At 32.6% G+C, this 60,948-nt stretch overlaps 4 protein-coding genes and 1 pseudogene across 4 annotated transcripts; 2 read left to right on the forward strand and 3 right to left on the reverse strand.

Moving 5' to 3' along the window:
• LOC133196953 (uncharacterized) overlaps window positions 1–2,901 on the reverse strand; it is a 23,763-nt pseudogene extending 20,862 nt beyond the window's left edge.
• A 6,553-nt stretch (window positions 2,902–9,454) lies between these two features.
• LOC133196954 (toll-like receptor 2 type-2) lies at window positions 9,455–14,644 on the forward strand. Its single transcript, XM_061332797.1, has 3 exons — window positions 9,455–9,554; window positions 12,639–12,856; window positions 13,451–14,644. The coding sequence occupies exons 1-3, from the start codon at window positions 9,455–9,457 to the stop codon at window positions 14,642–14,644; spliced, it is 1,512 nt and encodes a 503-aa protein (XP_061188781.1).
• Window positions 14,645–32,041: 17,397 nt separating this feature from the next.
• On the forward strand, window positions 32,042–34,117 carry LOC133196955 (toll-like receptor 13). The gene has a single exon (XM_061332798.1). The coding sequence runs from the start codon at window positions 32,042–32,044 to the stop codon at window positions 34,103–34,105; it is 2,064 nt and encodes a 687-aa protein (XP_061188782.1). The 3' UTR covers window positions 34,106–34,117.
• A 3,904-nt stretch (window positions 34,118–38,021) lies between these two features.
• On the reverse strand, window positions 38,022–40,382 carry LOC133196956 (toll-like receptor 1). The gene is made up of 4 exons (XM_061332799.1): window positions 40,369–40,382; window positions 39,852–40,026; window positions 38,249–39,616; window positions 38,022–38,063 (listed from the first exon to the last, which is right to left on the reverse strand). Exons 1-4 carry the CDS (start codon window positions 40,380–40,382, stop codon window positions 38,022–38,024), a joined length of 1,599 nt encoding a protein of 532 aa, XP_061188783.1.
• Window positions 40,383–54,218: 13,836 nt separating this feature from the next.
• LOC133196958 (toll-like receptor 2) lies at window positions 54,219–55,324 on the reverse strand. The gene has a single exon (XM_061332800.1). It carries the CDS (start codon window positions 55,281–55,283, stop codon window positions 54,219–54,221), a length of 1,065 nt encoding a protein of 354 aa, XP_061188784.1. The 5' UTR covers window positions 55,284–55,324.
• Window positions 55,325–60,948: the final 5,624 nt, after the last annotated feature.

Below are 60,948 nucleotides of genomic sequence, written 5' to 3' on the forward strand. Positions count from 1 at the left end.
CTGTAATGTTTGAAGGGAACTATTGGTATAAATGCTTTCAAATGCATTACCTGGAAGTACTGCTGGGGCCTCTTCAACATCTGATATGTTGAGAGTCTGAAATTAAGAAGAATTGAGACATGTTAGAACTGCCTGTATAGCCCTGTAATTCAAATTATTTTTTGACAAATTTAACACTTTGATTTTTGCGACATTTTTGAATGCTTTTGTGGATATTGCAAGTATGGTACTTTTGTTGAGATACAATTTTTCTATTTCTAATAAACCAACGGGTTCAAAAAAAATTGTCGCTCAGAAAGTGAAAATCGTTTCCTGATAAGTCTAGACTTGTAATTGATTTTGGTATTTTATTACTGAGAGGTTGCAATGTTTGCAAATTTTTACAAGAGCAGTCAGCCGTTGTGTTTGTGCAGAGACAAGGTGTATTTGGCCAAGTATTGTATGAATAACATTCCTTATTGAAGTCAATGAAAAACAGAATAAAAAAATATCCACTCCGTTCTTTCTTTTGCCATGACCTGAAATAGAAATATGAGATATGATATGATACAAATTGCTTGGCGCGGGTTACATGTGCAGTGCAGTACACATACACACACCCTCACACACACACACAACCCTCACACACACACACACACACACACACACACTACTATGATAATATTTATTGTTCCATGGCAATAAAACTGATTTCTGATTAAATTTCTACACGTTTAATATATTTCAACTTTTCAAGGCCACATTTCTATGAACTTATAAGCAATTAATAAAGGCAATTGTATAGTCCAAATTTCTACAATTCAAAATGTTCAAATCTTATTCCAGAAATATAGTAGAGGGTCAGTACTACATTATTATTTATTTGCTGTCAGGGCAATAAAACTTCAAATGTGATTTCTGATTAAATTTCTGTTTTAATATATTTATACTCTTTTAGGCCAAATTTCTATGAACTTGAAAGCAATTATCAAAGGCAACGGTGTAGTCTAAATATTCACATGGCCGTAGGAACCGGGGGCATGGGGTGGGGGGTGGGCGTCGTAACCCCCCCCCCCCCCCAATAATTTTGCCGATATATTGATTACTATAGTAAACATAGGTAATATATGCTTGTACCCCCTCAATAAAAACGTCTGATGACTTTTTTTTCTTTTGCTTGTCAGGAAAATTTTGGTAGTGCCCCCTCAGCTGTCAACTGAAAAATGTATGGCTGTGCCCCCCCCCCCCCCCCAACTGAAATTGCTTCCTACGGGCCTGTTTCACGATTCAAAATGTTCAAATCTTATTCCAGAAATATGGCGTTTATATGGAAATTTCTATATAGGTAAAATGTATTTATCTAAAAAAAAGATATTTGGTTTCTTGGATGCTTACCCTTGTATATAATTACCAAAACATTTTGAATTTACATCTTTAACAACAATATTCTTTTCTTTAAGCTTCATCAGTATTTTATATTCGGTTTAGTTCTCTCGGATTAATACAATTCAATGTGACTTAGATAATACATTTTTTGATAAGTAAATAACTTTAGTCATAAACTAGCAAGAAATTATTACTTCAAATCATTGCTATTTTGTTCATGGTAACTGTAAGTATCATTAACTTCCGAATTTTCTTTATGTTATACAAGATCGTAAAGAGATTTATTACATGTATATAATCTATTTAAAGTCCCAATTTGAAATCCATACAAACGCAAACGGTTCATACATTTAACACTACTTATTTAATTTCCAAACGTGAAATACTTTGATTTTGTTATTAAATAAAAGTGATATTCTGTTACAGTGTGAAAGGATATCAAAGTGATATTCTGTTACAGTGTGAGAGAATATCAAAAAAGCAACAAAACTTTTCTTCAATATGAGTGTTGTAAAAATACTATCTGGCTTGCAAAAGATAAAGATAGTAACTAAACCATCCTAATAGAGACTAAAACTGCAAATTCCTTCCCAAATATGTTTTACAATTTTTAAGCTATGACGTCTCAACCGCTCTACTATGAAGTCACAGCATATGACACTGTGTTAAGCAAAGACATAGGCAAAAGGAAAATCAAAGAAAATGTAACAAACAGAAAATTCAATATTTTGCAGTTGGATATGGAATTTATTTCACTTATGAGACAGGATTTTTTTTTATATTTTCACTCATGCTTCGCACTCATGAAAATATCTAAAAATCCTAACCCACTCGTGATATAAATTCCATATCAAACTACAAAACATTAAATATCCTCTATATATTCACGGGATTTGACGTATTCAGTGCGCGTGCAACGGCAATTGTGACGTCAAAAAAGGACACCTCAAGTAACGTTGTAAACAATGGTTGCTAGGGCCGTAGATAGCTATGTATTTGAGCAGGAAAAACGTTTGGCAAGCCTATCGCCAGATTATTCCCAAACATTTCTAGGAGACACTATTATTACACACTACGAAAGGAAAACACGGAAGTTATAATTTTTTATATGGGCATTTTTATTCCTTCTATTTATTTTATTTATTTATTTATTTATTTATTTATTTATTTATTTATTTATTTATTTATTTATTTATTTATTTATATTTATTCATGAAATTGTCTTCATGCATCCTCAATGTCTTATTTAGTCTAATTCGTACTATTTAATAAAACTATTGTGGATCTCTTGGTGGTGAATATGGTTTGATATTCACCAGAAAAATATCAATATTTGGCAGAACCAGTATAATTCCCCATGTCATTCCATCACATGGCAGTATTAATCAAATCAAAGCCACAAACTGTGTGTAGCTACATATATGCTGTATTACCATTGCAACCATGACATTTTCAAAATACTATTGCTATAACCCTTTTACGGAAAGTCAAACATTTCTATCTATTTTTCTACCTTTGGCGATTGAGTTTGGTCATTTCCCACGTTTCCCACATATGAAAGATATGCCAAATGTAGCAACAGTCAACATCTATTTAGAGATATATTCAAAAAAATATTTACAGCATAAGTGGCAACAAGATATAATGTTTTTAAAGTTTATGCTCAATTTGATTTTTTTAGTATTTGTTAAAGCCTCATAATTATAAAAATTCAAAGTAGCTGAAAATGTTTAATTTTCAAATTTTTTCCATTGATAACAATGACAACCAAGATACATAGCAATCATAGATTGTTTGATATATGTTTCTGGTTTCAAGTCGTAATTTTGTTTGTTTGTATGTTGTTTAACGTCCCTCTCGAGAATTTTTCACTCATATGGAGACGCCACCACTTGCCGGTGGAGAGTTGCAAATTTTGTCCTATACTCGGCACTTACGGCCATTGAGCAGTGAGGGATCTTTTTCATGCCAGCACCTACTGCGACACGGGACCTCGGTTTATACGGTCTCATCCGAAGGACCGGTCTCCACGTCCCACAGTGGGATTCGAACCCGAGACGTAAGGATCAACTCCCTACTACGCGACTCTAGAGCAGACGCTCTAACCACTGCGCCACGCGGGCGACCAAGTCATAATTATAATAAACTTTTCATCAAAATGAGTGACCATGCGTGCCAAAACAGTTTAAATATGATTTTCATAATGGTTTTCCAGGATCATTTCAATTTCAGATCCCTGTGTCACATTATTTTTACAATAGAAAAAAAACCCATGGAGTCCTTCCGAATAAAGTATATTTTGTTACAATATAGAACAACAAAAACGTCTTTCGGGAATAAATGAACCAGATTCACCAAGTAATTTTTATTAATCAATGAAAATCATATTTAACGAGAAAGAAAAGGAGACAAACTTTGAGAAAGCACAAAATATTTAAGGCAGAATTTGTATTGTAAATAGTTTTCAAATTTAAATCTGATCCCATCAGGTAATAACACATTTACAATGAAATGTCGTATAAATACATTTCTGAATTGTTAAAATATAAATGATCTAACAGATTAATAGAAACTGTGATCGCTAATTCTTACTAATTTTTTTTTCTATACAAAGCCTCAACGCTATTTGTGTCTTATCATCAAAATGAATATCAAGAAAAGCGTTGGTTAAACAACAAAAGGTTGATATTGGAACAATACTTTACCTATTTTTGGTTTTCTATAGGTTTGAAGTTCTTGTCAATCTTTGGACGAAAATCAAAATTAAACATCTAATTAAATTCATTTCATTTTATTCTCACGCTGAAGGATTTCATTCAATTTCCTATTATGACTTCATGACAAAGCACAAAGCAATTATACACATGTTGTTTGTTTTTATTTGAAGTACCAGCATTTATACATTGAAGAACTTTCAGAATTACATCGCAAAACCATTCTGATTTTAATTGGCATTCTCTTAATATACAATAATGAAATTCAAAGGGAATTACGAGTCAAAGAAGAAAAAATGTATCCTAAGGAAATACAGTGCTAAAGCTAACTTTTATCAAAGTCATTTTAAGTCATAGATGAATCCATTGCGAGTCCTCTATGAAGATCTCTCTCTCTCTCTCTCTCTCTCTCTCTCTCTCTCTCTCTCTCTATATATATATATATATATATATATATATATATATTCTCGACCTACGGAATCGGTTGCTTTTGGTGCCGATGGAAATCTCGCGGCGCTGTCATACACTACACGGTCATTGAGAATAGAAGTGAGATACAGTTATTTGGACATAAGTTTTATTAGAGGATCGTTACTGTTTTGTATACATTGCGCATAGGTAACGATCCTCTAAAAAACTAATGTCCAAATAACTGTATCTCACTTTCATTCTCAATGACCGTGTAGTGCAGGACAGCGCCGCGAGAATTTCTTCGGCATAGAAAGAATATCTTCTGACTTGCCTAGATGGCCGAGCGGTCCAGCACGCTGTTCCTGTACTACTAGGAGACAGATTCCGTAGGTCGAGAGTTCAACCCAGGGCTGGGGCGAAAGTGGGTATTCTTGTAAAAGTGAATTTCATTGTGCTTTCTATATATATATATATATATATATATATATATATATATATATATATATATATATATATATATATATATATATATGTGTGTGTGTGTGTGTGTGTGTGTGTGTGTGTGTGTGTGTGTGTGGGTGTGTGTGTGGGTGTGGGTGTGGGTGTGTGTGGGTGGGTGTGTGTGTGTGTATGTGTGTGTGTGTGTGTGAGTGGGTGGGTGGGTGGGTGGGTGTGAGGGTGTGTGTGTGTGAGGGTGTGTGTGTGTGTGTGAAACTATGAGCATATCCCCTTTTCGGTAAAAAACAATCGGAGTATACACCCTTGATATATTCTTTATTCCCCATAGCAATGCAATGACAAGTTCGGGTAGAATCTATGATTTGGTTTTATGTTAGACTGTAGATCTACAACCCATGATGTGATTATATGTAATACTCTAGATCTACAATCCATGATATGGTTTTATGTTTGAATGTAGATCTACAATCCATGATATAATTATATGTGAGACTCTAGATCTACAATCCATGATATGGTTTTATATTAGATTCTAGATCTACAATCCATGATATGGTTATATGTTATACTCTAGATCTACAATCCATGATATGGATATATGTTAGACTTTAGGTCTACAATCCATGATATGATTATATGTGAGACTCTAGATCTACAATCCATGATATGGTTTTATATTAGATTCTAGATCTACAATCCATGATAAAGGTTACTCTAGATGTACAATCCATGATATGGTTTTGTGTTAGACTCTAGATGTACAATCCATGATGGCGTTTTGTATACAATCCATGATGGGTTTTTATGTTAGACTCTGGATCTACAATCCATGATAGGGTTTTGTATACAATCCATGATGGGGTTTTATGTTAAACTCTAGATCTGATACAGATGTATAAATTACTGAGATATTGAAATAATGATAAAATTGCTATAACATTAACTTGTTACATAAATATGTTGTTAGGCGAATTACATTAGTAATCACTAGTTACATGTACCAATGACGTTTTCGGCCAGATGGGTTAACAACACACAAGAATAAAATGTTCCTTTCCTGATTTAGATGTATAGGGAAATAGCACAAATAGTCTTAAGGTCTGATAACACGTCCTTCTAAATATATATATTGTATCTCCTCATAATGTACCAAAAATATTTATGATTATTATCATCTTCTGATTTCTAAACTGGTAGTCAACAATACAATTAATTTCCAATAGCATTAATAGGAAACACCCTTTTCTGGAATTTTGCACTAATGTCTCAGAATGTACCTTAATTTTTTAAGAGGACACTTGTTGAAGTAATAGTTCTTCAGTCACGAATTCTTGGGGGAAATTAAACATGATTTAGGAACGCGTCGTTAGATCTGGACTTACTTTTCAATGCCATTCAAAATTATCGTAAAAATATTGGAAAAAACTATAATTAAATTGAAATTTAGGAATGTCTGGCAATGTCCATTTAAAAATACGGAAGGGAAAAATATATGGACAAAAAACAGGTGTTTATCTATAGTAAGGAATTTATTTATGATTGATTTTTTTTTTCAGAATGTCCATTTCCTTATTCCATTTCCTTATGGTATTATTATTGGTATAACCATTCAATTATGTTTGCTAAGAACTAAGGTTGAATCACGAAATGCCAACATTCAGCTATAATATATACTGAAGGTTTTTGTCGATAAAATTGAGCCTGAAAAAAGAGTTGTGGATACAGTAAAAGGTAACCTTCTACATAAATATAAAATATTTCCATGATCATTTATATTTAAAATACTGTTCCTTTTAAACTTTTCATTTTACATATCGATAATTTTGAAAAATAAACTTTTTGTTTAATATGGAAAGATTTTTTCTCATTGAAATTTCATATAAAAGTTTGTAATAAGAAATTTGTAGATATTCAATACAATTGTCTCATCAATGCTGGACTTTTTAGCTTTGTTGTTCATTGAACAAACAATGACATTTTTGACATAAGGAAGTGTTCTTTCCTATAATGACTTTTTTCCTTTTCTATAATGCTGTAATCAAAGTATTCCTCAAAAATAACTGACCACTCCTTAAATGAAGAGGTGGAGATAACGAAGAGTGTTCAATCTCATAATTCCAATAAATAAAAGGAATAGTGAATAGGTCAAAAATACGTATCCTGGAAACATCCCTGTCGACGGTCACACCAGCCGTGAGTCCTATGTATTGATCAGGTAGACAGAGTACCCCATAGTCAAATGAAGTAGAAAAGCAATGACGTTACAAATTACATGGAACATGTCAGACAGTGTATGACCCAACTATAGGTTGTATTTACAAACAAGGTCATTATAACGACCATAGAATTTGCGAAAAGCAGACTTTAAATGGAGTTGTTGAAATCATTTTAACATCAACTTATTTGTCAGTAGATTGCCTCGGTTTACAAATTAATCATATTCAGGGCATCCTCTTGCGTATCGAATAAAGTAGGATACATTAAAAACACATGCAGGTGAGATGATAATATTGCTACATATAATGTAAATGAGGGATGTTAATTGTTTGTCATACAGTTTAGTTATTAGTGGCCCTTTTCGTCTAGAGTCAGTAACACATCCAAATATGAAATGTTGCAGATTCTGAAGTGTCTTATTTCGAGTTCACTGGGAAATATTAAGTCGGCATATGAATGAAAGTAATTATCGTTAATTGATAAATAGTTACAAGTCGATATATCTAGATATTGAGTTGAAGGTCACAGGAAAAGTTTTCTTCTTCTCATAAAAAAGTTTTCGAATAAATTCTAATTTATAGGAATATAAATATATATAAGTCGGCTAACAATAGAGTACAATCGGAATTTCAATATATTGATTTAAGGCCTGGTCTCCAAAGATTAAATAGATATTGTCAATGAGAAACTCCAGCACCTTTATTATATTAATTTTCAGAGTCCTTATATGTAGAATCAGAATGATTGAAAAAAAAAAAAACAGAAGTCCGACAATATTCACCTGTATGTTAACATGACTTTCTTCTTATCTGACGTCTAAATTTATTTTTATCCGGCTGATTTTATAGTAAAGCATCTATACCGTTTATTGTCTAGTTTTTTTCCGCCTTTTTAAAAAAGTAATAATTCAGAATGCTTTATCTTTGACGATGAACTTTATATTCTGTTTTCAAATCGTTCAACTGCATGAGAATGATAACCACATAATAAACATGTAAAAATCATTTTAAAATTCTTGTAATTTTACATATTTGGGACATACGATGCTTAAGAGAAGTGAAACAAGAAATAGATAGATTACACGGTCAGTATGTACTGGTCCCAGCTGACAAAGCAGGTACAACAATGTTTTATACGGATAGAATGTACACTTTGTGGGCTTATTTATGTTGGTGAAACCAAAGCTATTCACTTGATAAAAGAATATCAGGGCATAGATTTCAATTTAACAACGGGGACTAGCTGCTTCTATACAAGCATTTTGATTTACCTGATCATTCTGTTTTGTCAATGAAAGTTAGAATTCTAGAAAAAGATTTATCATCATACTAATAGCCCATCACTGAGTACACCTTTCCGTAGACAATGAGAAAAATACTTGATTAGAAAATTAGACACTGCCTTTCCATATGGTAGCATTGACAATGTCGATAGTGTTGGGAATCTTTCAAGCCCACAGTGTAGCAATGTGAATATGATGGAACTTTTTAACAGTAAGCGTAGTCATGGACATTGGTCTTACAATAAACCTATTATACACGATGTCTCCTTTGATTCACTACTAACTTATGTAAATAAACAGTTTAGGCCTTGATCAATTCACACCAAACTTTACTCTGTCCCTTTGAAAGTTTTGGATAGTCTATTTGTAAAAATCTTTGGATTCTTCGACACCAGAATACAGGCTTGGATCTGTGATTATGGATATTGCAAATCATAGGCTCTTTCAACTGCAACGTTTCGCGAAAGAAAATACCGCTCAAACAACCCGTTTGGTCCTTAAACTTCTATATACCAACAAAGAAATTGACGCAGTTAATATAAGTAATATTCTTGATCTCAAGAAGGTCCAATCTTGTATTCCACCATATTTCAAGTTGAAGTCCACACCTTATATTTCTTACAAAAAATACATCGACAATTGCTTCCAAACTTTTTATTTATTAAAAAAAACTACAGTACTGATATATCGAGCATCTGAAACATAATCTTCCGACGTGTACATGTTCTTCTTCACCCTGCAACTTTACTCCAGCTGCACACGTCATTACAGGTGACGTAAATATGGTTAATAATTAAGACCTTAAATCACTTATTTTAAATGGGCCGAAATTTAGGGAACTCTAATCTTTCAACTGGCGTCAGAATTTCATAATATTATGAATTCAGTAGAAGATTACGACAGACGATGGGCTAAATATGAAAATGAAGACATTGATACTTTCTCAGAATGGATTAAATGTATCAGATGGATGTTCAAATCGCTCATTAAGCGATTAATGGGCAATATGAAAACCAACTATCCTTATGTCTTTGACAATGCAGAAGTAAAACAAGAATTAGATAGGTTACACGACCAGTATGTACTGGTGCCCGCTGATAAAGCAAGTAACAACATTGTCTTTGTTTGTTAAGCTCATTATTTGAATTGTATTCTAGAGGAACCAGGATTTATTTCTGCAAGTGGCAATCCAACTTATACCCATAGCTGCCTTTCTAAGGAGGAAATTCTTCAAAAGCATATGTCAGTTTTAATTTTTTTTTTTAAATATTTCCAACAATCAAAATGGATTTGAACTAGTTCTAATTGTAACGGAGACCGTTCCAAATGCTCCCCAATCGCTTTCCAACTTCCTTTTGGTACCTCATTTCCTGTAAGAGTCATTAAATTTGGCAAAAATATTATAGACTTGAACAACTTTTTTCCCCAACGTATTTCCGGTAGAGGGGGGATAACAATGCAAACATAGCAAAATGAGCATAAGCTTATCAGATTTGAGTTCATGTGCAGGCACATTATCTCGAAAATTTCCATTAACCTCCTCTCATGATTTCATATAATATAGAGATACTTCTTAGATTTCAAAGAATTTCACTGAAAATGTAGAAAGTAACAGCAAACTGAATATCAACCAATCAGAATCCAGCACACGTGCATGCATGTCTTCGTATTTCTGATGATACCGTATATGATGTAAGGACTTATCTTATTCACACAAACTGAATTCAATTTTTTTGTTAAAAACCATAAGTTATAACAACTTACAATTTTGGCCAATCAGATTTCAGCACACGTGTTTGTGCACATTTTCTAGATTTCTCACATTTATATTCTTAATATGTCTTAATTTTCAACTATGTCACTCATTGCACACGCGCGCACGTACATTCATGTGCATGAAGATGGGATTCGAACCCACGACGTAAGGATCAACTCCCTACTCCGCGACTCTACAGCAAACGCTCTATTCACTGCGCCACGCGGTTGACTCATGGTAAAATAAAGATCTGCATGAATTAACTCTTTTTTATCACGTTAGAAATTAATTTGAATCTAAATACAGCGAAACAAAAAGGCTAAGATAAAATCCAGTTTTTTCGGATTTGGGGTTTTCTGTTACCTTAAATAAAGGCCTCTTGCATGTTTCATGCAATAAAAAATCTAACAGCTTAATAGAAACCGTGATCGCCGATTCTTACGGGTTTTCTATACAAATCCGAACACTAAAATGTATTTGTGTCTAAACATCAAAATGAATTTTTAAGAAAAGCGTTGTTAAGATAAAAAAAAAAAAGTTGATACAGGAGCAATTCTTTACCTAATTTTAGGTTTTTTATAGGTTTGGTGTTCTTGTCAATCATTTGACAAATTATGCTTATAAAAGAGACACCAGCATGTACAAAAAATCAAAATTAAACATCTAATTAAATTTCGTTTTTTTTTTCCCCACGCTCAAGGATTTCATTGTTTCCTTTTATTACTTCATGACAATGGGTTTTTTTTTTATTTAAACCGGCATTAATACATTGAGGCATTTTCAGCTTTTCATCGAAAAACCATTCTAATTTTAATTGTCATGCTTGCAATGAAGAAAAGTAAGCATACATTTACTCTTCTTTTATCATGTAGGAAATTAATTTGAATCATAATACAGAGAAATAAAGAAAGCTATGATAAAAATCCACTTTCTTCAGATATGGGGTTTTCTGTGACCTTTAATGAGGCCCTCTTGCATGACTTTGCTTGTATTTGGTGAAATTTAATTATGGCATTTCATAAATAAGGACATTTTTAAACAATTAGAAACGATTTGATGATGCAATTTTATGGTTTTGTGTAACTTACAAATATCATTAAAGTGAATTTAGAAATATGTTTTACAAATACTTGGCTCGCTTTTGAAACGTTTACAATATTTAGTTTTATCCAGCTCGTTCTGATCCTCACTATTCTCCTTCAGTACTTCCACAAAAATGTTTAAACATATACAGCTAGGTCTATAACTATGTTCATGTTTAGAATCTATTGGTAATTTCGATGACTTCCAAGGGGATATCTTAATGTATGAAATATTTTAGCCAACAAACTTTCTCATTTCATAGACACTGTTCTTACTTTTCAGTGATGCCCTCTAGAATTTTAAGACTAAAATATACAAAATACATTTTAAAAAACTGTAAAAATTTCAATTTCAAAATGATTTACATTGATCATTATCAGCTGTTATAATCTTTTGTGTAATCATTGCAATCAATTACAATAACAATACAATTTTACATCATTGTATGTACGTTTATTTCAGCTGAATCTTATGCCATTTTGGATGACTAAATAAACATAACTAAACTCCCTAGACTTTACATATGATATAAGTAAAGAGAGCATCGTCTAATATTAATAATACGGTAATTTTTTTGTATTTAAAAAAAAATGATGAAATCTGTAAACGACAAATTTTGATTGAATTATGTGATCTGACGTATTGGACAGTGTACCTCTGTCGTCTTATTTCCAAACACTATAATTATTTTTCTGTCGCTTCATTTTATGATAAAATATTAACATATAACATATTGCGATTAATAAAATATAAGGTGGACGTAAAAGTATGTCATGGAATCATAATATTGCTTTTATTGTTTATCACATATACACTCTGCACTTTTTAGCTTATATGCGTTGACATGATCTAATACAGTGGAGGAACCATATTCAAATTTCTTACTGTTTACTTCTCCAAGGCACCTGATCCCACCTCTGATGTTTTTAGGGGTCGGTGTTTGCTCTGTTCCAAATCTGTATTGTTTCAATGGACTTTTGAATTTGATAACTGTTCGTTATCTCAATGTAACACTAAACTTGTTCGCCCTTAAATCCTTAAATGGGTGTGTATGTCATATTCCTTGTAACTTGATCAATTTCTTTCAATACTGCTTACATTGTAATGGCTTATGTGAATAAAAGTCAGCCATTGCAATCCTTGTATTACACAAAAATAAGAATATAACATTTTCCCAAGGTTTAATAACTTTTTGATTAAGATGTTAAATACTCATCAATAAATCAAATTGTTGCAAAGAGAAATTGTATTCAGACATTAACGCGACTTATTTCATATTGCAGTATGCGAGGAATATATTCTAGAGACACCAGCAGCAGTGCAGTTTGGGTCATATTTTGTCTTTATACAGTGACAGCAAATGATTGTCCATCTGTATGTCTGTGCTATAATATAACTGCGGATTGTTCTAATCAAAATCTGTCTTATATACCAAGGCTTCCAAAAGGAATTCAGAGGATTAATCTTTCGGGGAATTTTTACCAGCATATCACAAGACAGACATTTGAGAATGTGTCTAAGGAACATGAAGTGGACTATTTAGATTTGTCTATTTGCAACATTCTTGAGGTTGGTGCCGGCGCCTTCAAAGGATTGCAGCATCTTAGAATGTTGAACTTCAGTTTCAATGTTTTTAAAAATGCAAATTTGTCGGATATATTAACTTCAAACATCGAAGAACTCGACCTCACCGGAACAAAAATAGATATCCATAAATTTTCTGATACAAAAAGCAAGTCATTGCAGAAACTCTTTCTTGATAAGAACAAAATCAAAAACATAGTAAACAGTTCCATTTTTAAGAATTTGCCGAATATTAAGAACCTCACGCTCGATGACAATGGGATATACAATATCTCGCTTGAAGGGCTGGGCAATATTTCGAGTTTATCTCTGAAATTAAACGAAATTATATTTTTTCCAACATTTTGTGATTCAAATAAAAAATCTTTGACTCCATCGTTGATGTATTTGGATGTTCAACAAAATCACATTTCAAATCTAAAATTCTTAGAAAAATCATCTGTTTGTTTGACGTCTCTGACTCACTTGACACTCTCCTACAATCCAATAAGAATCTTGAAAAATAATACATTTGCTCATCTACCCAATCTAACAAATCTGTATCTTAAAAATCTATTTAGTGTTGAAAACATCTTTGAGGAAATGTCATTATCGTCCAACACTCTTCAAGAACTCCACATTGGGAACATTGGAGCTAAATATCCTCCAACTTTTGACTCAAACCGTGTTTTTAATCATACACCAGAATTAGTGAAATTAAAGATGGCGCGCTTTGATTTGATGAATACAAATATGTCTTTATTATTGGGATTTTTGCTCAAACTCGAGGAACTTGTTATATACGATTGCCGTCTTCTACAAATTCCGGATATTATTTCCAAGTTGAATCGTCTCAAAGTACTGGATTTGGGAACCAATTTTATTGGAGCCTTTCATTTTCATTTATTCAAAGATTTAAAGGATCTCAAAAATTTAACTTTAAGGGCAAATAGGATTAGTGTTATTGACAATAACTCTATTTCTATTGCATCCCTTGATCGTCTTTCTCTTCTGGATATCCGCTTCAATCCATATGCTTGCAACTGTGATTTGTACTGGTTCATTAACTCTGTACTTAAAGAAAGGAAAAGTATTTTGTTCCAGAATGATCTATCTTCTTACCAGTGTTCTTCTCCGATAAATCTATACAACCGAACCTTGATGGATTATAACCCATCATATTATGAATGTCATTCTTTGACGACGCAAGAGGCGATTGCAATCGCTGCAGTCTGTATTTTTATTTTGCTGATCATTCTTGTTGTTCTCTACAAAAAATACAAATGGCATATAAAATACTATGCTTATTTGCTCCGATCACGAAAAGGATATGAAAAAATTGAAGGAACGGATGAGTCAGATATTTTATTTGATGCCTTTGTTGCGTATAATGAAGATGACCGCTCCTGGGTTATCTCCAATTTGATGTCAGAACTTGAGGGTAAGGAGCAATATCGCTTGTGTCTTCACGAAAGAGACTTTCTTCCTGGGAGGACCATTTTTTCACAAATCTCTCACACCATACAGAGAAGTAGAAAAGTCATTCTAGTAATATCAGACAGTTTTGCAAAGAGTCAATGGTGTCAGTACGAGACTCTGGTGGCGCAGGATCGACTGATTGATGACGGTGCTAATGTGCTTATCGTTGTGCTGTTGGGAGAAATTCAGAGCAAATATATGACAGACTCTTTGCATATGTTACTTCGCTCTATGACCTATATAAGATGGCCACCAGCAAATTCGCTTGGAAGAGAACTTTTCTGGAATAGAATTAGACTTGCAATGAAGCAATAATGTAACAATTGCAATTTTCAGTCAGTTTTGCAAGTTTGTTTTTGAAATATTTTTCCACAAACTATAACCCTGTTCTAGCTTATCCTGCACAATTTAGTCAATTGATTGACTTTCATGCAATTTCAAAAGAAAAGCATTTTTGCATGAATCTTGAACCTTAAAATTTTATATAAGTTTAACTCACGATAAATAAAAACCTATGTAGCGATGCTTGCTTAGTGAAAACAATTTTCATTCACTGATCACATTAGCGGGGCTGGGTGGTGGGTGGAGAGGGAGTTAAGTTAGGTTTTCATGGTCAGCTTATTATGTTATTTCTCGCTTTTTTGAGAGGTGTGTGTGTGCTATTTTTATCATGTTATATTTCTCGCTTCTAGTTTGATGATATTATTGTTGGCAAGGTAAAACTTGTGAAATCTTCTATAGATCCCTGATGTCAGAGACTGTAGATGTGAAGTTTCTTTTTGAATAAATAGTACACAAAATAAAATCTATTCATAACTGCATATTTTGTGTTTCTGTGCTTCTTTGATTTACTCCGCCCACCAACCAATCAGCCTAGAAAAGGTTGTACAGTAAGTGAGAGCTTAACACCGACCGGAATGGACAGCAAAAACAATCAAGTTATTGAAATAAATCTTATACTTTAGGAGTGTCTTTATTTCGCACATTAGGGAAAACTTTAAAATTACCTTTTTGCTCAAATTATAATATATGATGAGTAATACTACAATGTACATTATATTTAAGAAACATAATTTCTATCGTCTAGTTTTGAACGGGTCAATTCAAAATGTCAAAATTTACGAAATAATCCTATTTAATGGAGTACAACAAAAGATATTAACTACTAAGGGTTCAAACAGAAATTAACAAAAATGAACTATTAGATTTAGAAATTCCTACGTTTAAGATGTTAAAAAAACATATACAGTTGTATTTTATCCTTAGTCTATTTACATTAATTTTCATAACCTCCTCCTTATGATCATATTATGAGAAACACACAATGATGATGCCCACAAGCTATCAATTAAAAATATTTTCTTTAAAGAATTCATATTTTCAGCTGTTTCTCCTTCTGTTAAATGTGATAAATGATATCAAAATGATTTCTACGCTGTATATCACTACAATGCGTAAAATATTGTGCAATGAAAACCCAAGAACTAAACAGATCGAATAGACGAAGTTAAATAAATAAACTCCATTTAACAATACAAGAAACTACACTGGTAATATATGTTTATGAATCTCCATCAGAGAGAGATATCTAAAACAAAATTGTCGACGAGTAAAGTAAAAACGATGCCAATGATGACTGGATGGAACGATTTGTTATACTTAATCTTTGTAATTTTTTAAAGATATGAGTACTTTAAGTTCTCTTAATTTGGCATTTTACTAATTGATAAATTCCTTATATTTATCCTTTTTCAGTTCCAATAGTGAATTCATATATCATAGAAATTTTACTTCTTTTCTAGCTCCACCGATCATAGATTGATCGATTGTATGTTGTTTAACGTCCCATTCGAGAGTTTTTCACTCATATATAGACGTCACCATATACCGGTGAAGGGCTTCAAATTTTGACCTTTACTCGGCACTCAGGGCCATTGAGCAGTGAGGGATCTTTATCGTGCCAACGCCTGCCGTGACACGGGGCCTCGGTTTTTAAGGTCTCATCCAAAGGACCCGCAACTTTCACTTCAAAGTGCCAAGCGCATGGCAAAGGAACAGTTGCTACCCATTTTTTATCGACTTAGGTCAGTCGCGGCCGAGATTCGAACTCACGACCTCCCGATCACGGAGCGAGCGCTTTACCGACTGAGCTACCGTGAACGGTCCACCGATCATAGAACAGAAGAGTTTATGCGATAGTAAGGTGTCAATCGTCAGTTCGTCTAGCTGTCTGTCTGCCTGTCCGTCTGTATACAATTTTGTAGAATGCTGCTACTCTTACATTTTTTGTCTGATTTCAGTATAACTTGGTAAACAAGTAATATACACTAAGATACATATTTCTCTTTATCCGTTTTTGATTTCAATGAATGGTGTTGCAATGGTTACTAAAAATAGAAATTTCTGTGAAATAGTTCCAAAACGCTACTCATATAGAGTTTTGGTCTGATTTCAATATAACTTGGCACATGAGTAGACTACACTGAGAAACATGATTCTATTTACCGGTTTTTAATTTCAAAGAACAGTGTTGTCATGGTTACTAAAAATGAAAGTTTTGTGAAAAACTTTTAAAACGCTACTCCTCCAACAGTCTTGGTCTGATTTCAGTGTAACTTCGCACACACTTAGACTACACTAAGATACATAATTCTTTATATTGGTTTTATATTTTTTGATGAACAGTGATGTCATGGTTACTAAAGATAGAAATTTCGAATTCTATGAAATACTTTCAAAATGCTTCTCCTCCTACAGTTTTGGTCTGATTTCAAAATAACTTGACACACAAGTAGACTGCACTAAGATAAATAATGCTATGTATTGCTTTTTTGATTTCAATGAAACAGTGTTGCCATGGTTACTAAAAATAAAAATTTCTGTGAAATTCCTCCAAAACGCTAGTCCTCCTACAGTTTTGGTCTGATTTCAATATAACTTGGCACACACATAGAATACTTTAAAATACATAATTCTCTTTATCGGTTTTTATTTCGATGAATGGTGTTGCCAAGGTTACTAAAAATATAAATTTCTTAAAACTGCTATTTGGAATCAGTGGTTAAATCCTTTAAAAAGAATATTGACCACTACACTCACTTATTTCGAAAACATGCAGCAAAATTAAATTCTTATGAATCAATTTCGGTTTCTTTTTCAAAATTTTCTAAGACCTCTGGCTTTTCAATTAATCGATAACACTTGGAACTTTATGGCTACCCGTTAGGTGTCGTCTTCTTCACATGCGCCTTAAGTGTGGATACCCCTCCCCCCAACCCTAATTGGAAAAAAAATAGTAAGAACCTATAATTTTTCAAAAATATGAGATTTTCCCGTCAATCACACCCATATTTCGTTTTATGCAAGGAGATTGTACTTTTTCTCACGTTTAGAGATTGGTCATATACAGTACAAATGTATAATAGAAATACACAAGAAAATGAATTCGTAAACAAACGAGGTTTCCTGCTTCGAGACATAATTCTAAGGCAATAATAGAATTACCTATCATATTTATGCTAGCACTCTGTCAGAATGATGTTCTCTTATTAGTCTTTTTAACCTAAACCTCAACCTTAGTGTTTTATATGCCGTAATCGGACGATCTATTAATCGGATACATATGATTTTCTCCATTGGCAGCGATAAAGGAGGTTTCGATGTATACATCGATCTGTTTCTCTGTATCTGATTAGTCAATTGTACAAACTGTACAACTGTCAACCAGTCACATGAAGGGAAACGTAGGGATAACACGAAAACCTTTATCCCTGTCAATGGAAAAAAAATTTAATGTATTCGATAAATAAATCGTCTGTCACTAATGATGGGGTTTAGGTCAACAAGACTAATAGGAGAACATCCCTCCGTCATAGTGCTTGCAAATATATTACTGGTAACACTGGATACATAGTTAGCATAGGTATATAACATAGATAGAGGGAGGGCTCTTCTTTTTTTTTTCTTGGCTTGTCAAGAAAATTTTCTGGGTTTGATACGTTTGAGAAAGTAGTTTTAATTTTTTATTTGCTCATCAAGAAATTTCTGAGTTGGGAATTTTTTTGATTGCGGTTGACCCCCCCCCTTTTGAAAAACATCCTGGATTCGCGCCTGTTATCATACATTGAATTTTCTAAAATACATAAAATATACATAACCAAATCAAGCATGGCTTCAATCTCCATTTTGGTTTACATTCCATGTGAAGCAGACGCTCTAAATTACTTATACAGATATAATTTATGAAGTTTATTTTAAAACAAAACGTGGGTGGATATGAAAATTCCGGATTTTTTTTTTAATCGGGACAAATTCTGGTCGGCGGATCCGTAAAACGAAAAATTAAATTTCTTTCGCCTTATCTATAGATGTGAAATTCTGGTAACAATCATCTGGACAAAAATAAAATTTTTAAGGGAAACAATTTCCACAAAAATCAAATTTTTAACCTCTAATTAAATTCATTTTTTAACCTCTAATTAAATCTCACGATGGAACATTACTCAATGATTTTAATCAATTTCCTTCTATGACTTCATGACAAAGAACAATGTAATCATTTTTTTCATTTGAAGTACCAGCATGAATAAATTGAAGGACTATCAGATTTACATAGTTAAACCATTCTGATCTCAATTAATTTAACTCATACGAGATTTCAAGTCATACAAGGAAAAAAATCTCAGTTATTCAAAGCATTAAAGTTATCTTTCATTATAATAATACGTATATCCAATCACCAATTATTTACCTTGCATACAGGGAATATTTTTATTTTTGTTTTATTTTCGACCCACTCACAGGTGGACGAATTTAAAACGGGGCTAATTCAAAGAACAGGGTATAATTTCTTTAACAGAACTGTGACTGGGCGAATTTAAACGAAGTAAAATTGTTTGCAAGTGTGAGAGGGCAAAAATAACACAAGACAAAGCCGCGAAAATAACCCTGTATACAGTATAAAGATTACGATTCAGTATACATGTATATACTTACCAAGGAGAGATTTGAAAGACTACATGTTGTAGGTACACATAGATTGTCAGACATAAACTGTGGAAAAGGACTATATTCTGTAGTGGCCAGTATCTGCCCCCAAAATAAAACTTTGACGGAGAAATCTTTAATTATGTTCTAAACCAGGTGGATATTTGCAGACTTCAAAGCATTAAATATTTTTATCAACTATGACATCATTAGTTAGATATGACGTCAATAAAATGACGTAAATTCCAAATTGCAATGATTTTGAGAGAAAATAGTGTATTTTACGTCGGTATTTTGATTGGAAATTATAGAGCGCAGGTCTGCTCAGACTAGATCTTTTGATATAATGTGTAGAATGATAATATCAATGAAATATGTAAATATGGTACCTGAGCAAGCTTGCGCTCTATAAATACTATAGCCAAAATTGAACAAACTCTGTGCATTTTGGCCTCTATTTCAAAAATAACGGAAATCCAAATAGTTTGTGACGTCACAGAGACAAGAAAAGCCAACTAATTTTTCCAATTTCATTATATATTGTCTTAATTTGGATTATTTTATACAATATATGCACTTTTTCCCATTTCAAGAGATTTTCAAAATTTGACTATTATGGGGGCAGGAATACGCCCTTACCGTATATAGTTCTTTGTGAGTTACATTAACCTTCACGATCCTTGAAATTTCAGAGGTGAATTTATTTTTTCAAACACATTCCATTTACATTATAGCGATTGATAATGAGTTGTTTTCCAAAACATTGAACATCTTTAAAAAATTGCTTGGTTGCCCTCTCCCGACCGACTGGCAGAAAATGGCCCGACTCAAAACTTTTTTTTAACCTCCAGAAAACAATTATTCTTTTATGCATTCAGGACAACAGATTTTGAAAACTCAGCATTAATGATGAAATTTTCCAAGAAAAAAAACCTACCTACCGACCCAATTTTTTCATCCTGAGTCGGGAGAGGGAGGGGAAACGAACAATTATTTAAAATTGGCATTATTGATTTCTTTTACATGCTTTTCACAAAATTTCATCATTATTATCCAATGACGACTTTAAACGAGACTGCTGATATTCTTGTTTCATCAACTTGTTTGCCAATAACTTACCTCGGTTTAGAAATTGTTCATTCGTAGAGCATGCTCTTGCGTATCGAATCAACTGAGAGATATTAACCCCGTATGCAGGTGATGAAGGTATATTGCTGCATAAGTAAGGGAAGTTGACGATTGAAAAGTTGTCACGTTTATCAACGTCATCGTATCAATTGATAATGAAATATATGGAGATAACGAACAGTATTCAAGCTCAAAAGTCCATTAAACAATACAAAATAGGAGCAGAGCAAACACGGACCTCCAAACATCTGAGGTGGGATCAGGTGGGATCAGGTGCCATGGAGGAGTACTCGAATACTGTTGGTTATCTCCATATATTTCATAGCAGTATCAAACGATATGGAATAAATTGTTAGCGATATTAAATTTTAGACATCTCAGGACCCTCGCTAATAATGCAAAAACTGAATCCTCGCTAAAAATTGTGATCATACGGTATATTTACTTCACCTGTAATAACGTGTCCAGCAGGACTATTGTTGAAGGGTGAAGAACATGAACAGGAAGGAGGATTATGTATCACATGCTCAGTATATCCAGGCTCTGTAAAGTCTTCTTGTAATTAAAAAGTTTGGAAGCAATAGTCGATGTATATTTGTTGTAAATACAAAGTGTAGTCTTCAACTTGAAATATGGTGCAATACAAAACTTGACCCTTTTGTGATTAAGAATATTACTTAAGATAGCTTTAAATAATATTTGTATGAATAACATACTAAATGTCACATTTAATATGAAATCAATACAAAATAGGTAGCAAACACTGATCAATTCCATAAATCCAGTAAATAGAACAGATTGTAAGCAGGTCGAAAACAGGTACCCGTGGACACACCGGAAGTAGGATCAGGTGCCTAGGAGGAGTAAATAAAATTATAACAGTGATGATGAACCAATTTCTATTCATCGGAAGGCAGTCTTGGAACTGTGGATATCAGGTTCGGCTTTCTTTTACTTCTTTTTATTTAATTTATAATACTCCTTTGAATGGAACCAAAAGCTTTGAATGAGTACCATCAATTTATGAGATAAGGTTGAACTCGAGGTAGAGTGACTCATGAGTAACTATAGGATATTGAAATAAAATTAAAAGCTGCAAAAAAAATTAAGTTATATAAATCCTTCAATTGTAAAAGCTATCGATATTTTTATTTTATTTTATCGATTCATTTCATAGTAAACAATGGCTTTTTCTATTCTTAAGATATTCCATCCCTAATAGGACTTAATTCTCTATCCCTAAATATCCATCACGTATATAATACTTTGATATTAATTCAAAGCATTTTACAGTAGAAAAGGATTTACCAAGAGAAAGTTTCAAAAACGTAATTAACTAAGCAGTAATTAATTAACAGAAATTGCGTTTAAGTCTATGAAGACAAGCGATTTTTTTAAAATAAAAATTCAATTAATAAGAATATCAATAAATACTGTGGTGGAAAGATGCATTAAATCATTAGAAATAGAATGACAATTGAAAACATTTTTTTTTACCATATAGAATTTTTAAAATTGATTTTTATTACTTAAAAAAAGAGGGAGATAACTCTTCAACAAAGATCAAGATCATAAATTAGGACACGTTCCATTCTTACATGCTAATAGTAATAAATGGGAATTATGTCTAAATATACTGAGTATTCCACCCGTACACATCTGTTATGTATTCCAATTTATTGAATCTGAGGCTATTAGGGGTTGAATACCTTAATATATACAAGAAAAGAATACTTTTCCTGAATTAGATATGTAAGAGCCCAATTTAAAGTCTTAAAGTACTTTCTAATTCCATCTAAAATAATCATACATGTATATGTATATATTAAAAAAGATGTTTAAAATAAACTCTAAGAATGTCCACTTGAACCATACTGAGAAAAAAAAAATAAACGGACAAAAATATCGCTTATTTCGGATTCTTATATAATAAGGAATCTATTAATTCATTAATGATTTATTATCATAACTATTACTTATATCTTCTCAGAGTGTCCATTTCCTTATGACTTTAACACTGGTATAAAACGTTCCGTTTTCATCTAATTATGTCTGGTTATAAGGAAGATGTGTCACGAAATACCAGCATTAAGGGATATTGGATATCGAAAGTCTTTAACGAGAAAATTGAGCCTGAAAAGAGTTGAAGAGACAGTAAAAGGTAAACTTTTACATAAATTTTAAATATTTTCGTCATTCTTTTCATGTTCTTCAAATAGACTATCATTTAAACATTTTTTCACATATCACTTATTTTGAAATATGCGATTCTTATTTTAATAATTATGGAAAGATTCTTTTTTCACTGAAATTTTATATTAAAAATGATCAGCAAAAAATTATTCATCTTTATCACACCTGTCTTTACAAAACTGTTATTTTAAGAATTTGTATATGTTGTCAATTGAACCGAAAATGACATCTTACCGATAATCACTTGTTATATATTCTGATCTTTTTTTGTATGTTAAAAGCTTTTTACGACATTTCCATAATCCTTTGATCTATAATAACCTTGAATACCTGTTAAAAGTCCGCTGTATCCGTCTGAAATAGTTTGTTTACGTGCTCTTTTTTTTCCTGAATCTGTTTTATTACGCAATAGTAATGCATCTATTTCTATACTTATTGTCTGAGCAAATAGATTTTTTTCGTAAAAATAGGGTTCAAATTGCTTTGCCTTACACAAGGGTCTTTCAATTCTGTTTATATTCCTGAGTTTTGTGAGAATAAAAATCATTGAGCACAATTTCTAAAAAGTAACTCTAAACTATTACTCCACATCTAAGAATATAGCATGCTCAATAATATGTTTCAGCAATGTGTAAATGGAACTTTTCCTTTGTGAAAAAAGTCCACACGTTTACGTCTATATTTTTAAAACAATGAAAAAACAGAATTACTCTAATTTTACAATGTGACGAAATAGTTAGAATCTAAAAACATCAAAAAACACGAAGCATAATAAAAATTCACTTTCATTTAGGCTATTACCTTGAATGAAGCCCTTTTGATTGATTTCACTTGCACTTGATATAATTGAGATGATTTAAGGATTGCTGTTCAAAAACAAGGACATAATTTTAAAATTCTCAACGATTTCCTGATATAGTTTTATTGGTTTTTGTGCAACTTATGAGTACCACTTAATTCAAATTTTTGTACACTCTGATAAGTGTAACGCTAGAAAGTACAAAATGCAGTTAGGTTAACACGAGTTATCGATCCTTATTGTGAGTATTATTTTATAATAGTTAGGACCTTAAATTACTTATTATAAGAGGACCAAAGTTAAGGGAGTTCCGAGCTTTCAACTGGCGTCATAATTTCATAAATATTATGAATTCAGTAGATGATCACGCCATAGGATGGACCAAATATCAAAAAGAAGACCTTGACACTTTGTCAGAATGGATTGAATGTATCAGATGGATGTTGAAATCACGCATTAAGCGATTGAGGGGCAATATGAAAACCATATATCCTTCTCTCTTCGACAATGCAGAAGTGAAACAATAAATATATAAATTACACGATCAGTATGTTTTAGTTACCGCTGACAAAGCAGGTAACATTGCCTTTGTTTGTAAGGCTCATTAATTGAATTGTATTATAAAGGAAATAGTATCAATTCTGTGAGTGGTAATCCATCTTATACCTTAGATTAATTTTTAAGAAGGAATTCTTCAAAAGTATATGCCAGTTTTAAACAGTTTTTATATTCCCAACAACAAACTGAATTTGAATTACCATACCTATACTGGATTCCAAAACTCCATTAAAATCCTTACAAACAAAGATAAATAGTGGGTTCCAGTAAATGTTCTACCAAGCCTCTTTCTTTACTCCTCTCTAAAACATTTACAGCAGTGAAAGAGAAACTTCAGGAGTACAGTACACCAGTAAATTCGAGAAGTGGTGTAAATCAGATGTGGATACTTTTAAAATTCCACGGAAGTTTTAGAATATTTCAAATCAATTTTTTTTTTTTAAAAATCAATAACATCAAAACGTACGTTTTTTCAACACAAATTTAGAAATTATTCATACGTAGAGCATGCTCTTGCGAATCAACTGGGAGACAAAAACCCTATAAGCAGGTGATAAGGATATAAGTAAGGGAAGTTGACGATTGGAAAATTGAAGTCATCACATTTATCATAAAGTGTTGTTGTTAGGCTAGCTACCATATAAGTCTTTTTCTATAAAAAAAAAAAATATCTAAATATGAAACATATGTGTAGGACTCTGTGGTATCTTTTATTTAAAATTCACTGGATAAATCGAGTCGACATTTAATGGAAATAACTATTGTTAATTGACAATACATCGTCGATATATCTGAATGTCGAGTTTGAGCCACAGCAAGTGTTTTCTTATTCTCATGTAGTAGTTTTAGAATAAATTCTGCTTCATACGAAAAGAAAAACAGGTCGGCTAATAAAGGAGTACAATTAGTGGCCATCGAAATTGTACAAAAAATGAATGTGTAAAGCTTCTATTAGAGATATTATTTATTTTTTCCGAACCCATGTCATCTATTTCTAAATGTTCTTCCAAAAACTGTTAAACTGTGATGTTTAGATTACAAGTTGTTCTATTCCTAGTAATATTCCAGGACAAAGCTTTTGTATCAAAACTTGGGAAAATCTGAACTGTAACTTTTCTTTCGTTGTCTACGAAATCGAATGTACCCTTCGTGCGATAATTTATGTTGATGAAACCAAGAGTTAACTTAATAAAACAATATCCGGGCATAGAAATCTTATCAATAAGGGTGCAGCATCTTCTCAACAAGCACTTTAATTTATCTGATAATTCTTTTTTATCAATGAAAGTTAAAATTTTACAAAATGTTTACCATCCTACTTATGAACATAGCGAGAAACACTGACTTATACAGTCGACGGCTTACTTTGACATTTAGTACTGCCTTATATACAAAGGCACGGAATTGATTATAGATTAAAAAAAATAATAATAATAGTTGTATGCTTTTGTGAGTGCACTCATTATATACCGGTATACAAAAACACAAAAGATGATGGAAAGCAAAATAACATAACTTACTTTATTCGTGAGCGGTAGTATCTCCTTTTAACTATACATGTATTTTCAAAAGGAACCAAATTAGACAGAAAAAACATTCCGGAAGGAAAATTTGATAAGAGTAGTAAGGATGGCAAGAAGAGGGGTTCAGGATAAGGTGGCTACTGTTCCCTTTCCTAGACAACGTACCGTTCACGGCAGCTCAGTCGGTAGAGCTCTCGCTCCGTAATGGGGAGGTCGTGAGTTCGAATCTCGGCCGAGACTGACCTCAGTCGATAAAAAATGGGTAGCAACTGTTCCTTCGCCATGCGCTCCGCACTTTGAAGTGAAAGTTGCGGGTCCTTCGGATGAGACCTTAAAAACCGAGGCCTCGTGTCACGGCAGGCGTTTGCATGATAAATATCCCTCACTGCTCAATGGCCTGAGTGTCGAGTAAAGGTCAAAATTTGAAGCCCCTCACCGGTATATCGTGACGTCTTTATATGAGTGAAAGATTCTCGGATGGGACGTAAAACAACATACAATCAATCAATCAATCCTAGACAACGTAATTTGTGCTTTGCAATGGCCCATTATTATGGCCCATTATTGTCTTTCAATCAACAGTTCATCTAAATATTTAACAAAGAGTTTCTTTTATTGTCCTTGTATAAAAGTAAGCTGTCGAATTTAAAAGCCAGCTCTTCTCGAAAAGTCCAATAGCCCATCATTGAGTACACCTTTCCGTAGAAAACGAAATGCATACTGGATTAGGAAACTAGACATGTGATAGCAATGACACTGTCGATAGTGTTGGGAATCTTTTAAGTCCACAGTGTAGCAATGTGAATGGGATTGGAAGTTTAACATGTAACAATACGCAGAGACGTAAGCGTAGTCATGGATAAAGGTTTTATAATAAACCTGTAATATACGATATCTCTTTTTGATACAATCTTACCTTATGTAAATAAACAATAAGGTCTTCATCACATCCGCACTAAACTTTACTCTGTCCCTTTGAAAGTTTGAAATGGTCCATTTAAAAGGACCAAGGAAAGTCTATAGTAGGATTGTTTGACTCCTGAAGACAGATTGGGATCTGTGATTATGGACATTGCAGAACAAAAGCTTTTTAAACAACCACGTTTTACGCAAGATAGTATTGCTCAATTAATCCGTATGTTCCTTAAGCTTAAATTTGCCAACAGAGGAATTGACACAGTTTTGTTTGTTTGTTTGTATGTTGTTTAACGTCCCTCTCGAGAATTTTTTCACTCATATGGAGACGCCACCACTTGCCGGTGGAGAGCTGTAAATTTTGTCCTGTACTCGACACTTACGGCCATTGAGCAGTGAGGGATCTTTTTCGTGCTAGCACCTACTGCGACACGGGACCTCGGTTTATACGGTCTCATCCGAAGGACCGGTCTCCACGTCCCACAGTGGGATTCGAACCCGCGACGTAAGGATCAACTCCTTACTCCGTGACTCTAGAGCAGACACTCTAACCACTTTGCCACAAAAAAAACCTCTAGAGCGCCTAGAATCATATTCCTCCGACATGATCATATTTTCTTCACCCTACAGCTATAGTATGCTGGACACGGCATTATTGGTGACGTAAATTTAGTACTTAATGGGGACCATAAATCACTTATTTTAATTTTAGGGAACCCCGACCTTTCAACTGGCGTCATAATTTTATAAATATTATGAATTTTGTGGAAGATTACACCAGGTAATAGACCAAATATGAGAAAGGGAGAGTTGACACGTACAAAATTGGATTTAAAGTATCAGATGGGTGTTGACATCTCGTATTAAAAGGTTAAAGGGAAATATGAAAACCATCTATCCTCCTGTCTTCAATGATTTAGAAGTGAAAAAAGAATAAAATAGATTACAGGATCAATATTTACTGGTACCCGCTGACAAAGCAAGTAATAGCATTGTTTTTTATGAGTATCATTATTTATTTGTATTTTATAGGAATTTGGAATCATTCTCCAAGTGGTTATTAAATTTGTAATATAGTTCCTTTTCTAAGAAGGGAATTCTTCAAAATCACATTTCAGTTTTGATTATTTTAAAATATTATAAACAATGAAATCGAATTTGAATTTCCATACCTATACTGATTCCTAAACTAAATAGAAATCCTTGCAAACATAGATACAAGTTCCAGTAAATGTTCTACCAAGCCTTTTTCTTTACTTCTCACGAAGATATTAACAGCAGTGAAAGAGAAACTTCAGGAGTACTGTACAACAACACATTCAAGTGGTGTTTATCGGATGTGGATGCTGAAAAACTCCAAGAAACTTTTAGAAAACTTGAAGTCACAAATTTTTCCCAAAATCAATATCATCAAAACGTACGATTTTTCAACACTTTTCATACAACAATTTACCACGATAAGAACATCTAGACAGCTGCTTTTTCAATAAAAAATGGAACCCGTAAAATAGCTTTCCTTTTCACTGTTCATCTGCAAAATTATTTTATTAAGGTCTAACGACACGTTGCTCGAATATCTGTTTTGTATCTCTTCTTAATATACAACAAATTAGTCATAATTATTATTGTCTTGTGATTTTTAAATTGTTTTTAAAATGTCTAAGTATATAAAGACACAAAAAAATGTGATATTGGCAATGCTTGTGATTTTCAATAGGATTATATAGTAAATAGCATCCTTGTATCTTGTACAAATACCTGGTAAGGTACCTTACTTTTTTGTGAGGAAACTTGTTAAAGGAGAAATACTTCAATGACAAATTCTTGGAAAAAATATATTTTTGAGGAACGTGTCGTCTAACCTTAAAACATTTTCTGATTGTACACACATACGATGGCCGATATGATCCGTCAAATTACAAGTAAGAGTAATTCTATTATGTACGCAGAATTAATTGACTTTAGCAGTAGTACCTGTATCATTTTGTACATCTTTGTCAATGAGAAAACGCTTGTAGTTGTAATATGAATTTGTACATGTACAAATCTTACGACAAAATACATTTGAAACTTCTTAACATTCCTCAGATTTATTGGGGAGACTATCTGTAAACTTAGAAAGGGTTTAAAACAAAAACACGTGTTTTTTTGGGGGGGGGGGGGGGAGGAGGGTGTTAAATAAATGCTTATTTTTAATGATCTTTAAAAGAGCAAGACTGTTTGTACTTTCACATACGTCGTACGAGATCATGACTCTCGGATTTTTCTATCAAAGAATATTTTGTAACTGTCTTTATTCAGATTCCTCGTGTTTTTGTTTGATTTAAACCTCTTTCACGACAACGCAATATAGAAATTCATTCTTAGGCCTCAAATACTAGTTTAAGATTCCAGAGAAAATGAAGCTGAATCTTTAAGTAAGAAGTTTATTCATTTCCTCATTCTATTATTTTCCTTGTTCCAATGAAAAAAAATAAAGGAGAAAAAATATTAATGGAACAAGGGAAAGAGTAGAATGAAAAATAAACGAAGTTCTTACTTACACAGATCATCGAGCGACAATCTTTCATCCGAAGGGAAGGGAAGGGAAATACTAGAGATGCAGCTTCATTGTCTCTGGAATCTTTAGCCAGTATTTTGGGACCTACGAATGAATTTTAATATTGCGTTGTCGGTAAGGAAATTAAGATCAAACCAAAACACGTGGAATCTGAATAAAGACACTAACAAGATATTCTTTGATGGAAAAATGTGAATGTTGAGGTCTCAGACAACGTATGTGAAAGTAAAAATAATCTTGCTGCGTTTTATGATTATCAAAAATTAGGAATACAGCAATAATTTAACAACAAAAAAGGGGGAGAAAAGAAGAAAAGAGAAGAAAAACCAGACACACGTGTTTGGTTTTAGTCCCTGTCTTAGTTTACAGATAATCTCCCCAATAAATCTGAGGAATGTTAAGTAGTTTCAAATGTGTTTTGTCTTAAGATTTGTACATGTACAAATATAAATTACAATTACAAGCGTTTTGTGATTGACAAAGATGTACATGTACAAAATGATACAGGTATTACTGTTAAAGTCAACTAATTCTGCGTACATAATAGAGTTACTCTTACTTGTAATTTGACGGCTCATATCGGCCATCGAACACACAGGAACTCCGAAGTTAATATCAAGATGCTTGAGTTTCTGATTGACAATATCCATGAAATGTTCTGAGTTTAGAGATCAAGTCTTCCAACAATTTGTTGAATTTCCCATTGGGTGCTAATTGTGCCCCGTTATTTTGTATCCATATAAGGAAGAAATTATTCAAAAACTTCCAAATGAAAAGAAGAAGTCTCTTGCTGTGGCCTTGTATTCGACGTTTTATCAATCAACAGTATTTATTTTCATTCCTATATTGATTCGATATATCCCTTTGAACTTGGAATAAAAGATACCACAAGAGTCTGTTTCATATTTTGATATTTCACTAGAAAAAGTATGGTGGCTAAACTTTATGACTAACGTGGAGACTTCACCTTTTCTATAGTCAGCTTTCTTTATTTATGTGGCAATATACCATTATCACCTGCAGATGGAGTTTATGCCTCCCAGTTGCTCTACGTCCAAATAATTTCTAAAACGAGGCAAGCTATTGACAAATACGTTGATGATGCATGGGTTTCAGTAATCTCGTTTGAAGTCAACATTCTGCAAATTCTATGGTCGATACAATGATCTTGTTAGTAAATACAATATATCAAATCATCAAGTCGAATGATGACTGACGTTTTCAGGGGAAGCTTACTCCTCCATGGCACCTGATTCCAGCTTTGATGTTTTTAGAGGTCAATGTTTGTTCTGTTCCCAATTTGTATTGTTCCAGTGGACTTTTGAGCATGATTACTGTACGTTATCCTCATAGTTCATGTATTGGTGATTTAGATTTTTTTTTTTAACTTTGAAAATAATTTTAACAAAGTTCCACCGTAGTACACAATAGAAGAGTACGTCTTAGAAGCTTTTAAAACTGTTACATAGTATTTCTGTAACGATAAAGCATAACTTTGATTTACACTTTTTCATCCCTAGACAATAAATGGAATTTTGTCTTCAGCCATATATTTACAGACAGTATTTTTTCAATATAGACATCCACTTCAACAAAGGAAATGCGTGCACTTTTTTCAATTCTGATAATCTTTTGCTGCCAAGATTAGGTTAAATTTTCTGGTGTGATATATTTTGCCATGCACCTAATACACAACATTGTGATTATTTTTTCGCTTAAATGTACCATGCACATCCATATAGCTATATCCTAGCTAACTTCTTATATTAAGATTTTGAAAACACTGTTATTTCTATAATAAAATTATTTGTAAAATAATGATTCAAAAAAGTATACAATTCAGTCTTCATAAAGATATTCATTTCTTTGAATAATTACAATTGGTATTATAAGTACTTATATTTTTAGCTGTCGTTCGGCATTTCAGATCTTCTATGCATTTGAAACTATTTTAAGTTACTTTTACACAGCCACAGCTTCACAGCATATATCAAATTTTACATTATTTTCTTTTCCTTACTAACTTCATTTTAATTTAAAACACATTTAAAGAATCTTCAATATCAGGTCATATTTACTTCTTTCAAATGTTATCCGCAGGCATATACATTCCACTTGATTTGTACTCATGTTGCATGAGATACAAACACTGAATAATTTTACATTTATTTGCTCACTTTCTATCTTTCTGGTGACTAGCAAACAAATAAAACAAAAATCAAGATGTTTTGTACAAAGTCTTCAAAATGTACGGTATTGAAATATTTAGAATTTCGAACCCACCCACCCCCCCAAAATAAAAAAATTATACATAAACGTTAATCACTCACCATGCTTATACTTCTATGCACATATTGACTGCTTTAGTCAGGGAAGCTTTTTGAACAGCTATTACTTGTACATCCATACAAGTGTAGGCCAGTTAATGTTCAATCTCAGGTCCCCTCTCTTTGTAAGGTTTATATCCATCCCTTCAAATATTGCTGCAATTTTTAGAGATTTGATGAGATCTGAATAGTACACATTACAGTAAAACTCGTTTAGTACGAACACCGATATAGCGAATTCACGGATATAGCGAAGTTTTTCAATATCCCCGGCGAAATTCTTAACAAATCCTAGGAAAATATTACGCTTTTAACGAACTCTGATATAGCGAATTTACGGATATAGCGAACTGATTTTCTGTCCCGGAGAGGTTAAAAATAGCGAAAATTACATCTTTTATAACGAATTTTCAATATCTTAAAATTTAAAATATTTAACTGACATTATTTGGTAGAAATACTTGAAGGAAAAGATGCATATTGCGAATTCGTTATATATACTTTAACGAATTCGTTATACGGATATAACGAATTGTGGATAAAGCAAAGTGAATTCACAGGTCCCCAGGACTTCGCTATAACCGAGTTTTACTGTTTTGATAATGTCAACATTTATGGTAGGCTTAAATAACTTTGTGATAAAGAAATTAAGAAACTAAATGCTGCAAAGAACGACTGTATTTAGACATTAATTCGATTTACTTTATTTGCAGTTTGCAAGGAATGTATTCAAAAGACATTTCCAGTAGAGCAGTATTGGCTTTATTTTCCCTGTTTACAGTGACAGCAAATGATTGTCCATCTGTCTGTCGGTGTTATAATATTACTGCGGATTGTTCTAATCAAAATCTCTCTTATATACCAAAGCTTCCAAAACATATTCAGGAGATTGATCTTTCAGGGAATTTTTACGAGAATCTCACAAAACAGACATTTGAAAATGTGTCTAAGGAACATAAAGTGGACTATTTAGATTTGTCTGTATGTAACATTGTTGATGTTGGTCCCGGAATCTTCGAAGATTTACTTTATCTCAGAAATTTGAATTTCAGTGACAATGTTTTTAAACATGCAAATTTGTCGGATATTATAACTTCAAGCATTGAAGTGATTGACCTCTCTGGAACAGAAATAGATATCCATGAATTTGCAACAATAGAAAGTCAATCGCTGCAGAAACTCTTTTTGAATAAGAACAAAATCAAAAACCGTGTTAACAGTTCCATTTTTAAGAATTTGCCCAACATCAAGGAACTTACACTCGCTGACAATGGAATATACAATATATCCCTAGAGGGACTGCGTAATATTTCTAGCTTATCTCTGCAATTAAACGAAATTATTTTTTTCCCAACATTTTGTGATCCAGATAATAAATCTTTGACTCCATCGTTGGTGTATTTGGATGTCCAACAAAATCACATTTCAAATCTGATAAATTTAGAAAAGTCTTCCAAATGCTTGACAACTCTGACTCATTTGGCGCTCTCTTACAATCCAATAAGAATCTTGAAGAACAATACATTTGCTCATCTACCCAATCTAACAAATCTGTATCTTGAAAATCTTTTTAGTGTTGAAAACATCTTTGAGGAAATGTCATTATCTTCCAACTCTCTTCAAGAACTCCACATTGGGAACATCGGAGCTAAATATCCTCCAACTTTTGATTCAAACCGTGTTTTTAAGCATACACCAGAATTAGTGAAATTAAGCATAGCGCGCTTTGATTTGATGAATACAAATATGTCTTTGTTATTGGAATTTTTGCTCAAACTCGAGGAACTTGTTATCAATGATTGCCATCTTCTACAAATTCCGCGTATTATTTCCAGTTTGAAACGTCTCAAAGTACTGGATTTGGGAACCAATTATATTGGAGCCTTGAATTATCATTTATTTGAAGATTTGAGGGGTCTTAAGAATTTAACTTTAATGGCAAATAGGATTAGTGTTATTGACAATAACTCTATTTCTATTGCAACACTTGATCGTCTTTCTCTTCTGGATATCCGATTCAATCCATATGCTTGCAACTGTGATTTGTATTGGTTCATTAACTCTGTACTGAAAGAAAGGAAAGATATTTTGTTCCAGAATGATCTATCTTCTTACCAGTGTTCTTCTCCGAAAAATCTATATAACCGAACCTTGACGGATTATAACCCATCATATTATGAATGTCATTCTTTGACGATGCAAGAGGCGATTGCAATCGCTACAGTCTGCATTTTTATTTTGCTGATCATTCTTGTTGTTCTCTACAAAAAATACAAATGGCATATAAAATACTATGCTTATTTGCTCCGGTCACGAAAAGGATATGAAAAAATTGAAGGAACGGATGAGTCAGATATTTTATTTGATGCCTTTGTTGCGTATAATGAAGATGACCGCTCCTGGGTTATCTCCAATTTGATGTCAGAACTTGAGGGTAAGGAGCAATATCGCTTGTGTCTTCACGAAAGAGACTTTCTTCCTGGGAGGACTATTTTCTCACAAATCTCTCACACTATAAAGAGAAGTAGAAAAGTCATTTTAGTTATATCAAACAGCTTTGCAAAGAGTCAATGGTGTCAGTACGAGACTCTGGTGGCGCAGGATCGACTGATTGATGACGGTGCCAATGTGCTTATTGTTGTGCTGTTGGGGGAAATTCAGAGCAAATATATGACAGACTCTTTGCATATGCTACTTCGTTCCATGACCTATATAAGATGGCCATCAGCAAATTCGCCTGGAAGGGAACTTTTCTGGAACAAAATTAAACTTGCAATGAAGCAATAATGCAACAAATTGCAATTTTCATTTTGAGGCAATAGGAGGTTTAACACATAAATCCACACACACTAACTTAACTTATACTTGTTAATAAATCTTTTTTAAAGAAATTTATTTGTACAAAGTTGATAGATATATAGTATTCAAGCTCACATATATTAATATCCTCATTTCTTAAAAATTACGATATTATATAATAATCAATTGATTGACACTCGATGTTTGGAAATTCATGTGGTGACCTTTTACAAATCAAAATGTTTTTGACATATTTTTGCCGAATACTTTAATCCTGTTCTAGCTTGTCTTGTACATTTAAGACAATCCACTGTATTTCAGTCGATTTCAAACGAAAATCATTGGCACGAATCGGGGATCTTAACATTTTAAATTAGATTAATTTACTTTGTATAAATAAAAATCAATGTGACAACGCTTACTTTGTAAATTTTGATTCACTGATTATGACAAGAAAAAAAAACACAAGCTGTTGCCTTAAATTCCACATTAAGATACTAGTATATAGATGACGATAATAGTCGTTATTTTTCGTTCATATGTGACTAAGGGCCAACTAACAACTATACTATATGACAAACGAGATTACTTCAGTTTTTCCATCACCAACTTCCTAATATTTCTCTTTCATCTTCATACGGTGGTTATGTCTCGCAAATATAACCTAGCATTGAGTCGTATTTTGACTGACATATTCTATATCAATTGATAGGTCTTTGTTTTTCATACTAAATTTGACAATGAAATATTCCGTTTACCCGATCAATACATATATAGGGCTCACGTAGGGTGTGACGGGTTGATAGGGGATATACATACTGCTTTTTTTTTTTTTTTTTTTTTTTTTTACATCATAGACAGTTGCTTTTTCAATAAAAATGGAACTTTTAAATTTACTTACCTTGTCATTGATTATTTGCAAAATAATTTTGTTAAAATCATTCTGATTGTAAATACAAGTCCTTCGAAGTTGATATTAAAAAGATACTTAAGTGTTTGGTTGACAATGAATTAATATCTATGAAGTTTTTGGAGCTCAAATCTTCTAACAATCTGTCGAATTCCCCTGGGTACCAATTTTGCCCCGTTATTAGGAAATCTATTTTTGTATTCATATAAAGCAGAATTCATTCATAAACGTCTATATATTAAGGAGAAGTCTCTTTCTGTGGCCTTTAATTCAACATTTAGATACACCGGCGACTTTTTATCAATTAACAGTCTTCATTTTCATTCTTACATTGATTCAATATATCCCTGTGAACTTGACATAAAAGATACCACCGAGTTTGACAAAACTGTTTCATATTCGGATATATTAATAGAAAAAGACGTTAATGATAACTTAACATCAATACTTTATGATAAAAGTGATGAATTCAACTTTTCAATCGTCAATTTTTCTTATTTATGTAGCAATATACCGTTATCACCTGCATATGGAGCTTATGTCTCCTAATTCGTTCGATACGAAAGAAAACATGCTCAATGTGCGAACACTTTCTAAAACAAGGCAGCCTATTGACAAATAAGTTAATGAAACAAGAACATGAACAGTCTCGTTTAAAGTCAACATTTACTGAATTGAATTTTAAAAAGGGGGGGGGGCATTATACAGTTATCTATTGGCTTTGAGTGGGATAGCTCTATTATGGAACCCGCAACAGGAACTACGAGGGCTGTTCGGAAATTATTGAGACAATGTGTATATTCTTTTTTCTAATGAACGTCTTTCGGTGAAAATTTGCATATACGTTTTACAAATACTAAGAATTGATAAAAGCAAAAAATATTTTACAAATATTTTATTTCTTCTTTTCAATTGTATATTAATGTGTCAATGGTAGGGGTACCCGGCGCAGTCACGAAATCAGATATTGAAAATACGTAACACCAACGTTCAAACCCCCGGAGGACCCATAGTAAGAGCGAAAATAATTCAATTTATGTTTACAATTTTTCAGTTTGATTTTGACTTCATTTTGTGCAAGTTTATCAGAATTTCGATCAGAAATACGGAAATCATAAATAAATTTAAGCGCGGTATAGAAATCTGAAAACGACGACAAAATGGATTTTGACGTCAAGGCGGCGCAGCGAGCATACCTATAATTTTGTGTAGCGCTATGGAGAACTCTTTTCCACACTAAACGACCTGCTAAAACAATAACAATGAAAAAACATGTCTAAGGGTTTTATTTTTTCATTGGCATATATTTTTTTTTCTTACAAAATATTCAACACGAGTAAAAACAAGAGCTCCGGACGACCATCGATTATTACGGACTAAATAACGTTGACCCGCGTTGCATTAATCGGTACTGCAAGATGCTTATTCAATCTGTATATGACACTTCAGGTATTTTTTACACTGGGGTAGCAACAGCACACATTTTTTTTAATTTTGTTTTTTAAAGAAATGTTTAAGAAAAGAGACATTTGGTTTTAGGAATATTATATGTGATAAGAGAAAGAAGAGTAAAGGCTTCCCGATCGTTTCACATGCGAAAACATCTCCGCCTGACGTGACGTTAAAATGACGTAGCAATGCTGCTCCAGGTCGATAGACATATGCATGTTTATAATTCACCGGAACTTGTCTAATTATCTTATAAATTAGAAATTTTGCACATTTGTTTTATTCGTTCTTTATAAAATGTTTACGAATTTACATGAATTTATCTCTGGCCTTTATGGAGTAAAAGTAAATGTCTCAATAATTTCCGAACAGCCCTCGTATTATAGTTTAATTCAATTTTTCCTATATAAATGAATTCTATGGTCAATTCAATGACGATGTCAGCAAATATCATTAAGTCGACTGTTGACTGACGTTTCCATACTAATTGTTGGGACATTATTTTCACTGAAATGTCTACGGATTTTTTCGTTTGTCCGATCACGACGAGGAGCACATGGCGGATGTGACGTCGACAGGGGATGCATGTTTTTTTTCTTTCTTGTTTTTTGGGGGAGTGGGGTTTTTTCATCATTATTTTTATAATATTCTATTTACAGATTTGAGTCATGATTCGCTTATGTTTTGATGACATTGTTGGCAAGTAAAACTCGCTAAACCTTGTTTGTTCTGGATAACACCTCACCTTATTTCACCTTTTACTCAGTTTTCTCGGTATGTTTTGTTTGTTTGTTATTTTTTACTTTGATTTTTATTTTATTTACCTTTCAATTGTTTTTAATTGTTGTTTATTAATATATATGCAAGAATAAAGTTATTTTCAATACACTGAGTTTTTTCCCTTTTAATTTGTGTAAGTCTTTACGATCTTAGGAGTGATTGACAAACATGTAAAGGAAAGGAAAGCATATAACTCTACCAACGCAACTGAATTATAGTATTACTGAAAGTAGAGCACACGCAGATTTATGAAGCATAACGCAAATAGGAAGCAAAAACTATTTTTTAAAATATCAATTTAAGCACATTTATTTTTCAAAAATATTCCTTAAAAAATCTCAGTGAACCACATTCAACATTTTAAGATCCCCTGGAAGCTATTTTCTTAATGTAAAAAATTTTCATGACTGGTGATGCATAATTTATAATTTTTTGAACAAGTGTAATTAAAAGATGATAGTCTCAATCCAGAACTTTAAAAATAACCACAGAAGTTATTTAAAAGACACAAGTACAAATGTAAAACTAAACTTAAAATTGAATTGCCCTAACAAAAGAAATGAGAGAAAATCATTGCGAAAGGTAAATAAATAAAAGCAAATATGAGGAAATACTAAGACGTTTATTTTCGAATTTTTGGTTCTCACTCGTCCACAGTGCAATTATATTCATTAACCCACCACAATCATTCTTTCTCCGTGTTCATTCCACGAGCTTTATGTCTAATAACTTATTAAACTTCTTTTCCTTAATAGAAAAGGCATTTTACTGAGCAAATTTATTCATTTTTCTGGAACTGTCCCTCATCTTATATCAGAAAAGTCATTCATCAATAAATAATCATCTTTCTTCGAGATTCCCAAAAAAATCTTTTCTTTTTTAATACCCAAACTTGTGATTTTGAATTTTGGCCTTTATTCACCTCCATGACATTAATGAAAAGAAATATCAGTAAAATAAATTCTATAGACAAGACTATTTTGAATTTTGACATTTTTGACATTATCCGTTAACTTATTCCATAAATCTTTAAGTTTGTTCCAAAACAATTTCTTCCCGTTCTCATTCAAAGTCCATTCTGCATTCTCTACAGCTTTTGATAAAGTTTTCAGCGCGGTTGTAAAATGTTTGGAGTTAATTTTTTCTAGCAAAATCAGAAAAATTATGTCCCCATTTCCATTTGCTAACTTGTGATTGGCAATGATAGTTTCGTAATTACACCACTGGTCACTCATAAAGTTGTTACAAAGGACTAAAATGAATTTTCTACTGGCTTCAATATTTTCTAGTATGTTATCAACATGAGCACAGCTCGGTAAAAAGTTTCTCTCATGGAGACAAAGTTTGTAGTTTTCTTCCTTCTCCATTGCGTCGACAAGTTCTGACATAATCCATTTCCGGTCATGTGTGTTGTATGCCACAAATCCATCGTATTCTTTAAGCTCCTTATCAATAATTTTTTGATATCTTCTTCGACTTTCTTCCTTCCATTTACATGTATGTAAATAATACTTAATGTCCCATCTTAACTTCCATGCAAGAATTAAACCAAAAAGAAATATAAACATGAAGGAAAAAACTGTTAAAACTGTGATGAACACCCTGTTCACTGGATGGCAGCTAGTCTTCAGACTTTCAATGTGGATATCAAGTCGAGTTGCCTTCCATTTTTTGGGGGAATCACATTGATATTCGCTGTTTTTCGCTATTATACCTCTTTTGTATGCCCAGTTGATAAACCATTCAAGGTCACAGTCACAGGCAAATGGATTATTCGATATATCTATGGATAATTTTGGATTCTTCCATATTTCTTCTGTAAAAGTATCCTGTCGAATTGTTGTGAGTTGATTTCTTTTAAAACTAATGCTCTTAAGCTGTGAGTTGTTTTGAAAAGAATCTTTGTGCACATGCCGAATAGCATTCCCCTCTAAATCCAGGAAGGTAAGATTAGGAAAATTGGAGGTATCAGGTACATTATTCAAATTATTGTGACTTAAAATAAGCTTTTTAAGGTTTTTCAAAGGTGATATCATTGCATGGAAATTTTCAATGGAAACTTCGGAGAAATCAAATTTTGACATTTCCAGTTTTGTTAACTGTGTGCATTTTTCAAAGAGTGTTTTTGGATTGAAAGTATGAGTTGACACTCTTTTGTAACTTCCAAGGAATAACATGTCTAGTGTTTCGGAATGGAGTGCATCCTCTTCTATAGCCAAATCGTACGTCAACATGTTTCCAATGAGTAAAATTCCTAATTTTTTGATGGTTGAAAATGAATTCGATTTAATTCTATCCATCAAATTAAATGATAATTTGAGATAGTACAAATTCGGTAAACTGGCCTTGTGTTTGGAATTCTTGTGAATCAAGAAGATGGTTTATTGCAAGGTACAGTTTATTCAAATTTGGTACCAATGTTCTGTTTTGATTATTACACATTCTCGGTAATGAAGTCATCTTGTTCCAAGTCAAGTTTAATAGTTTAATTTCAGAGAGACCATCCATTTCGAAAGTATTTATTTCATTCATACTTAGATCTAAATTGTGCAAACCTGATAGATTTTGAAAGGTTTTCCCTATAACTTTATCTACATTCCAACTTCTCATCCTTAGACTGGTTATATTTGTTTTTAGGAGACTTCGGAGAACGTCTTCTGGTAGAGTGTTAGGCTTTTCACTTGCAATGATATTCGAAATGTCGAGATACTTTATACTGGAGCCACTGAAACCTTTCAAACCTTCCTTCAGGGCATTGACACTCAGATTGCTGAAAGATAGATCTACTGAGCGTATGTTCGGAATAAGTGTGAAAGCTTTTGGAGATATATAGTGAATGTGACAACTCTTCATGAAAAGTTCTGTTATATTTGAATCCTGTATCGGTTCAAAAAAATTATCGGTTACATTAATGAAGTTGTTTTCTGACAGGTCCATGATTATTATTTTGTGTGTTAAATTGAGAAATGGTATGTTCTCCAAGCTTCTATTCGAACAATCAACTTTTTTAGTGGAATAGTGGCAGAGAGATTTGGTAAAAAGATTTGGCCTGAAGGTTTTAACCATTTTGCTTGATATCCACAAGATAATAGCTATTCGGATATAGCAATACCTCCTCTTGGCCATTTCTGAAAAATCACAAAGAATTATAGAAATATTTGTATGTTCGATTAATATTTTTTTTTAATCCTTTTATGCTGATTTGTAAGTTGATAATTGTACCCCACTTTCGATACCTATTGAAACAAAATTGATAATATCTTTGAATCATTATTTTTATTTTTTTTATATTGCAACATATGTTTATTTTAATGATATCTTGTTAATTTATAATATTAAAAAAACGGGTTTTCTATTCAACCAATCTTTTTTTTTTGTTCCCTTGTATCAAAGAAAAAAATTAAAAAATGTCAGTGGATCATCATACATATAAGTTTGTTTCTTTTTTATATTAAGAATTCGTTGTTTTTTTGTTTTTTGTTTTTTTTGTTGTTGTTGTTGCTGTTGTTTTTGTTTTTTTTGTTTTTTTTTTTTTTTGTTTTTTTTTTAACAGTGTATGAGTTTTTGCATTTGTGAATTTTCAACACTTGATAATATAACATCTTGTGATTTTGTTGTTTTTTTTTATATACAATCTACATATTTTGTATCTCAAGCACTGATCAATATTAATCGCTTGCTAATTAAAATCTTATACAAATATTGCTGTCTCTGAGGTCAACACGAATATTTAGCTACCAAAGGAGTACACTATTCACAGAGCCAGAAGTTGCTAAATCATTGTACAGTAAAACTCCTTTAGTACGAACCAGACCTGGGGTAACGGTAATGTGTAATGGTAATGCATTGTAATCGTTACATTTTTTTTTAAATTTATTGGGTATAATGTGTAATGGATCCATCTTTCAATTACAAATAATTGTAATGTAATGCATCACTTTCAAAAAAAATGTCACTAATGACCATTACTTTTCAATTTCATTTCAATTACATTTTGTTTTTAAATGTCTTTTTATTGGTGAATCTTAAACAAAGCAAGACAATTGAGAGGTTATTTTTTTTTATTTATAATGTTTAAGTCTTAAAATTAATATCCTATACCTTACCATTTTTTTATGTTTATTCAATGGTGAATGATAGACATAGACGTTTTAATAGAAAGCTTCTTTACAAGACAGTTATAAAACGAATTGAAGAGAGTCATAAAAAATATTAAAAGAAATTATTAGGTTTCAAATATAGCTACAAAACAAGTGACATTAATACATGTGTACTGAGACTACGAATTAAGATACAAACTATATTTTTCAACTTGTTTTTTTTCACAAAGTTCTTTCTGGTAAGATGGAATTGGTAAGCAAGATACAAGATCAGTATGATCTACTTGAAGACACAAAGGGAAACTAAGGCCAAATGTAAATATTGATACTGTCAATCATTCGTTTTTGGGTCTCGAGGGTCAACTTCAAACCCTATATTTAGGTACCAGTAATTATCACCTATGGTTAATTGTGTTAACTTTATATCTTCATTGATAATGCTAAGCTAATTACAAGTGCCAATTAATTAAATTATTAATACATACCCTTTTACAATTACAGAATTTTCTGTTAATTAAATATCACTTTACATAAAATATATACGTGTAGTATGAAGTGTGTATCATTTATTCAAAAAAAGAGGACCTAATATCAGAGACTGAACAAAACTAGAACATTGAAAATGTTCTGATCCGCTTTCTTTGTCAACTGAAGATTGGTAAACTACATGAACATGATAAATGGATCCAAAATTCAAATACCACTCTGACTTATAGACCTGTGGGAAGTCATATTAACCAAACACAAAGTGTGAGAAAGTTAATTTATGGACATAAATTGTGACTGGGCATAACATTTGAGTTTTTCACTTATAAAATGTAATGTTTAACGTAATTCATTACTTTAGCAAAGTAATTGTAATTTAATTAATTACTTTTCTGAATGAGAGTAATGGTAATGGTAATTGTAATGGTAAATATTCCAAAGTAATTGTAACTTAATACATTACATTTCAAAGTAATTGACCCCAGGTCTGTTACGAATAAAGTAAAGCGAATTTACGGATGTAGTGAAGTTTTTTGCAATCCCCGGCGAAATTCTTAACAATTCCTCGTTAAATTTCACGGATATAACGAATTCGGATATAGCAAATTTACGGTTATAGAGAACTGATTTTGTGTCCCCTGATACTTAAAAATAAAGTATTTTACATCTTTTACAACGTATTTTCAAAGATCTAATTTTTTTTTAATTTAACTGACATTAATTTTGTAAGTATTTATATTTGAAACTCTAATCATCCGAAAACTTTTGAACTCCAAGGTGAATTTTGTATTTTACTTCCCTACATGCATTGACAAATAAACAACAATAATTCTATTTCATGGTTCAATTTTCAAATATTAAAATTGTAGCTAAAATGGTAGGGTGTTTCTGATTTAAGGATTTAAATTGGAAACTATAATTATTTAAGAGTTTCAATAACGGACTGAGACAACACCAAATTGCATGGAGAGTACTTTGAGAAGGAATAAGACATAATCATAATCTTTGCAACCATGATATTTCAAATTTATACATGAATTCATGATGACATTGCATGATGAATAACAAAAGGCCCATGGGTCACATCGCTCACCTGAGCACATTGGCTAGGCAAAAGCACAAATCAGTGAAAATTTTTTCCCATATAATCCTTTGTAAAAATTTGATACCCTATCGTGGCTCCTCCCTATCCCAGAGGTCAATATTTAAACAAACTTGAATCTACACTACCTGAGGATACTTCCATATCAATATGACTAAACATAGCTTTTCTGTTCTTGAGAAGAAATATTTTTTCTGTATGTTCTTATGTTACACTTTCGATCCCCCTTTGGGCCCCATCCTACCCTGGGGGTCATCATTTGAACGAAATTGAATTTACACTATCTGAGGATGTTTCCATATCAAAATGACTAAACATGATTTTCAGTTCTTGAGAAGAGGATATTTTCCTATATGTTTCTATGTAAAATTTTCGATCCCTCATTGTGGCCCATCCATACCCCCGGGGTCATCATTTTAACAAACTTGAATCTACACTACTTGAGGATGCTTCCATATCAAAATGACTAATCATGGCTTTGCAGTTCTTCATCAGAAGGTATTTTCCTATATAATTCTATTTAAGACTTTGATCCTCCATTGTGGCCCCACCCTTCCCCAGGGGGTCATGATTTGAACAAACTTGAATTTACACTACCTGAGGATACTTCCACATAAATATGATCAATCAGGGCTTTGCTGTTGCTGAGAAGAAGATTTTTAAAATTTTTCCTATATATTTCTATGTAAAACTTTGATCCTCCATTGTGGCCCCACCCTACCCCCGGGGGTCATGATTTGAATAAATTTGAATCTATACTACCTGAGGATGTTTCCATATAAATATGACCAATCAGGGCTTTGCTATTCTTGAGAAGATTTTTTAAAGATTTTTCCTACATATTTCTATGTAAAACTTTGATCCTCCATTGTGGCCCCGCCCTTCCCTCGGGGGTCATGATTTGAACAACCTTGAATCTTCACTATCTGAGGATGCTTCCATATAAATATGACTCATCATGGCTTTGCTGTTCTTGAGAAGAAGATTTTTAAAGGTTTTTCCTATATATTTCTATGTAAAACTTTGATCCTCCATTGTGGCCCCGTCCTACCCCCGGGGGTCATGATTTGAACTAACTTGAATCTATACTACCCGAGGATGCTTTCATATAAATATGACCAATTAGGGCTTTGCTGTTCTTGAAAAGAAGATTTTTAAAGATTTTTCCTTTATATTTCTATGTAAAACTTTGATCCTCCATTGTGGCCCCACCCTACCCTCGGGGATCATGATTTGAACAAACTTGAATCTACACTACCTGAGCATGCTTCCATATAAATATGACTCATCATGGCTTTGCTGTTCTTGAGAAGAAGATTTTTATAGGTTTTTCCTATATATTTCTATGTAAAACTTTGATCCTCCATTGTGACCCCGCCCTACCCCCGGGGGTCATGATTTGAACAAACTTGAATCTACACTACCTGAGGATGCTTCCACATGAGTTTCATTTTCCCTGGCTCTGTGGTTCTTGAGAAGAAGATTTTTAAAATATGATATTAATTTTTCACTAATTCTTTATTATCTCCCCTTGAAAGAGGGCATGGCCCTTCATTTGAACAAACTTGAATTCCCTTCACCCAAGAATACTTTGTGGCAAGTTTGGTTGAAATTGGCCCAGTGGTTCTTGAGAAGAAGTCGAAAATGTGAAAAGTTTACAGACGGACGGACAGACAGACGGACAGACGGAATACAGACAAAATGTGATCAGAAAAGCTCACTTGAGCCTTCGGCTCAGGTGAGCTCAAAAAGGCATGATAAATTTATTATTGTTCCTGATTCATAAATAGGGCTCAGGGCGCATGTGACCCGTCAACAGAGAATGCTTACTCCTCCTAGGCACCTGATCCAACTTCGGAATTCCCGAGGCCCCGTGTTTTATGCCCTGCTCACGGATTTGTATTGTTTGTAATTTTTCTGAGATTAATCACTGTTCGTTATCTTCATCTTTTTTCATCTCAAAGAACAAAATATATGTGCTGAGGACGTTGATATTAATTTTTTGACGTTGGAACTTCTTCCAGTTGCAACTGGAAGAACAGTAAATGCCTAGTAATGTTTATTTGGATCCTGTTCATATTTAGTAATGCTGAAAGCTGCAGAAATTACTGTAAATTCCTTATTTTACGCGAGTACTTAATATTGCGAAATGACCCACGGGCGTCAAATCGCGGGAACAATAATTCGCGAATCGGTGATTTATCCAGAGATTTTACATACATTAAAGCACCATAAAAATAAAAGCGAGTAATTTTATTTCGCGAGTGGTGCTTCTCGCGTAATTACGCGATAATTTATTTCTCGCATATATTTAGGAATCTACAGTAAAGCAGGTTCGTAACTTCTCGAACAACATGACATCAGCCATAGTGAATTTGTTTTATTAGTACATCAAGACATTTAGATGTAATTCGGATTGCTTTACTAGATTATATGTACTTTTATAAGAGTTTCAAACATGTTTCAAATATCATCAAGTAACCAAAAGAAAATAGACTTACCGTTGATTCCTTTATAATAACAAATAATTTCACTTTTCAAAGAGATATCTAAACGTCCACTATAGAAACCCGTAGTAAGGAAATAATAAATAAAGTATTTTAAAGAGTATCTAACATCTGTGTTACCATAAAGCTAGATGGCTCTCAGTATTATGGTTTTCAAATTTGAATTATCTTTTCCTTTTACCTTTAACACTTAGTCTTTTTTTCAGTTGGTTGCGTCAATGTTTGTATTTTCCTTCCTCGATTCCTTCTTCAATTTTTAAAAGTTACTTTTCCTGTATGTTCTTTAGATCTATGGGAATAGTGATACATAGGTATTTAAAATGAATAATTCAAAAAAGAGTTAAATATCTCAAACTTCCTTGTCCAACCAACACAACGGCGATGGCACTTACCTTTCTCTCAAAAAGGACAGAACATAACTAATCATTTCAAATGGAATAAATGTGACAAAAATATGAACATCATTAACGCGCAGTGTATCTTTTATAGTATTCACCACCTGATTATCATGTGTTTTTTTAAAAAATGATTGTAACGTGACAAGCAGGAATGACCACACACTTGTTACTATCAGTCGGTTCGAGACAGGGAATCGCCCTTACACTTGATCGTTTGTCAGTGTCAAGCAGGGATGACCACACACTTTACATCTGACAGTTGTTCTACACAAGGCACTGGCAGGGGAGTCTGCAACCAGCAAGTGACACAAGAATTAAATCACGTACGTATACTTGAGTACAAAGCAGGGATGTACGCAAACTCGTTCTTGTGCAATAACAAGCAGGGGTGACATACACTTGATCTTGCGTAGTAACATGAATGGGATGTCCGCACATTTGATCTAGCGCAGTGAAAAGCAGAGATGACCGCGCACTTGACATTATCAGTCGGTTGTAGGCAGGGAAATCTACAAATCACTTTGCCACAATTGAGAATCAACAAGTTCGTCATGCGCAGTGAAAAGGAGGGACGTCCAACTAGAGAGGTTTATCAAGATCAGAGAAGACGTTCCTGAATATGGTTTACCACAACATCTAGAACTTTCATGTAACTATTTTGATTAAAAAAACACCAATACTTACAATTAATATTTTATACAGTTATAAAATATAGTACAGCAAAATCTTATCTGTATACATGAAGTTTTAAAACTTTATACCATTGAAAGTCTATCAAACATAATAAACATGATACGTTTACTTTACTTGATTGACTTTGGAAGATATAGAGTATAGAGTTTTAAAATTTCATGCATACAGATATGGCTGGCCCAGCTATGGGTTGTTGTTCTTTGATAAAATTATAATTAGTTTTGTCAAATCGGCCATGTTGCTAAAACACCAAACGGTCATTGTTCGCATAAATAAAGAAATCACAGTGTCAGATTATGGATGAATGAAACGTCTTGTCGAAAGACAATGCTTGGTCAATTTGGGAACAACATACTGATAAAGTTCAAAGAATTGGGGACATTGTCAGTCCGTTGTTGGATAAGCGTTCAGTCTGGACTAGTAGGATCTAAACCTTAAACCCAGAGAACATGAATTTCCCAAGTTCAGTTGAAGGTAAACTGGTCATTATACATGTATACGGAAATAGATTTCATGTTACAAACTCAGGGAAAAAAAACCTGTTTTTCCCTTGCAAGACTTTTTTCTCTTGGATACTCTAGTATACAATAATATTCCATACCGAGGGTAAAGAAGGCAATTTTCATGACAGTTAAACCAAGTATCACTGCTGTAGGTATTGTTGACGATGTTAATGTATTGATGACTTGCTGAAAAAAATGGAGAAATTTCAGTGGCGCACTTCTGCATTTGATGCTGCATCCCTTAATGACTTCCATAAGAAAACCTTGGCTAGATTTGGTTTAGAAGACTTTTCCTAGATTAAAATGAATTTTTCAAGGAAGTGTTGATTTTCGGTTATGTGCATAAAGAGATTGGACAAAAAAAAAATTAGAATAAAAATCTCTTATTACAATTTTGAGTTATTTAAGAATACCAAACATTTAAGGAATGAATTTAAAAGCTCCCAAATTTATATGGTATAAAGTGGGTTGGGGCAGTATGCTAAATGTTCATGGCGAGATACTTTTGACTTGGCGCCGCGTAACCTCTAGCATCCATTGTAAAAATTCTCGCCGCTGAAACTCCACGTAAACATTAACTGTTTAATTAAAAATTCAGGCTTTAAACATTAACGAATGACAGGAAACAATAAAATATTCACTATTTGCGATAAAGCTTACATATAAAACAATGTTATTCTCTTGTATTAGCGATAAATCCATTATTTTTAAAATCGAAGCAGAAATTAAAACAAATCGTTTGTTCGAAATTCGGGAATGGAATGCAGAAAATCTGACGAAACGAAACTAGTTTTTCGCTATGAAATAAGTAAAATTTTCATTTTCTGACTAGCAATCCGCAAAATTAACATGAAGTAAAATCGAAAGTAATTCTGGTGACAAATTGAAATAATGACGATTTTGATTAATGAACAATGATGCGTACTGAATAAAGTGGATTCTAGGATTTATTGTGACTTTTATACCCATGCAAACACGTAGGTACCTGAGAATTACTTGTGTACATTTTTTTTCACGCATAATATGTTCCTCCCAAAATCTCAGGCGAAACGAGCTCGTTAGAAAATGGCCTTCGGATGTAAGAGTCCGAGGTATTTAAGGAGGATAGGGACGTTAACCGAGGCCAGGGTTGGCAAAAAACTGGGAAATACTCATATTTCCCAGGTCGGTGAGAAATATACTGCTAATTACCGGGAATTACTGGTATTTCCCGAAAATAAGAAATAGCTACATATTTCATTCATATTAACATGTAGTACACCTTATTGGTTAAGATATCTACCTGGTATCACTGTCCCTTATTTCAAAAAATTCTGGTTTCCAAGTAATTCATTTAATATAATCATAACACCAGTAACAAAAGAAGGATCTAAGAAAATTCTGAAATGTACAGTATTGTATAAATATCAAACCTAAGAAGAAGCGTTTCAGTTCTACTCAAGGTAATTATCTTTCAAAACAGGAGCACAAAAACTGTCCAGAGCAATTTGTTAAATGCAGAGATTTTTTACCGGGTGGTAAATTCCAGGTGAGGGAGGGGCTAGTTTTGTACAGGTGTAAATGCCTTGAGGGCTAGCAGTCTACCTGTGGTCATTTGTCTCACAATCCCTATACACAGGAAATGATTACATACACAGTAGAATACCCAAGAAGTCAAACTTTACCTGTGTTGGGATTTTGAGATGATTTTAAATTAGAAATAAAAGTTGTAAATAAAGTTTAATCTCAATAATTTTTATTAATTTGTAATTGAATGTGTGTCAAAGCATCCCCACCCATCAAAAATATTATTATTTTAAGTATTTGTTGAGCTTTGGAAAAATAAAAGTTTTACCTAACTTTGATATATATTATCATAAAGAATACTAGTATCATAATTATTTCAAATACTAAAGGTGTGTGTATATTTAAATTATCAAGCTAAAAATTCCATAGTAATTATATAGTTTCTCTATTGTTTATACCATGTGTGGTAAATATCAAAGGATCAAAAGTTAATTTGAAGGCCACCACGAGTGCCAAACAAGGTCACAGAGTATACACAGGGACTAGTAAGTAAACGTCAATCAAGTTGTAGAACCCAATGATGTACCTTAGTGCACTTGATTGACAGGGATACTCAGACCAGGTATTTTTGAAGGCGGTGCTTAAAATCTCTGCCTTTAAAACAACATGATTGTTGATAATAACTACAGTGTTTATAGAAGGATAAAAACATGGTTTTTTATGTTCTTGGATTTATAATTAATAAACTTAAAAATTTTACAAAACTGAAAAGGAGTTTGAATTGGAAAACTTCTGAATCTGTTATATACAGCCAGGGAAATGTTTCAGAATGCTTATGGGTATGGGACCTGGAGTAATGATACATTCTGAATACCTGGTATGCTAAATTACAATTTGAGATATATTCCATATTTTTCATCTGTTTCTATGTTTATTTTATTTTTGAATTTTGTATAAGATTGAACGAATGAAAGAAATAAAAAACTTTGTATTTCCCAATATTTCCCAGTTTAGAGAAAATTTGTAGTATTTCCCGGGACGGGAAATACCGGTATTTACCACTGGTAATTCCCACCTCTGGTATTTCCCGATCAACCCTGACCGAGGCGCTTACTTGTATGAGTACAGGATAACAAACAAACGAAGGATCGTACGTTGACATTACACTGCAGGATCCATACAGCGCAAATGCCCAAATGCAGTTAAGTTGTGTCAATGGCCATTTAAAAATGTCCACTAAACTTCATAACTAAAAAAAAGAGAAAATTTTCGGTAGTTTTATGTATGTCAATTTTTGATAAAGAAAATTTGGATTAAAGAAGTTATCAAATATTAATCGCTATCAAAAAATTTCGTTCATAAATAAAATATTACTCGGAACAAATTTAATGAAAATCACCGTAACGCTATTCACAAAAAAGATGATTATTTGACCCTTTGAATTACAGATTTTTGAGATCATTTTTGATAAATTAAATTAATAACATCATTGACAATTTCAAATGAATGATTTGAACTTCATATAGGTGCTGTACTAAGGTAGAGTGATATGATAACGTAGGTAACAAAAAATGAAAATTTTCAATTCTATAGCATATACTAGAATTTTTTATTTTTTGCATTTGTAGAAGACAGAAAATGTATATTTGTCTTACAAAACAATACATTTTAAACAAAAAATTATATAGTTTAAACAAAAGCATGACAGGTTATAGGGTTTCATGGCAATAAAATTTCGTAATGTAATTCACTGTATTTTTTGTGACAATGAGATATTACATTTTTTCATTTAATTAGCACTAGGGTAGAGTGGGGTAATTTCGACCACTTTTGCTGATTTGTGGCTTTCAATCCACAAAACACGACTGTTTTCAAATGTACTAGTTTAAAATAAGTTCAAAGTACAAAAGAATGATTTTTCCTCATATTTTTCTGCTTTATGAGTTAGAAATGCATAAAAAATATCAAACTGGTCTAAAAAATTAGTAAGCATGTTGCACGGGTTAATTTCGACCAGCCTCGGGGTAATTTCGACCACAACGAACATCAAAAAGAAAGATAACTCTTGCAATGCAAGTAAACTTTACCTGTCGCATTTTATTCAAAATTTATGGTCCGAGAAACTATACTGCCTTATTTAGAAAATACGTGTATCCGTCTCTATCTCTCTCAGTAAACAGATTAAAATAGATAAGTACTAGTATCCATACAGTAAAGAAAGGGGCTGAGTAACATAAGCTTTTCAATGCTGTCTTATAGACATCTTAATTCTTATTCTTTATTCTAAATTCTGCTTTTAATTCGCCGACTCTATAATTTAAAATTGTGATATATAGTTATGCAAATAGATAAAATTTTCTCAGATCTCACAAATAATTTCTTTGTTATGATTTTTAAATTGTTCAACCCAAAAGGGATTTTATTTAATGTCGTCTTTTCACAACAGATTGTATATAAATGTATAAGGTTTGAGCATAGCATTAGAATTGCGTATATTTAATTTTCTTCACTAATTTTTACCATATACACATTCATTTGGAATGCGTTGTTAATATACGGCGTATTTTACGTGTTTTGTTAATTCTTAAAAGAGATTGATACTGAGAAATTCGATCAAGTCAATTAAATAAAGATTTACAGAAGCAAAGTCCTCTGCCCCCCCCCCCCCCCCCCCCGAAAATAAAAAAAAAAACTCAAACAAATCATTTCATTCCAATATTTCGTGTAACATCATAGTGATTTTTTCTTCTTTTCTTTTTTTTTTCAAGATTGTTGCGGCTCTTTTGGTGTGTTGTTCTGATATTTTGGGTACTATTTGGATTTTTTACCTGGACTGTGTGATACGATCTTAATACGACTGGTTCGTTGGTTTTCGATAGCCTCAGTCTTATTCGTCAAAGTTTACGCATTCGTAATAATAAAAAAATTACAAAAACCTGATTTTTTTTTTAATACAAATATTTAATTAATATTGCCTGCACCCTCTCTGTTGTTAATTTGACGGGTTTAGAATCTTTTGGATTGCTCTCGTCATGTGTTAATTCAAAGCCAGTGCCGACTCCGTGTTTTCTCGCACCTCGATCAGTGATGCACCCTCGTGAACGGCCCGAAAAATATATATAGCTAAGCATGCATATGTTAATCTAATAATCTGACATTTTTTTTTAACATAAAAGGTTATGTGTAGAAAATATTGTACATATACAGTATAATTTTTTTTTTTGAAGATCTAACTCTGCATTGCATTAAACAGCTGTTAAAGACAACTTACACATATTTCAGAATAAGTGGTCGAATTTTACCCCGCGTCCTTAAAATCAGTAGGGGTAATTTCGACCAAAATCAAATGGATGTTTCTTGTGCATTTTGAGAGAAATCCAAGATAAATTTGTAAAATTCTGCAACTTTAAGATATTCCAAGAAAAAATAAATCAATTTTAATTTAATTCGTGCTGTAGACTGTTGAACAAGTTTAAACTTAAAAAGAGGTTGTACGAGTTGTCCCTCTTGCATTTCCTTGATCAAATCAAGCGCACTGAAGACGGGGACTTCGAACGTCAAACTGGAGACATAAATGATAGTTAAAAATATTATTTATATCTCTGATCAAGCCATATTTGCGATGAATAATTATACTAGGACACACGATTTGAGGAATAGTTTTCTATAATTCCGAATAATTTAAACTTGTCTCAACACTTCCGTAGATCTTTGTGTGGTGTTGTGTTCCTGTGGTCGAAATTAAACGGTGGTCGAAATTACCCTGACTTACCCTAATCTTTAATCTGCTTTTTATTACAACATTTTTTTCATATTTTACTTGAATTTATGAAATATATTGGCTAAGATTATAGTTGGCCAACAAAGATGCGATTTTCCATGCAATCCGTCAGATTGTGACACGATTTTTCTGAGAGTTTTTTTTATATTTACATTTCAAAATTGCGTAAGATATTTTTGTATATCAAACACTTTAAGAACATTGGGTTTTTTTCTGTGACAAGAAAATTATGATTGGCAAAACTTAACTGAATTTGGACGAAAATACCTTGGAGTGACAATGACAGCGAGCTATCATGTGGACCTCAAATTAATGATATGACTAAAAGGTAATTACACTATAACCTCTCTTGGTAGTAACATACATCTCCAGCTACCCAAGAAAAAACGTGTTTCTTGTTGTCTTACCCGACTATAGATAAATATTATAAATATTATCTTATCTAGGGAGTTGAGCTATTAGAGCCTTGTTCACCCAAAGAGGAATCTGTTTTCACAGTATGGGATAACTCCAATAAAACCCACCAAGCGGCTGTAGAAAGTCTGAAAAAGGGCAACCCGTTTCATCATTGATACAACAGAAGAGAGAGCGAAAATTGGCTTGTATTACCATGATGTATTACCATGTGTTTATAACTTCACAGGCATACCGTTCACCCTATACAGCCCACAAGAACATCATCTCTATCTCTCTCATGAAAATTTAAGAAACTGAAATTATAGTATTTAATGCAGAGTCGTGTAAGTGACAGCTCAAGTATCTCATAAGGGACAAGCAAATACACAGTACGCTGTGTATAATTTTTTTTTAATCCAAATTTCTTGAAAAGAAAATAATGAAGGTTTTGGGTCATTTTTGTTTCATAAATCTGTTCAAATATTTGAGATACATATATAGTTTTTGTGGGGTTCTTTAACATGAAATCACAAAGTTCTAAGTCACGACTCGCCTCTGATCTGGTATCATTGTTTTTGATTGTTGACAAGCTTATTTCATTATTTTCTTTGTGTATCATTCAACTTTCCTTTGCGTGTTTTTGCTTTTAAACACATGTTTGGTTTTTTTTTTAACTTTTGTATTTAAATATCTATGTAAGATTAAAGTTATTTCCAATAGTTGCTATGTTGCCATTTTTATTTGATTTATGTAAATCTTAAGTCCAAAAGGGTGGTTGACCAACATCTTAAGTATGAGAAAAAGTTGAACTCTACCAATTAATGAAAATAGAGTAAATGCAGATTTAAAGATAAAACACACCTCTCAAGTAATCCTAGGAAAAAATCTCATGAACCACAAGAAACATTTTTAATGTATTCCTCATAATAACCTCGATGAACCAAAGTAAATATTACTAAAAAAAAACATTTCTCAAAAATCCCAATTAACCAGTCAGCATTTTAAGTATTCCCTGGAAAGACTTCTTTTTTAATGCAAGATTATTTGAAAAGGCATAACTGAAGGAAAAATGTTAATGTCAAATCAGAACTGACCAGTAAAAATAACCAAAACTTTCACTAATCTAATCAAATATGGATTAGGTAACTTAATTCATCAATTCAAAACACAAAATAAAGATGAGAGCAATTTATTTTAAAACGTAAATAACAAATATAGAGAAATTTAAACCATCTATTTTAATCATCAAATATTTACGAATAAAAACTATAACATACCACAATAAAAAAAAAATATTATTCTTCAAGGTTTCTTTAAAATTCTTTTCCTAATTTTTTCTGTATTTTGATAATAGAAGCACACTAATGCCGCTAAAGATAACAGGCCAAAACATTTGAAGATACATAAACAGGACCTCTAAACATTTCTATAATAGTGATAAATATATGCTCTAAAAAGAAATGTCACTAAAGTAAATTCCGTAAGCAAGGCTATTTCATGAATCTTTTTAGTTTGTTCCAAAACAATTTCTTCCCGTTCTCATTTAATGTCCATTCTGCATTCTCTACAGCTTTTAATAAAGTCTTCAATGCGATTGTAAAATGTTTGCAATTAATTTTTCCCAACAAAATAAGAAAAACTCTGTCCCCATTTCCATCTGCTAACTTATGATTGGCAATGATGGTTTCATAATTGCACCACTGATCCTCCATGAAGTTGTTAGAAAGTACCAAAATGAATTTTCTACTGGCTTCAATACTTTCTAGTATGTTATCAACGTGAGCACAGCTCGGTAAAAAGTTTCTCTCATGGAGACAAAGTTTGTAGTTTTCTTTCTTCTCCATTGCGTCGACAAGTTCTGACATAATCCATTTCCGATCACGTGAGTTGTATGCCACAAATCCGTCGTATTCTTTTAATTCCTTATCATTAAGTTTTTGATATTTACTTCGTTTTCCATCTGCCCATTTGTGTATGTAATACTTAATGTCCCATCTTAACTTCCAAGCAATTATTAAACCAAAAAGAAATATAAACATAAATGAAAAAATAGTTAAAACTGTGATAAACACTCTGTTCACTGGATGGCAGCTAGTCTTCAGACTTTTGATGTGGATATCAAGTCGAGTTGCCTTCCATTTCTTAGGAGAATTGCACTGATAATCATTGTTTTTTACTATTATCCCTTTTTTGTATGCCCAGTTGATAAACCATTCAAGATCACAGTCACAAGCAAACGGATTATACGATATATCGATGTGTAGCTTTGGATTCTTCCATATTCCTTCAGTAAAAGTGTCCTGTCGAATTGTTGTCAGATGGTTTAATCTAAAGATTATTTTCTCAAGGTGCGAATTGTTTTGAAAAGAATCTTCGTGCACATGCCGAATAAGGTTTCCCTCTAAATCTAAAAAGGTAAGATTAGGAAAATTGGAGGTATCAGGAACATTATTCAATTTATTGTGACGTAAAATAAGCTCTTTAAGGTTTTTCAGAGGTGATATCATTGCACGGAAATTGTCAATGGAAAATTCAGAGAAATCAAATTTTGACATTTCTAGTCTTGTTAATTGTGTGCATCTTTTAAAGAGGGTCTTTGGATTGAAAGTGTCCTTTGACACTCTTTTGTAGCTTCCAAGAAACAACATTTTCAATGTTTTAGAATTAAGTGCATCCTCTTCTATAACTAAATCGTACGTCAACATGTTTCCTATGCGTAAAATTCCTAATTTTTTGATGGTTGAAAATGAATTCGATTTTATTCTATCTATCAAATTAAATGATACATTGAGATAGTATAATTGTGGTAAACAATGACCCTGTTTTTGGAATTCTTGTGAATCAAGAAGATGATTTATTGCAAGATACAGTTTATTCAAGTTTGGTACCAGTGTTCTGCTTTGATTATCACACATTTTCGGTAATGAAGTGATCTTGTTCCAAGTCAGGTTTAACAGTCTAATTTCTGAGAGTCCCTCCATTTCGAAAGAATGTATTTTATTCATACTTAGATCTAATGTGTGTAGACGTGATAGATCTTGAAAAGTTTTCCCAATTACTTTATTTACATTCCAGCTTCTCATCCTCAGACTGGATATATTTGTATTTTGGAGACTTGAGAGAACATCTCCTGGAAGGGTTTGAGGCTCTTTACTTGCAATGATATTCGAAATGTCGAGATACTTTATACTGGAGCCACTGAAACCTTTCAAACCTTCCTTCAGGGCATTGACACTCAGATTGTTGAAAGATAGATCTACTGAGCGTATGTTCGGAATAAGAGTAAATGCTTTCGGCGATATATAGTGAATGTGACATCTCTTCATGAAGAGTTTTTTTATATTCGAATCTGATATCGATTTAAAAAAATTATCGGTTACATTGAAAAAGTCGTTCTCTGACAGATCTAAGATTTTAATATTATGTGTTAAATTGAGAAATGATATGTCCACCAAGCTTCTATTCGAACAATCGGCTTTTTCAGAGGAAATGAGGCAGGTTGATTTAGTAATCCGATTTAAAATGAAAGATTCAACCAGTTGGCTTGATATCCAAAAGATAATAGCGATCCTAATATAGTTATACGTCATCTTGTCCATTTCTGGAGTAGCTCTGAAAAATCACAAGAGATTATAAAAGTAATAGTTTCGATAAACCTATTTCACATCTTTTTATGCTTATAATCAAGCTTTTTTTAGTTTGTATTCACATGTAAAGTAACACTTTTTTAACACAGGTATATCTGTATATCAAAAGATGTCAATTACCAAGTGCCATCATTTAGGGGAAAATGAATTATAATAATGAGCAATTCCTGTATAATTTATAAGTATTTATTAAGTGATAATTTGTATAATTTAAAAGTATTTATTAAGTGATAATTTGTAGAAGTTTAGATAAGTTTTTAACTAAAGGTTCTTCCATCACAACAATTTACTTTGATTTCAAAGAAGCATACTATTATTGGTCCTGAGCTTTCACCAATGGAATTTGTAAAATTGGATCTGAGGATCAGCGAATTTTTATTCGAAGAATTAAAGCAGAAAACGCTGAAAATGTTTGTCTGTTTGGACAACTTATGGTTTATTTTCCTTTTTTTCTGAAAAGGACTGGGCCAACAGAAATGCATAGTGGAATGCTTTGAGAAGGAATGAAACGACTTAACATTATTTTATACTTTTTAAGAACAAGTATACTAGTATGTAGTTATATTCTTTGATAACCCTTGTAATTGTAATGAGATTTCAGTCCATTTTCATATAATACTAGTATCATACTATAGAGCAATCAAGTACTCGAATGTAAAACTGGACTTTATGATGACTAATCATATTAAATCAAAGGTATGATACCGTATTATTCTCAAAGAACGGAATGTATGTAGAGGGGACGTGGATCTTAATCTTTTTGAGGTCGGAGGACAGGTACAACACTTTAGATCCTGATCAAATGTAGAAACATTAACACCACGAAATAAAAACTCCGGAAATGATAAGCATAAACGTTAACGTCTTTGAACTCCGTCCATTTTTAAACTTATTTCTTTAGGACTATAGCATATTTAAAAAATGACATGTTTCAAATAATTTTGATTTTTTTTTTATTTTATATTATATCTAATTTCAAACATGTTTCAAAATCTCCAAGTGACGGGAAAAATATTGACTTACCTTAATTAGTACAAAACTTTCTTGTATCCGTGTCGGTTTTCCATTGTATGAAGAGAAATCTAAACGCCCACTCTAGAAACTCTTATTTAGGAAAACATTTTAAATACTATCTTGTGTAGGCGTTACTGTTTAGCTAGGTTCAACTTATCAGATGTGCTTTGATAATGAAATAGAATTTTTCCTGTCCCGTTATATTTCACACTTCAACATCTTTTACACAATTGGTTCCCATGTCTCCTTACATTTTTGTATTTTTTCCTCAATTCCTTCCTCAGTTTTTCCTGTAAGTCTTTCAGATCTATGATTACGGGGATACAGAGGTATGTTCACACAAATGCTAAATGCAATTCTAAAACTTCCTTGTTTTATCTTCTTTTATAAGCACACAAATAAAATTAGTCCAAACAATGACTTTTAAACTGAATTTTCTTTCATAAGGACATATATAACTATCATTTAGATTTAAGATTTTCTGATAGAGCTGGACTCATTGTTCATTATCACATTCCACGAAGTTTATTTCCTACATGTAGAAGATATTTGTAAGATTTGTAAAAGATATGATATTTTTTTAGTATTAGGTCGGCAGGGTATGCTCACTCCTCCATGACACCTGTTCCAACCGCTAATGTTTTAGAGGTTCTTGTTTGCTCTGCTCCTGATTTTGAATTGATTTAATGGACTTCTGAGCTCGAATTCTGTTCGTTATGTACAGATTTTATTTAGTCAACTAAGTCCACTCTGGGGCCTGAACCCTGGAACTCTGGTATAGTACAGCTTATCTAATTATGCAAACAGTTTGCCTGATAGATTCTTTTAACAGAGAAGACATTCATAGATATAATAAATTTTTCATAAATGACCATCTTAGTCCCACCCCTAAGGTGATCCCTGAACCCGGGGCTAACTGTCGTTATAATCATGGAAACAGTGAGAAAAATCTCAAATTACAATTTTTACTATATGAATATTATAATTCATATCGAAACCTGACAGCAGGAGACAAGAATGAATTTTAGTTTACGCACTTAGCAGCTGACTGCTCATTATTAACCAAAATATGTATGTTGGATCCAAGATGAAAAAGATGTTAAAATTCAATGTCCCTCGCTGAAGACTGAATCTATGATACATTAACTTTACCATTTTAATTGAAGGCTCTCTATTTTTTTGAATAATCATGAGAAACAGTTTACCATTTTACATGGATTCCAGGAGTAAAGAGGATTTTCAATAGCTCATTTGATAATAAATATTTAATATAACCAACTAAGCCCATCCATGCTCCCACATGGATGAAATATATGGAGATAACGAACAGTATTCATGCTCAAAAGTCCATTAAACATTAAAAAATAGGTGCAGAGCAAACAAAACATCAGAGGTGGGATAAGGTGCCATGGAGGAGTGAGCATCCCCTGCTGACCGGTCACACCCGCCGTGTGCTCCTTGTCATGATCGGGAAATAACGGAAAATCCGTCGACAATTCAGTGTGTAAATAATGACCTAACAATTAGTATGAAAAACGTCAGTCAGCATTTGACTCAATGATAAATTGTATTTGCTGACAAGGTCATTGTATCGACCATAGAACTTAAACGAGACTGCTGATATTCTTGTTTCATCAACTTGTTTGTCAATAATTTACCTCGTTTTAGAAATTGCACATACGTAGAGCATGCTCTTGCGTATCGAATCAACTGAGAGATATAAACCCCGTACGCAGGTGTATGAAGGTATATTGCTGGATAAGTAAGGGAAGTTGGATGTGATATGATATGGATACGAGTTTTACAATTCATATTGAGGGCTTCTTTGTAAGCATTCAAATTGTTTTCCTAGCTGATGGATATCAAGAAAAAAAGGTATGATCACGGTTCGTTATCTTCACCCAATGATAGATTGTGTAAGCTAAAAAGGTCAATAAATCGGGCATAAAATTTGAGAAATGTTGAATTTAATCGGTCTTATAAACCCTGTAACATTAACTTATTTGTCAGTAGCCGTCCTTGTTTACAAATTGTTCGTAATCAGAACATGATCTTGCGTACCAAATCAGTTGGGAGACATAAACAACATGGTGATATTGAAATATTACTGCATAAATAGGGGAGGAAATTGACGATGGAAAAGCTGAAGTTATCATATAGTTTAGCTGATAGTTGGCCATTAACGTCTATAGATAGTCAGGAATATATCCAAATACGAAACAGATGTGGCAAACTCAGTGAAGCATTATTTCCAAATCACCAAGATATATCGAAATATAAATCAAATTATAAATGAAAATAACTATTGTTGATTTATAAAACGTCGTCGATATTTCTAAATGTCAAATTGAAGGCCACAGCAAAAGTTTTCTTCTTCTTATGTAGAATTTTTATAAGTTCTGCTTCATTAGAATATGAAAACAAGTTGGCTTTCAAAGGAGCACAATAAGTGCCCCTCGTATTTCCAGCAGACTGTTGGAAGACCTGGTCTCCAAAGATACCATTGTCACTGAGGAACTCCGACAACTTCAGAGTACCAGCTGTGTGTGGAATCAGAGTGATTTTTAACAAAGTAACTTTGAAAATAACCTAACACAAGATATGAAAATGTCCGAGTTCCATTTTTATTGAAGCGGCAGTTTATGATGTCAAAAAGACTGGTCTTTAATTTATCGTGGGGGAATGGTTGTATAAAACGTACCAAAGCTTTACGTTTTGATGCTTGATTTTGAACAAAACTTGTGATTCATTTTCCAAAACTTCCTTGGAGTTTTTAAGAACACAGATTTGATTTACACCACTTTTTAAATATGCTTAGCACAGTACGTCTGAAGTTTCTCCGGATCTTCATAGTATAGTTAATGGGTTTCTTTTCTGAGGAGTAAAATAAGGGCTTGGTAGAACATTTACTGAACCCTGCCATGTATCCGTTTGTAAGGATTTTATGGGCTTTGGAATCCAGTATAACGGTACCTCATACTAACTACTGTTGCCTGGGATGTTAAAAGTATTTAAAACTGTAGAGTGATTTCGTAGAATTTCTTCCTCTGAAAAGGAACTCTGAGAATAAACTTGATTACTAGATGTGAAAAAATTAAAGCCAAGTTCTTCAAAAATGCAGTTGTAATAATGAGCCCTACAGACATACATGTAGACTATATTGTTATAGGCTTTGTTAACTGGAACCATAACATATTGTTCATGTAGACTTTATAATTCTTTTATCACTTTCACTTAACTGAAAACGGAAGGATATATGGTTTGCATATTTTGCCTTTTAATCGTCTAATACAATTTTATAGAAACAAAGCACTTGTTCGCTGACCAATCTGCAATGAAGATAACTGTTCTTGGGTTATATATCTCAACACTTGTAAGTTCAAGAATAAAACAAAACAAAAACAAAACAGTACAGTAACTATTGTGTCTTCATAGAAGAGACTCTCTCCTAGAAAATTGCCTTGTCTAAGATACCGTAAAAGCGATTTTGATTGCATTACATAGCTTTACCAAAAATCAATGTTGTCGGTATAAACTGATGACTGTAACATTATACTGA

The sequence above is a fragment of the Saccostrea echinata genome, unplaced genomic scaffold, assembly GCF_033153115.1.
Source record: "Saccostrea echinata isolate AGI-Se365-2 ecotype Australia unplaced genomic scaffold, CSIRO_AGI_Sech_v1 ptg000030l, whole genome shotgun sequence".
NCBI classification, from domain to species: Eukaryota; Metazoa; Mollusca; class Bivalvia; order Ostreida; family Ostreidae; genus Saccostrea; species Saccostrea echinata.

What these genes read in the sequence shown, in the direction of transcription:
- LOC133196954 (XM_061332797.1), top strand. Translation starts at nt 9,455, where the DNA reads ATGAAAACCAACTATCCTTATGTCTTTGACAATGCAGAAGTAAAACAA. An exon ending in GGTGCCCGCTGATAAAGCAA is followed by an intron (nt 9,555 to 12,638) that starts GTAACAACATTG and finishes GTCTTTATACAG; the next exon opens with TGACAGCAAATGATTGTCCA. An exon ending in CTATTTGCAACATTCTTGAG is followed by an intron (nt 12,857 to 13,450) that starts GTTGGTGCCGGC and finishes AACATCTTTGAG; the next exon opens with GAAATGTCATTATCGTCCAA.
- LOC133196955 (XM_061332798.1), top strand. Translation starts at nt 32,042, where the DNA reads ATGTATTCAAAAGACATTTCCAGTAGAGCAGTATTGGCTTTATTTTCC.
- LOC133196956 (XM_061332799.1), bottom strand. An exon ending in TAAGGATGAGAAGTTGGAAT is followed by an intron (nt 39,617 to 39,851) that starts GTAGATAAAGTT and finishes TTGATTCACAAG; the next exon opens with AATTCCAAACACAAGGCCAG. An exon ending in TAACGGATAATGTCAAAAAT is followed by an intron (nt 38,064 to 38,248) that starts GTCAAAATTCAA and finishes TTCTGATATAAG; the next exon opens with ATGAGGGACAGTTCCAGAAA.
- LOC133196958 (XM_061332800.1), bottom strand. Translation starts at nt 55,283, where the DNA reads ATGTCAAAATTTGATTTCTCTGAATTTTCCATTGACAATTTCCGTGCA.